Source organism: Uloborus diversus, unplaced genomic scaffold (genome assembly GCF_026930045.1).
Source record: "Uloborus diversus isolate 005 unplaced genomic scaffold, Udiv.v.3.1 scaffold_172, whole genome shotgun sequence".
NCBI lineage: Eukaryota > Metazoa > Arthropoda > Arachnida > Araneae > Uloboridae > Uloborus > Uloborus diversus.
Window position 1 is genome coordinate 183,026 of NW_026558321.1, and position 72,089 is coordinate 255,114.

The window sequence follows — 72,089 nt, forward strand, 5'->3', positions numbered from 1 at the left end:
TCATCCATCATATGTTGACGGGCTATTTTCTAGTTGTTATATAATTTCCAAATGTCAATTTAAATCGTATCTAGATTTTTAATTTACAACTTTTCTTAGAGTTTTTACAAGAGATTTGTCTTTTTTAAAACTTTTAGATTATAACATCTGATGACTGAGAGCAAAATGTTGGCTAATTGAGTCTTCACACTGCCTATAAACTTTTTATATTTGTCACCGAAAGATGATTATCTTTTTACAGTATATTTAATTTTGGTGCTGCCGTATTATCACAAATAGGGCAAAGATTACCTCCTAAAGGATCGAAATCGGATGACTACCGCCAAATGTAGAAATTTAAAATTTTTATATTTCCATATTGTTAGTAAAATAACTAGGTTTAGAATGTCATATTTTTTTGTGATGATTCATTAGTGTTACTATCGGTCATTTCCCCTACAGTTAATGTTTAAATTAAAATTTTAAATTTAGAATGGAACATTTTGCACAGAAGTTGTTTTGAATCAGCTTAATAAACAGAACTACGGATTTGATTTAGTTTATTTGTTTTCATGAAGAGGGGTAAAGACTATATAAAAAATACTATGCATATACAATGTGTTTGTAAGTGTATTCATTCATTTTCCTAAGTTCTGAAAGTAATACTTCCTCTCATCACCCTAAAATGACCCTGCATGCGAAACTCCTTAAATAGAAAATGTCCAAGAAAAATGTTTAATATCTTTGATGGCCTAAAAAATAGTATTTATAAACAAATTGTCATTCAAATTTTCTTCAAAATTTTGACATAGAAATTTTATTGTTTAACTTAATTCATCGTAAATACCATAACTGATCCTTAGATATCCATTTTAGCAATACATCACAAAAAAGTACTTATTAACGAGCAACGATACTTGCTATGTATTTTAGTTGTTTGAACAGCTTTAATAATGTTTTCCTAAGCTTTTATATGAAAATACTATTAAAAAAGATGAAGATTAGAGGTATCATTCCATTTCTTATCGTTGAATGAATTCTAAAAATTTAAATGAATTAAGAAACATTTCAAGCTTCTCTTTAATGAGCCTTGGCGATATTTTCGTCCATAGCAGCATTAAATGCAGTCCAAAATCCAATTCGAAACAGTCAGGAGTGGGGAATTCGGAACTCCAGTGCTCGAATACGCTACCTTGCGGTGATTTACAAAACTGCAAATGAAACTAAAACATTGCCACGTTGCGTTCCACGTTTGTCTGTTGACGTAAACACAGGCAGTTTGTTCTGAGTATTTATTAACGCAATCGATGTGTCTTAGTTTGCTTTCAGCTACAGAAATTAATTCGTCCCTTAGTAGTATTTCCGAGCTTCTCAAAATAATGTTAGTTTTCATTATTTCCTTAATAATTGGTGAAAGCGAAAATTCTGGATTAACAAACTTGGATAACGTTATACAAGGTAAAAAATTTTATTGTTTTGTATGAATTCGTAAGAATATGGGAGTTTTTTTAATCTTAAATTAATTAAACTTACCATTTTACAGCAGCATTTAGTTGGAATGGACAGTATGCAAAATATTTTCTTGCATACTGTTCTATTCTATCGTAGTACAAAATGAATAACCGAGAAAAAATTTACTTTATTCCTTTTATTTTCAGCTGAAAGGTTTCGCCAAATTTGTTTAGGGTTATAATTTTAGTATAGTGCGAGCAAAGTAGCCTTGGCGAGATTTCGCGTTTTCAGTTAAACCATTTTTAATTTTTATCATGAGTGGAATAAAATGGTAGTAAGATTACGGAATTCGATAAGTGAGAAGAAATAATGGTCAATCAACTGAAAAGAAAACTACCACCATATATCCGTGAGAATTTTGTTGATGATTTGCATAGCATGACATAATTAAATCATAACTCAGGAATTAGAAACATCGAAACAGAAAAATTTTAAATTAACCGATTCGGGAATTTGAGAGAAATAACTCAGCTACAAATGCAAAAACTAGCCAAGCAAGACAAAGAAGTATCATCTTCTTTCGATGATAATTTGTAATGTCATAGGCCTATTGAATTTTCTAGCGTTAATTGTTATTCTTGTCAGGCCACAATTATTATTTAGTTTTATCAAGAATTGATAAATATCGAATTCAACATCGTGGAAATAGCTGCTTAGAACTACGAAGTTTGCATTAATCTTTGACGTTTAGTAATGCTTCTTGAATTCTCATTTCTTTCTACGTGGGTCAGAATATCCACAAGACTTTGAAAATTAATTTAAAAAGAATAAAGCGAAAAAATCATACGTACGAACAAAAATCACAACACTTTTAGCATTTTCTTCGTTACCATGTGCGTTTGTTTTAGTTTTCAATTCCGCCATTAGACAGTGACTTCAGTGCCCCCTATAGTTCTTTGGAGTTGCGAATTATGGAGCATTTATTGAGTTAGACAGTTGATAATGTATATTTAGTAAATTACCGCCCATAAGCTAGGGCTAAAGCAGAAATACATTAAATACACCGCCAGCTCAGTCATTTCCAGCCGAGGACTGCAGTTTCGTGCTTATTAGCACTCATCAGCCCGGCATAGGAAAGTGACTGAGCTGGAGATGGAAAACCTCTTATGGAAGCCAAGAGGGCCAAACAAACTGGTAGCTAATGTAGAATTAGCACAGACCAGACGAGTGACCGAAGCAGTTTTCCATCTCCAGCTCAGTCACTTTCCTATGCCGGGCTGATGAGTGCTAATAAGCACGAAACTGCAGTCCTCGGCTGGAAATGACTGAGCTGGCGGTGTATTTAATGTAGTTGATAATGTAGTTAAAATAAATATGAGCGTTTTTTTTTTGAAAGCAAATATATTGCAAAGCTTTAATTATCATACTTATATTACATCATTACTTAATTAAGCTAATTATCGTAATTATTAACTGTAGTTTTGATTGGAATAGTATTAATTTATAGAATTATCAGTTAGTACTTCTGATTTAGCATGCTTCCATTTCTAAAGTTCGTGCAACCTTGGACCCCCCCCCCCCTTAACAAAATCCTAGCTACGTGACTGGTTTCAGATCTATTTATGAAACCACGAAGGTCGTATCAGCAGTACAGCAAAAAAAAAAAAGGAAAACTTTTTTGCTAATTTTGCTGAAAATATTTAGCAGCTGCTGATCTCTTCATGGGCCCAGTCTAAAATATTTAGTTGTATTTATTACAATACATTAAAAGTCATATATTGATTTCAAAATGTGATACCCATGAAAATACGATATAATAAAGAGAGTATTTCGTATTAAATGAATCGTTCATCATTCTTTTACAAAGTTTCTTAGTTAGAAACATAAAAAACCTCTCATTTTTAAATAGAAAGAAGAGTTTATAAGCCGCATAAATGCAAGTGTTATTATACGCTGTAGGTCCGGATTTTTGTCTGCTACAGTTCCCACAATGCACTGCAGTATCGGTTTTGACCCGCAGTGACGTCAGATGAATACTGTCCATTGGAAAAATAGCGATCGCAGCGGTGCATTGCGATCGGCCGTGTTTCACTCATAGACTAATAATAAGAGTAGACCGAGCTTTCTCATTCTTGCTGATGAAGAAAATTGGTTCATAGATGTATCATGTGACTAGTGGAAGGGCTTGGCGAAGACTTTGGCAGCATGGTTGCTAGATGGCAGCATTATCTATAGTTTGGCACTCGACATGCATTTTAAGACAATGTGTTTTCATTAAAAAAACTTCCAGGTGCAGAGATTGAACTGTTTTTCTTCTAGTTATGCATTATTTTGACATTAGTAAGTTTTTGATCAGTTTTCGGTAACTTTTATTTCATTTGGAGCTGTCAGCGTTGGCGTGAACGAAATGGCGTAAACGTTTTGCGTTAACGCAAAAATGTACTAATCGGTATCTTAAATTGAAACTGTAGGTAAAAATCTTACCTTTTGCTGATTCTTCTTGGTCGCTTGCATCTTTTATTGCTTAGAGAGTTATTGAAATTGACTACAGAAAATGCACAATACTATCTAAACGAAAAACTCACTATATTAACAAAATATTTACAACTTAGAATAACAAATTTACAAATCGGACTCCATAAAAGATCATTCTTCCGTGTTCCATCAATTCTATTTATTTTATTTCTCGCGGTAGTTGATCGTCTGCTACGATTAACGCCCCCTGTTGCTAGGATATCCACCAGTCACATGGTTTGGTTTATGAGCAGCAAAAGGGTTGCCATAGCTCGGTCTACTCTTATTATTAGTCTATGGTTTCACTTGAATCCCTGTGTTGGAGTTGCGGACGTTTCACAACCCATTAGGCGTGAAAACTGGTTTTCGAGCAAAAAGACTTTACATGTCCGAAAGCGGGAACCGTGTAAATTGGCACTTAGGTTCATCATAAGAAACAAGCTGAAAATTAAAATTCTCTTTTTACTTTTTCCTTTCTCGGCATTTTTCATGCAGTAATAAGTCTGTAGCCCTAAGCATGAATAGGGTTCATTTCAGAGGTGGAAGATTTCACTCCATGTACTCCACTTATTTTATTGAGCTCAACTAAACTCAGCAGGTCACTGCTCGCAGCCGTAACTGCAAAACTGTTGATTGCGTCTGTTGTTGTTACATTTACGTTAAAAATAGTTTATTTCTTTTAAAATTGTATTTTTTAAACAATGTCATTTAATTTTAACTGGTGACGCGTATCTTCTTCGCTCATTTGTTTTGTGATATAAAAGATTAAGTTTACATATTTTAAAGCATCTAGAGCAATGGCAGCGTTATTCGCTTGTACGAAATGCAATAGCCGTCATCCCTTTGAAGAATTATCACAAGGTCAACAATTATGCAAAGTCAGTGTTTTTTTTTTGCAAAGTTTATTGATAGTATAGTACATTAGTTTTCTGAAACATGTAAATATTCAATTTTTTATTTTCCATTTTTGAAATTTATGCATCAATTTAGAAATCATGCTTTAATGAAATCTTTTATGATTGATTTAATTTATTTGTTAAAATTAAGAAATTTGGTGATTTTAACTGAAGTATTAATTTGTTCATAAATCGTAATAGAAAATTTTTTGAAATGTCTCGCAAAGGTTATATCATCCATGTATGTCAATTAGTTATAAGCCATTAGCCTGGTAAAAAGAGGGCTACAATACAACGTTCTTTATGACAGCCACAATCAAAAATTGAAGCTATAAATATAGATTTCAACTATTCAATCCGTAAGACCCGCAATTCATTAACACATGATTTACAATTGTTTTATACTTACTGTAGCTTATTAATGAATAAATACCTTTAGAATTAAAGTAATCAACTAACCAACGTTCTGAAGCAAAAAAATTACTGCAAACACGTGTTTTAATGTTACAAACAACACTTTTTTTCAATGCAACAAATTGTGAACTTCTGGATGAAAAGTCATCCGAGAATGACTTTTCATGACAGTGAGACAAAGTAAATAAATTTAAGTATCCCCTGGTTTATTGAAGGTTGATTTCACAGTAATTGCATGTGATGCAGAAACGACATTCATGCAGACATGACATTCGCAAAATTTCATCCAGCACAATCCTACAAAACATTAACAATGAATGTTTCTTCTTTTTATGAAATTTGTGTACATTATACTCAGCAGCAGTATTTGTATGCATTATTATTAGTTTAAGCTCATTTTCAAAGAAACTTCTAGTGTTGAGGACATGGCAACTCAGGCAGGGTTTTTTAAAATTTTTAATTTTATTTGGAATGAAAGAAAGGGGAATTCAACGGAACCGCAAGCACTGCGACCAGAGGTCTATTGTACTAGTCCCCAAACAGAAGTCGTAAAACAGACCTTAATTTAAATTACTTTATATTTATATTCTCGTTGTTTGCTAAAGTAATTGTTTTAAACTCAAATAAGCAAAATTCTAAAAGTTATCCTCTGTAATAGTGCACAGCTCCCAATAATGGACAAATCTTCCAGTCCCATGACTGTTGGTTATTCATGGGAACTACTGTACTGGCTTTAATGGTGTCCGTAGAATAATCATGAACTCAAAAGAGGAACTGATACTATATATAGCACTGGTGATGGTAGAATAAAACAGTTTACTTACATTCCAGGCAAACCTCGCATAGTTTGGGACCCAAAATCCGGAACGCTCAAGACTGCTATCTTTTATGATTTCTGAATTGTTTGAGTTTTAAATCCCGACTTTTAAAATAGCAAAAATTATCATATAGGTAAAACATTTAATGCATTTTGCTAACGAATGTTTCTTTTCTTTGTATTATACATTTTCAAAAAGAAAAAAGAGTCTCTGATAATGTTTTTTGTTATGTGTTGTATGATATGCCGATAGTTACATTACAATAAATAAATGATATTTATGCTAAAAAATGACTTCGTCATTATGTTTAGTATACTTCATTTTTTTTGCAATGATAAAATAACAAGACATATTGTGAACTGAAAGCGAATTCTAAAAGAGTGCTGCCCAATTGCAGCAAAATGCTAATATAATGTCCATGACACATGGCATCAAAAAATGTCATAAATATACTGTTTCTAACAAGTAATGAGTAATTGTTAACAATTTTGAACATTTAAAATGAAACAAAATGTATGATTTTGAAAAGAAAAAGTTTGAAGATTTCTTTTTTTTTTAATTGAAGGAAATTTTTTTGGGTCTTTTGGATTCTGAAATTGGGGTCCCATACTATGCTATAGTATGTCGTTCAAAGTTGTTTGTTATAAAAATTATTTTGTCTTCAAAACATTTCTTCAAACATGCATTGAAAAAGTTTTGAAAGTTATCTTTTTTGAAGAAAATATAAGAATATTTCTAAAATATTCTTAATTTTTCTAAAATATTTTTTGCAGGACTGCCGAGGAAATTTTCCCCTTATTAAATGCACTTACTGTCGGACGGAATTTCAAGATAGGTCAGAAAATTGCTTTGCTTTGCTTTTGTTTTGTAGATGGATTTCTTTTGTGCATTTAAAACATGAATGTTGCAATTATTATTATTTGTCTTTTCCTGCCTTATTTATTGAACATGCACATTATCTAACCATAAAACACCCTAATTGTATGATCCAGCTTGTTCCAGCCTCCACAATGCTTCTAAGTTAAGTTTGTCCTAACTACACTGGTGAACAATGTTGAGCAGTGTGTGTGTATATATATATATATATATACTAGCCGCTTTCGCCGACTAGCTGGTCCGCCTTTTTACGCCAGGGTTGCCGTCTTCAGCGGCTGCTTAGACAATTTAGCGACGATATTAATCAATGTTTTTCTCTATATATCATTATTATCATCTGCCTTTTTTACGCCAGTGTTGCCGCCTTCGGCGGCTGCTTAAATAAGTTTCGTGGCGGTATCAATCGATCTATATCTATATCATTATTAATTTAAATAAAATATTTTCTAGATCTATCTCCAGTTCCGTCGTTTGGAATATTTTTAAAGGAGGGGGAGGGGAGACATAAACTGCTTGCACTTCATGCAAATTTTGTCGAAAAATAACAAAAAATACTTCCACTTTTACTTGAAACATTGTTTCTTCAAAGTCATGGTGTGTGTGGGGGAGGGGCATTGACACCCCGTTGAAGTTCCTTAAATAACGGCATGTCGCTTGCTCTCCATCTACTATATCGACCTCTGCATTTGTCTATCTATCTATCTATCTATACGATCTATGCGTATCTACCTCTGACAGTAATTAACAATGTTTTCAAATCGCAGCGGCGCCCTAGACCTCAAGATTCAGAAAATTTTCAAGTGGCCAATGGCCACTAGACTCAAAAAATTTGGTGGCCACCAGTTTTTCGGGTTTTGAAAACAGCGCTCTAGTACAAGAATGGGGGGGGGGGGGGGCGATTTCAATTTGTATTTCTTGAAACAAATATTATGAAAGTGATGCTAAAGGAATGCTAACAAGAAATATAAAAAATCATTAAACCAAAAATAAAGTAGTGTACACAGTGAAAAAAAAAGTATTTCCCATAAAAACAACAACAAATTCCTTTAAAATCTTTTTGTAAATCATTGCAAATGCCATGGTAGTAAAAATCAACATGCACTTTTCAGGTAACTAGCTTAATGAAAAGAATTAACTGTAAGAAAATTAGCACGAAGGAAATCGAAAAAAATATTAGATAAACATATGATTTGATTTTTTTCAATAATTAAGATTTTTTTTTTTTTTGGCATAAAAATAATTAACTACAAACCTCCTCCAGTAATATACAATTTGGCATTTACCAAGAATATATTTCCAAAAAAAAAAAAATTATTTTTGCATTATTTGAACTAAAGGTATGACCAAACATAGCGACTACGTTCCATACGCAGCATCTCCATGTTAGGATGACTATGAAGGGAAAACGATCTAAGACTGGCTATTTGGATTATATTTTAATCTGATGCGATTGAAGATTAAAAAATTACAACTGTTATTCGAATAGAAACTAGCCCCCGTTGTTTAAACGATTTTCAATGGAACGTATTCCTAATCGATTGCGAGTATTAGCATCCATATTACAGCAGAAATATAAGATATAGTTTATAGAAATATAGTAATATAGTTTTTTTTTTTCTTTCTATTTTTAATGATATATAGGATTTTTAATGAAATACATTATTTATGGGACAACATGGAACATTGTTTATGGCAAAGGAATGATAAAACGGGGCTCACAGGGGAGGAGGGACTTTCTGCCGTCAAAAACATGTTGCCTTTTCAAGTTTTAAATTAAATAAAACTTGTCTTCCTATTTTCACGATTGTTTCAGAATAAAGGCTGTTTGAGTTAATTGGGAATCAAATAGGATCGGAACGACCTTCGAGGGTTTATGTAAAAAAAACATACAATATGATTTTTTTTTTCACTTTTAAAGAATCGAAATTTGCAAAATATTTTCATACTTTTAGAACAAGATTTAAAGCAAAACATAAACTGTTTTAGAAAAAGATCAATAATTAATCCTTAAAAAACTACAATTAACACAAAATAGTCAGTTTTTAGCACAAAAAAGTCTAAATCAATTAGAATTAAAAAAAAAATGTTCTGAAGATAAAATTTCGCATTTTTCCAGAAAATAATTACGAATTACCCGGGAAAAAAGAGCACATTTTGAGTTGTTATCAATAGTTTGCACTGCAATGAACATCCAATGCCATTTTCGGAAACTTAGGCTCTTAAAAAGTCTTGTGCACTGCCATGTGGGAATGACCAAATATGGCGGCTACGACAAAAATTAAGAAATAATTTTTTGAATTTGTGGCGTGAAAACAATTTAAAAATAATAAATTTCGTGAAACTACAATTCAGTTGAAAAGTTTCTAGCACATTTGCGTCCAAGGCAATGAGGATAAGATTAAGTTTTAAGAACAAAATTTTTCATTTCTCAAGAAAATTACATATTTAAAATAAATTTTAAGAAAAAAAAAAACAAGTTGCAGCACATTTTGCGTTGTTTTCATTAGTTTGCAGTTAAAGAAAACATCCAATTCTGCTTTGTTTTTGGAAGCTTAGACATTTAAGCATCGTGTCTACTTCCATCTTATAAATGACCAAAAACGGCGACTACGTTTCATTCGTAGCTGAAAAGACTTTTCGATTAAAAAAACGATTTTCCCGATTGACCCTACCATCCGCAGGCTTGTGCTTTAGATGCAGGAAAATGTTTCTCTCCCGTTAAATTTGTGCATAATTCCTGTTCGACCTAGGAATTTTTTTCTTTGGAACTATTGAGGGGCAAAAATGGCGTCCGCAATCCTTTTTTATTTTATTGCCAGCGTCATTTTGCCTCAAAACTTTTATTTATTTTTTTTCAGGAAACATCGATAAAAACGAAGATTAGAACTCAAGGTACAAAATTCCCTGGGAAAAAAATTGCAAAAAAAAATTTGGGGGGGGGACAAAATTTGAAATTTCCTTGACATTTTTAACTATGTCGTTTTCCATGACGATTCCAGGTTCTCCGGAGCGTACGAACCCCGTTTAATAACCGTATTTTCCTGTGCATTATCCGCGGACGGCCTATAATCTGCAGGTTCTAAAATGGGCCTGAAGAAAAAAAAAAGTTTCGCATAATCGGAGGCGGTGCAAAAAAAAAAAAAAAAAAAAAATTAGTATACCATTTGAGCAACTAAACGTGAAAAGGTTATTACTTTGAAGAAATAATCAAAATTAATCTGAAATATAATCTAAAATACAATGATTTCTTCTTGAAATCATGATTATAGTACGCTAATTACTTGAAAAACAAAGAGTCAAGACAAAGGAGCAAACGCTCTAATCTTGAGCAAATGGCTTCCTAATTCACTGTATTCTTGCTTTTTTTACATGGCCTAAATCGCGTAAGAGGAGCATTAAAGCATCGTAAAATAACCAACATACAGGCAGGCAGTGAGAAAGAACATGCAAGCTTTGTAAAATAAACAACATTTAGTCGGAGTACGATCTCTATCGGTGAATCCTTATAGTACTGATGCACTGAAATTCTTTTCTTGGGATCTAAATTAAAAATAACCCCCCCAAAAAAGTTGGCGACTGTAGAAATTTTTTGGGGTCGCCAATTTTGAAAACTGAGTTGCCACGTGGCGACCGTAAATCTTGACCTTTACGGCGCCCCCCCCCCCCCCCCCCCCCCCCCCCCGTTGTTGTTCTTTAAATAACGGGGTCTGTCTATCTCTCACTGTACATCCACCTGTAGATTTATCTTTTTCTAGATCCATGGAAATTTACCTCTGATAGTAATTAACAATCTTTTTTCAAAGAAAAAAAGTATTAATTCGAGAACAAAATTAAAAAAAAAAAATCAAAACATTTTTTGTACACTCAATGTATATCTATCTACCTATTCGATTGAAATTCAAAAAAAAAAACTTTTATTCCCATTTAGAACAAATTAATGTACCAAACCGCTAAAAGAAAAAGAGCTGAATTATATTACACAGCAATGTATCGACTGAAACCAAATAAAAATAATTAATGAAACAAAAAAATGCATTCAGTTTTTAATATTAATAATCAAAGATATTTATGATCAAAATCTTAGCTTTAGCAATGACGAAGTCACAGCATGGCCAACTTCAGAACATCGCTAATAAAAAAAACACAAGAATTTAAACGCACAACTTGACATAATGCAAAGAAAATTCGTTCCTCCAATTTACAATTTAGCGATTAAGATTCGATGCCTCATATCTAATCGAAATCCAAGTAGTGACGTCAGAGACATAAAAGATTGAAGAACGCTTTTCTTCGACCGATGCGTGGAGAGACATAATGTGTTCAGCATTAAAAAAATTGTTAAAAAAAAACAATTGCGTATTTTTAAGAACTTTTTTCTTCTAAAGAGGGCGAAATGTTTTTACTATTACCAACTTAAATTTTAGAAATGGGGCTTTGATACTTCTCGCAGGATGATATTAGAAAAAAGTAAAACCCGGGAAAAAAATGCAAATTAAAGGTTTTTTCAAAAATTCGTAGAAAATACAAAGATTGCTCTATCTTCAAATTTTTTTCATTCATCATATTTAAAATTAAATTTCCTACACTATAGTGCAAAAAATATTTGTGTGGTGCGATTGGTTCGTGGACTGTGAGGTAAAAAATACTAAAAAGTGCAAAAAAAAAAAACACATAAAACATTAAATAACTTTTTTTCTAATTAAAATATCAGAAATCAAAGCCCGAGGGGCACAACTTCAGCAAAAACTACACCTGTATACCAAATTTCATCTTTCTAGGCCTTACCGTTTTCCCGGGATGCGCGCCACACACACACACAAAAATCTTATTTTATTATATGTATATATATATATATATATATATATATATAACTGTGTGAATAACTTTCATCAATGCTTCACTTATCCATTAAAAACTTCTTTACTTCAGAAGTTGTTAAATTCGTGAGAAATCTCTCTTTCATTTTGAAAACAATAAAACTTATTGCAGTTGGTTCTTAACTATCTGCGCTGAGTTCACTTGCTAGTCACCTCTCACATGATTTAAGATGAATGTTTAATGCAAAAGATTGAATTACTGTTCATTTAAAAACTACAAAAATGAGAAATTATGACTGAAAAGAGTCTTAACTGTACAGTTTTTTACTTTGAGACAAAGTGTTTAATGGATATTTTGACCAGGCCTTTCGGGGGGGGGGGGGGGGGATAGAATGACAATTTTTTTTTTTCTCTTGTTGTTTTTTCTTTCTCTTTCATTCATGACCTTACCAGTTTATACATGGAGACTTTTACTTGTTCACCTCCCAGAACAAGTTTTCAGATCGAGTTAGTTTCATTACTCCTCATTTTTTTACTAGACTGGATGGATCAGTAGATGAAAGCTTAATGCATGAGTTATTCATTCGGGGGGCGAGCAAAATGGAAATTAAGGACAATTTTTGAGTGAAATTTTTTCGCCAATATAATATTTCCTTTTTTGTAAAAAGAAGTAAAAAAAGCTCAGAATTGAAAAAAAAAAAGAAGAAAGTTATATAAGAGCTTTGCTGTACTAAAATTTCCTCTTTTTTAAGAGCGCAATGCTGTTATCAGAGAGAACTCAGCTTAACACTAGAACGACAGCATTTTCTGTATACCTAGAAAGACTAGCATGCTTAAAAGATGGGAAATTATTTATTTTTGAGAATTTTAATCATAGAAAAGTTTTGTTTTGATGTGTTAAATTAATTAAACTATTTAACCATAATAAAAACTGTAAATCAGTCTCAGGAAGCTTTATTTTCTTAATTTTGTGTTCGATCAAGTGAAATTCATTATATAATTGATATTGAGAAAGATTAAATTTGGACAAAATAGAGGAATTTTTTTAAACATATAACTAATGAGTATTTTCAACCAGGCATGTGATTGGTTTCATATAGCATAAATATCACAATATGCCTAAATTACATCCTTTTACAATATTTACAAAAGCTAGTTTTTATCACTTTGCCTGTACATCAGCCACAAGCTGTCTTTTTGCAATCAAGAAAATGTTCGTAGTTTTATTTATGCGTTATTTCCGGGGCCAGATTAACCTACATTTACCCCCTAGGCCAAACTTGAAAATATGCCCCACCTCACATAACCAAACTATCGAAATCAGATCCACCCCCCCCCCTCCCCAGCCATTCCCAGAGGCATAGTAGCGTCCAGTAACAAGTAAAGATTTTGTGCTCCCCCTCTGGTTGACAAAAATCATCTTTCGGACATCTTTTATGACGGCCGGGAAATGGAAGGGGTTTAGCCGTTCTTCCCCAGAATGATTTTTATATTGAAGACTAGAGACGTACCGAGTACTCAGTAACTATTCGGTACTCAGCCAAATTCTGATCAGATACTTGGCCAGTACCGAGTAGTTGCAAAAAATTGAATATTGTCCAAGACAGATACTAAAATTTATAAAAAAAAAGAGCAAGCATTATATTCTGCAATCATTTACAATTAAAATTTATAAATCAAATATAAATTTTGAGAATCATAAAGTTTGTAATGCTTCAATGGAATAAATCTTTTAATTTAATGTCTCCAAAGTTAATAAAACTTATTTATTAAAAATTGTGCAAAAAAGGTAAGTATAGAAAATATGGAATTTTTATATTAAAAATGGATTTTGGCTTCAACCAAAAATTAGTTATAAAAAATATAAAAATATCTTTGCTTAAAAAATAAAAGGAAATAAAACAACGTTAAAAGTACAGTGCAGGAATACTGCAGACACATGTTTTGGCGTTACAAGGAATTCTTTTTTCAATGCACAAAATGAGAGCTCGTGGATTTAAAGACAACAATCGGATTTTTTTGTCGAATGTCTTTACATTCTTTAGCTCACATTTTATGCACTGAAAAAGACGTTCCTTGTAATGGGGGGGGGGGGGGCAGAAACACGTGGGGTCTGTCTTGTTCCTGCACATTTGTTTTATCTGCTTTTAAAAATTATTTATATTTGGCGGACTAGAACTATAATTGATTGGTATACAGTGAAAACCCTCCTAACGTACACCTCTCAAAGGCAGACACCCCTCTTATGCTGATAATTTTTAATTCCCCAGTTCCAATGCAAATAACATTCTTAAACCCCTGTCCTGCGGACACCTCTCTATTGCGGACAAAAAAAATTGTCCTGTTAGTGTCTGCATTTGAGGGATTTTACTGTAATTTGTTTTAATTCCAACTTGATTAATCATACCTTTTATTTATTTTTAATTTAAAAAAATATTTTTTTTGTAAAATTTTAGACACAATCAAAATTGTTTATATAATGCGTGATTAAATTTCAGCAGGAATTTAGTTTTAAAAACCATTATATGACAAGGAGGTCTATACTACTATTCCAATAAGTTCAAAATTCATCACATGTGTGTCGATGGTTCTTCTTAAAACATAATTGGTACTTGGTAACTCGGCCGAGTACTCGGTAACTCGATACTCGGCCGAGTAGTGAAAGGCCGAGTACTCGGCTACTCGGCCAAAGTGCTACTCGGTACGTCTCTATTGAAGACTTAAATACGCAATTGGAAAGCATCTCTGATTGCATTACGAAAAGGGATAGGGTTTGGTAACTTTCTTCTGTAGGTGTTTTGAAATTGAAGTCTTACCAAAAAAATTTTTGAATGATTTTAGTAATTTTGAAGAAGGGTTGAAGTCAGGGGCGCTCTCAGGAAAAATTTCAAAGTTGAGGACCTAAAAACGAAATCTTAGACGATTTTCAATGAGCTGGGAGTAGGGATGAAATCAGAGTCACTCCCTAGGAAAATGTTCGAACTTAAGGTCCTGAAAAAGAAATTTTAGACGATCTGTCATGATGTTAAAGTGAGGCGTTCGAGATCTTTCCCCTGAAAAGAATTTGAAATGAAAACTCTAAATATTCTTTTGTACTATCTCTAACGCATCTCATGTTACTCGGATTTAGTTTGGGAATTCTCCTCCGGAAATCTTTTGACATTTTTGGTCATCTTCAAAATGTTGGGAAGAAGGGAGGGGCGATGATGCTCCTGCACAAATGTTTAGAAGTTGAGGTTCTATAAACGAAATTGTTTGCCAGCTTCGATGATGTTAGAGAGAGAAATAGTGTTAGGAACTTTCCTCAGAAAATTTCGGATATTTAAGTCCTCAATATGCAATTGAATCAAAATATGCAATTGTGAGATGGAACGTGATTCATTGAGTTTCACTTGGAAACTTTTTGAAATTGATGCATCATTCAATTTGTTAGGCCATCTTTGGTAGCCTAAAAAAAATGCCTCTCTTTTCCTATTTTGCTTTGTCCGTAATATATTTTTTTATTTTAAAAAATATGTTGTAAAGTATCCTGCCCCACTTTTCTTTTCCAAAAATCCTAACTATTTTAGTTTTCCCATAAAAGAATTTTCAAATTTCCATCTCAAATTTTTGTTCCCGCGGGGAAAAAAAGCTATTGATGCTTTAGGCTGAGGTGATATTTAGCAGTGGTATCTTATGTATTTTTTCTTTTTATTTAAATTTAAATATCGTGTCTCTTGAATTTCTTGATACACTTTTGTGCAATGTTCACCATTCATTTTTTACCTTAGGAAGATTTAGAACCTGCTTTTATCTCTTCCTTCCATGTTCCAAATCACTCTTTCTCTCTCTAAGTTCTTTTTCTATTTAAAACATATTTCGTTGCATCCCATATATTTTTATCCTCTTTGTTAGGATCTTCGTCATGAAATTATGAATAAAAATATTTATAAAAATAATATGTTGGAAGCAAACTCCGATAACTGATATATAATTATGAATAAAATATATAAAGTTGTGTGTGATTTATTATCAATTTGGAACTTGCATGCAATTCATGTGTGTGTAGAGAATTTAAGCAGTCTTTGGCAAATATTTTGTGCAAAATAGGTGATATGGCAGAGGTGCCCTGATGGAGAGGTCATGGGAGATAACTGTGACATCCCCAAACTTTCCTTATTTGAAAAAAAAATTTCTGACAGTTCGGAAAATTCGGAAACAACACTCTATTATTATTATTATTATTTGTATAAAAGGATGTCTAATTTCTCTTTTCGTTAGATGTTGGTACATGATGTGCATGCTTGTATTTTGTCATTCAGTAAGATTTGAAGTTTTATTCGGTAAATTAATAATTTCTCCCCTCCTTCAAAAAAAATTCAACTTTGGGTACCCCTGATGATTGGCAGTTATAAATATGTATGAATTCATAAATTATTAATTGCAAAACTCATACTTACTCACGTAATTTAAAGAATCAAGAAAAAAAAATTGGTTCAGTAACAAGTTTTATAACTAAACATTTTATAGATCATGATGGTTTTCACTAAATTTTCCTGCGCCAGGGTGGCGCACTCCGGGAAAACCGCGAAAACCTGGAATTGTCAGGGAAAATGACAAAAAAAAAAAAAAAATCCAATTTTTTTCCCTAAGACCTCATTTGGAGTGTGCTGTCCAGTTTTGGTCTCCTTATCTTGAAAAAGATATTAATGTATTGGAAAGGGTTCAAAGGCGAGCTACAAGGCTAATAAATGGACTTTCTCTTTTAGACTATGATTCCAGGCGTAGAATGCTAAAAATTTACAGTCTTGAGCAAAGAAGAGACCGACAGGACATGATTCAGTTGCTTAAATTTATTAAAATGAAAGATGTTACGGGGCTAAAGTTTAGCACTGAAAACAGGACAAGGGGTCATTGTTTTAAGCTATTTAAATCTCAGGCTAACATGGGACAAATGTACTACCTAAAGAATGTTACTCACCCTGAAAACTAACAAAAATCCATTGTGCATATGTATGACATGAGAAAAGTAAACAAAACCGGACGCAAAAATAAAAGTTTGTTTGGCGGTCAAACTGACCTTAGTCGGTCTTTCTAAGTATAAACATTTATGGAGACTATAATAATGAGCCTAAAGAAGTAAAATTTACTTTTAAAAGATCTTAATATATAGTTACGAAAAGTCCAATTAAGAAAAGGAGTTTGAATGATAAACGCAGCAAATATGTGCATTCGAAAACCTTTTGCAGTCAAAATGACCGCTTCCGTCTTTCTAGTGTTGAGTAACCTCATTAAATTGAAACTATTTTTTTATGCATTATTTATGAAATGAGCTGCAGTACATATTTTTTCTTTTATGCCTTCAAATAGTTGTATTGAAGCTTTCTTACAAAAATGCTTTGTGCTTGTTGCAATTATGTGATTCTGCTCATTCTTGATTATAATTTCATTTTGAAACATTGCAGTTCTAAAGGAAGTTCCACTTCAGTTTGCAAGAAATGTGAAGCTAATGTCAAATTATATGGAAAGGTATGCAGCATATTGATACAAAATATATCTTATATGTACAAACATATTGTATGTAAGCTTAAAAACATTTGAGTTTTGGTGTGGTAGAAACTGAAAAAGAAACTACCTACTTTCAAAAGAAACTGCCCTTTCAAAAGTGAAGAGGCCTTGCCTCCTCACTTTTCAGAATTAAAAATTTATAATCGATTGAAAAATGATTTTTTATAGAATGAGTTGATTTATTTTCCAAAAGAAAAAACAAAAAATTCCACAAATAAATGAACTTTTCACATTTTATTTCACAAAAATGGAACTTTGAACTGGCCATCTGTCCCAATTTTTGAGACCTTATTCCACATTTTTAGGAGGTCATACTAAAGCTGAAAAACTGGGAAATTTGGTTAGTAGCCTATGGCCGGTAGACTCAGTTTTAGTAGTGGCCACTCTTTAAAGTTAGTAGCCACGTTTTAAAACTGCAATTATGTTTCAAATTTTTATTAATAATGAAAAAAAGTATCATCAGAATATCGCTCACACGCAAGAAAGATGACAACCAAAAAGCATAAAATTTTAGAAGAGACAAAAAAAAAAAAAAAAAAAAACCTTTTTAGTACAGTGCAAAATGAAGGAAAAAGTCAGTTTTAGAGCATTAGTAAATCATTTTGCAAACAGTAGGGACCTTATGATGTTTTTTCTGCTGTAAGCAACATCTCAAACTGTTATATATTTTTAAATGAGCCACAAAATATGTGTTTTGGTGCTTTTAGTTTTTAAATATGACTAGTAAAAGAGATTAAAAAACTAGCATGACATGTTTCTGTTTATTTCAAATCTTAAGAAAAATGAATTTGCGTTAAACATTCACACTTCATAAACTTGATAACAATGAATCTATGATATCGAGAATAAAATATATAAAATGAAATTGTTCATACTTGTAGCATCGCACTAGACCACTAGAGTATCATTAACTGGTATTTGTTGAATGGCAACCTGGGGGTGGCGATCGATGACATTTTTAATTTCCACTTTTGCAACTTTAATCGCCACGTGGCGAGTGTGGTGACCGCTAATTTTCAGCTTTAGGTCATACGTCATAAAATCAGCAATGTGAAAACCTTTATCATAACCTAATTTTACAAAAAACAAAAACAAATTCAGGGGCCACATCCTCTAATCCCACTCACTTCATTTGACCCCCCACTTTTTGGTGCATCAGCTGCCTATGCCATACTCTAACAAAAATCCAAACTGAAACATATTCTTTTGATTTTACTGATTGTCGTCAACAAAACAGAATAATTATTTAGCATTAATTAATAAAATTAATTTATTAATAACAAATACGTAATTATAGAACAATTTAAGTTCACATACAGTTAGAAAGAACAAAAATAAATTTTATTTTTTCATTTATTAAATCTGAAATTTTTGTTTCCTTTGCATGGAATTATTTTTCATACTACATTCATGGGATTATAGTCAATCAAAAAAACTCAAGGGCGATGGGAAGGGCTCAGGCCCTCCCCTTATGTGCACCACTGGAAAAAATACATTTTGAAGAAAATGTACCAATTAATTGCAACACAAAGTTGAAAATTTTTATTTAAAAAATGATAACCTTTTCTTCTACAACCGCCCCCCCCCCATAAAACAGAAAAGCTAAATAATGCAGTTTTTAGTCATAAATTATAGTTACAATATTTGTTTCAATATATTTTGTTTAATTAGAAATATTAAATGTTATTTTGACAAAAAAAAGAAAGAAAAATCTTTTTCATGTGAGTAACATTGCAGGGGCAAATGGTGGTCGTGTTTTGATTTAGGGGGTCATTGTACATAAAAATCAGTAAGAATAGTGCCTGAAGCATTTTGAAAGGTTTCTTTTGCTACGTAGTGTTATCGGACAAAGTTCATTTTATGAAAAGGATCAGACCTTTCAATTTGTATGAAAATTTAAAGCATTCAATGGTTTTTTACTCCAAATTAAGAAGTTAGAAAATTTTGCTTTAATTTGAAATATAAAAAAAGCAAATGTTTAGTTAAAAAAAAATATTTTCTTTCTTGCACATGTAAAGCACAATATACAGTCGAACCTCCATATATCGAACTTCCACATATCGAAATTTTCTATGTATCGAAATCCCAGCAAACTTCTATGTTCATTACATAGAAAAATTGTTTCTATGTATCGAAAAAGTCTTTATATGTCGAAAAAAAATTCGAGACATTCGTAGATTTTTTTTTCCATTTTAGACTGTTTATCTCATGAAAAATTAAAGGGAGAAAATTATGTTCACTGAAGATTGCTACGAAACTCATAAGAAATCTGGGGTTGAGGGGGTGTGTAGATAGGTCGTTGTTCCATTCTGGAGTTCTTTAATTTCCTCAAGTTTATTTCAAGTCTTAGTTGTAACCAGTAGCACTGTAGTTTCAAACTAACCCTTTTGTCTGTTGATTATCATTCCTAGTCTTTTTTAGCTTCAGTAAATATCATTCAAGTTAAGTAGATTAATTTTTTACTTTTCTCCCGATTACATTGTCAAAACAAAAATCCCCTAATGTTGCGGATCAAGTTGAATTGCCGAAGAATGAAGATGTATGATGGAGCAAAAATGTGTAATTTCTGTTAATTTTTTTTTAATTATTAATTTTCATGTAATCCGAAACTCGTATAAATTATAAATAGGGTTTCATACACGAAAATTAGCTTTAATTTTAATCTTTTGTTAGATTTTTATGATGAAATAAGATCGTTTCCATATATCGAAATTTCTATATATCGAATTTGTTTCCGGCAATTTGCGACTTCGATATATGGAGGTCCGACTGTAATTTGAATGAGTTCCAGTCCTCTTCTCCATACTAAAAAAATATGGCAAAGTTTTTGATTATTCATCCCCTATAAATGAAATGACTGTTGTAAAACTTGCAAACAATGTTTGTATCCCACAAATTTGTAAATCTATGCAGTAAGTCTTACATGATTAGTAATTACAAATGAAGGGAACCTAAGACAAAAGGACTGTCTGGCATGATTTTCTGATTTATTTCCAGCCATCTGCCTGTGAGTACTGTAATATTATTGCAGCCTTCATTGGTGCAAAGTGTCAGAGGTGCACAAACTCTGAAAAGAGGTATGGTCCTCCTGTCACCTGTGAGCAGTGCAAGCAGCGTTGTGCATTTGACAGGAAAGATGATAGCCGCAAAAAGGTAAGTCTAAAGCTTTTGTTGCATTCATTTGATAAAGGAGTTTAAGAAGTATGCCTCACATTCTAAAGCAAAATATTTTGTACATGACAAAACTAAAAACATTAAAGACCTGTTTTACCCTTAGTCATATGAGACATAATGAAATGTGGCTTTTCATAACAAAAACTTTGTTTTTTTTGTTAGGATGAGCAAAATCAAGAGCAATAGGTGTATATCAGTGTCTCTTTTAAATCAAAACAGTCTCTTTTTGCTATCTTGTGATTCATTTTTGGTAGATTACACTCTCACTTAGCATGTAGCATATGCAGCGACAAAAATGGAATTAAAAAGGAATAGCCTGAAGTTGACAAAATATCTGTGAAACGTCTAATGTTATTTGTTTCAACTATGGAAGCAAAGGAATTTTCTCTTTGTGTGTGCAGAGACCAAAAAAAAAAAAAAACCGAATTGAATGCTGGATTAACAGTCTGTTAGGTTTTAGATTTCAACATTAGGCTATAGATTTCAGCTCATATTCCTGAAGTTAAAAGTATTTTAAAATGAAGCACAATTGCAGGCAATAAATTAAAAAAAAAACTTTTAATTATTTGTCGTAATTTGAAATGTTTTTGTTTATTCTTCATGGAATATATGTAAAAAAAAAAGCTACCTTACCATTCATTATTTCATTAAGATGTTTGCACAGTGATTAAAAAAAAGGATGCGATTTGCTTAATTTGAGTAGGTTAAACTTTAAATATCCAATTTTTTCTTCTTTTTGATCTGGAGGTTTCTTCAAGAATACTATAAACTCAGAGTTCCTCATAGTGTAAAAGATTGAATACCCTGTGTGACAGAAATGGCGCAACACGCCGACGATGTCGCAGACAACGAAACCCTATAGCGCGGACAGTTCTTTCTGCGCTAAAAAAAAAAAAAAAAAATCCGCAAAAAATAAGGGGTTGTCCGCAGAGAAAAAAAAAGTTGTCCGCAACTGCCGGATATTTGCATGCTCTGATTGTTCTTGTTCAACTGCCAGCCTGCCTGCTGCACTTATAAACCAAAACAAAACGATCCTTTTCAAATTGTCTACTGAAAAAGCAAATCTTAAATCAAAATAACGCATATTTCTGTGTATAATCGGCCCTTTTCTGTGATACAAGTGATAAATAACAAAGTGAATAATTTTGCTTGTTTTTTTGTTTTACATCGTTAGCAGTGGTGTTTTAATCAAGTTCTCCAAAAATGCAGTGTAAATGGTGTTGTAATAAAGTTCTCTAAAAATGCAGTGTAAGAACTTTTTCTTCCCGCTAATGACTTAAAAAAAAAAAAAAAGCATTTATCAGTGCATTGAAATGCGATCGCTTTGAATAGGGTTACCAGCTTTTAAAATTATCACCATTTAGTGTCTGATGTTAAACCTTTAACTCATCCTTTTTTTTCATCACTCCGAATTTTCGGTGAATATGTTAGTGATATTGATAAAATTCATCATGCAGACCTGTCACACAGTAATTCTAAAATTATTTTACTTTAATACACTTTTTTATTTACTGTTTTGTTATACTTTTAATGCTTTCATTTTGAAAAATGCAATCTGATTGAATTAGAATCAAACTTTTGCTCTTTTTTTGCAAGCTAAGTTCGCTTTATATGGAGGCAAATAAATGAAAAGTATTAAAACCATCATTTCAAGATTTTAAAACAAAATTCCGTTTTTGTTTATGAGTTCAAAAACCTGAATGTTGTTGGATAGGCAGTTTAATTTTAGTTTTGCTGCAACTGTGTCGATAGGTATTAATGATCAGTTTATCATAGGCTTCTAAAATGCAATTCTAAAATAATTTTTAAAAAATTCTTTTATGAGCCATTTTTATATTTTTGGAGCCTTCACTTTGAGAATTGCGATCTCTTTGCATCCCCTTTGAAAACCGAATTTCTCGAAATTTGGATGTTTAGTACGCTTTGTTAAGAGGTAAACAAATAAATTGTCCTTTTATTTTTATTGAAATCACTAAAATTAGAAGTTTTAAACGAAATTCTGAGATTTTTAAGTGTTTCAAAGAGTTAAATGCTCAACCACTGCTTGAATTTTATTTTTTTGTCTCAATTATTTAACAAGAAATTAATATTATTAACGGAAAAAAGAAAAAAATATCACAAAAACACCCACTTTGAAATTTCGTTTTACAATCCCTCCTCCCCCCATGCAAAATTATTTAATTTTTCATAAAATGAATTGATTTTTCGGAAACAAAATGGACCCTGTGAAAAATTCTGGACAGACCCCTGTTCAATAACCAACGCATGTTTGCCAATGTCAGGTGCCCACCAAGGACAGGGGTGTGGGGGGGGGGTATCAGATTGCATCATTGAACTTTTAGTAGGAGGTTATTTAAGAAAGATTTTGGTCTCAGTTTGGGGGGGGGGGGTTCGTTCTTGAGAGGGGAGTGCCTCAAAGAATTTAGGGAGGTGCACCATTCTCTTGGGGGGGAGGCACCTCCTGCCTTATTTTAAAAATAGTTATTTAAAAAAAAGACTTTTATGCTTTTTTTTAAATTGAAACCACGCTTGAAATTTTGCCGACAGATTATGAAGTTCTAAAAGCTTGTCGCAGACAGCTACAAAACTTTGTGCCATTGGGGTTGAATACCTCTGTCTAACAGATGAAATAGTGTTCGTGTTGGCCTAGTCAAACCCAATTGAAGTTTTAGTACAAACTTTAAACTTTTTTTTCACAGGAAATTGACAGAAATCTGTGAATTCCTGAAATGTTACTCAAAACAAATCTATGATGTTTCAGAATTTTCTTACAGGGTACGTTTTGAAAGCCCACTCTCCCAGCCAAAACCATTAAAGGGTGTCTCAAATCTCATTTCCAGAGCTTCAGTTTTGCAAAATTGTCAGGAGAGAACTACCAAACACCTCGCCTTCTAACAACATCAAAAATCGTTTAAGATTTTCTTTTTGGAACTACAATTTTGGAAATTTCTTAGCCCCTGACGTTACCAAATATGGTCTACAGTTGTGTTTTAAGACTTCAATTTCAGAAAACATCTGGACAAGGGCCTCAAACCCCCCTCTATAATATCTTCCAAATCCTCAAAAAATTGGATTTTTTAAACGGCAATTGGTTGAGGCCCTTAGCATGCAGTCTTCTTTAAATAGAGTGAGCTGAAGCTCCGGGATGAATTATGTAAATGAAAAAACAAAAATTCCGGAAAAAATGAAGGGGAGAACTTTGAACCCGTCCCACTAGTATCATTGAATATCGCTTAAAAACTTTGTTTTTTAGGACTTCTATTTAAAAAGGTTCTTTGGGGAGAAACCCTAGGGCCCCCTTCTAGTAATATCATCAAAGTTTGTCGGTACAGTCGAGTCTCGACTTACGCGAGGGATGCGTTCCAAGACACCTCGCATAAGTCGGAATTTCGCGTTGTGGAACAAGGTATGTTTAGTAATTTTTTATAAGCATACCCAATTGTTTCAGACGTTTGTAAACGCCCTTCATATTGTTTCAAACCATTTATTAACTATATATTGCAGTATCTTTTACAAAGAACTGACTTTTTCTGTATTTTAGAAAAAGCGTTATTATTTGACATAAAATTCTGTAATTTAGCACAAAATCTATGATTAATGGGGGAGAGAAACTTAAAATAAAGCATTATGGGGTACTTACAGTATGTACACTACAGCATTATTATAGCACTTAACAGTATAGATATAGTAAATATATTTATAATTTAAAAAATGAAGAAGGTTTATGCAGCGCGATCAGAATATATTTTATCAACGTTCATATGTAAAATGAAAAGAAAAAAAGTTAAGAATTAGCGGTTATTTGTATAAACTAAAGCAAAGCGTTGTTTATAGACTAATACAGTGGGTGAACTTCCGCTTTCAGAGATGCTAAAAGGATGAAAGACCATTCACAAAACCAATATTTAGTGTCAAAGAAGCCCATTCTAATTCTCCGCCGCTCTTTTCCGAAAAATTAGATGTTGCATGCGAGTAATTTGTGTCCGCATTAAAAAAATCATTACTCATGAAAAATTCGCGTTATAGCCATTTTGCGTAAGTCGGATCGCGTTGTAGCGGGATCCGACTGTAACTGCATTTCGGTAATTCAATTTTGAAAAATTGTGAAAAGGTTTAGTCGATTTCACTCTATTTTGAATTTGTTTCCTGAAGAACACTTAAAAATCAGCACATTTTCCTGATTATACTTCAACCTTTTTGCCCTAAAGAAATAAAATACTGATGCATTCTGATATAATTTTGTATTCTCTGACTGTTAATTAGAGTAAAAGCCCAACCATGTCAAAAGTAGGAAATGTTGAATTTTGGATTCACCAATTTTTACTTTCTTCTATATCTAATATATAGAAGAAAGTATTGGATTCGTGCAAATTTTCGAATTTCGAATTTTGACGGATTTGAACGTTTTAAGGTGTGCCGAGTTCATTTCGACCATTTTTGGAAAATGTGTCTGTGTGTCTGTGTGTGTGTGTTTAACGTATGTGTGTGACCAGTTTTTTGTGGCCGCTCTACAGCAAAAATTACTGCATGAAATTGAACAAGATTTGGTACACATATGTGCCCATTGGTTTTTGGCGTGAATTCTTCCAAGGGGGGTGGAGCAATAGGACATTTCTTGAGTTATGCATGCCTGCTATTACCCAGGAGTTAACTGGCAGAATCAAACAAAATTTGGTCCATATGTTGCTCCAAGATTGCCGGACATTTAAAGTAAGAGAGCTTCCCAAGGTACAACATCCTATTGTACCTTGGGACACTTCCTGTAGTAATGGCCAAGTCTTTGTGATTCAGGAAACAGTCATCAGGGGTCTGTCCAGGATTTTTCACAGGGTCCGTTTTTTGTGAAAAATCAAATAATTTTGTGAAAAATGAATTAATTTTGAGAAAAATCAAATAAATTTGCAAAAAAAAAAAAAAAAAAAAAAAAAAAAAAAAAAAAAATTGTTAAAACAAAATTTTAGAATTTAGAGATGGCACAAACTGCATCAATTAAACTTAAAGTTGAGTGTTTTCCTCTTCTATGTTGAGAAAATCATTCTGAGGTGTTTTTCTGATATTTGGCGGGGGGGGGGGGGGAGCATCGCTCTCTCAAGTATCAATATTTATCTACCATTCTACATTATGTTAAATTATACTAGAAATATTTCTTTGCAGTATTTAAAATAATTGTAACAAAAAAAAAATAAATAAAATAAAATTCAGAATAGGGATCAACATTTAACTTTTTGACTCAAGACACTCTTAAAAATAACAGAATTTCATTTAAAACTTATAAATTTCGTGATTTTAACAAAAATAAAAAGATATTTTAATTGTTTACCTCTTAACAAAGCGTAATAATCATCAAAAATTCGAAAAATCGGATTCCCATAGCAGATGCAAAGAGATCGCAATTCTCAAAGTGAAGGCACCAAAAGTATAAAAACCGCTTGTAAAGGAAATATTTTTGATAAAATTATTTTAAAATTGCACTTTAGAGTCCTATGATAAACATTTCATTAATATTTGTGGACACAGTTGACACAAAAAAAAAATAAATAAATAAATAAATAAATTAAATAAAATAAAATAAACCATCTATTCAGCAATTTAATTTTTGACTCATAACAGAAAATGGAATTTTGCTTTAAAAACTTGAAAAGAGAGTTCTAACAGAAATAAAGAGACTTTTCATTTATTTGCATCCTAATAAAGCGAAGCTAGCTTGAAAAAAGAACAAAATATGATTCTCATCTCGGATGTTAAAAGATTGCATTTTTCAAAATGTAGACATCTAAAGAAAAAAAAACGGTAGTTAAAAGAGTTTATTTAAAGTTAATCATACTTGTTAGCATCGAAAAATCAAAACCCATATAATTTTCTCACAAAATAACAATTAAACATCGCACCGCGCCATAAAAACGCAAATATTGACAAACTGGTAAAATGATGAGAATATTTTCTAATCAAGTCATTATAAAGTTCAATGCCAGATGCTAAGTGGTGATAATTTTGAAGTTGGTAACCCTATCTGAAGCGATCATATTTTTTCCCCACCCATATCTCCCCATATCCTCCCTTTCCCCTATCCCATTCCAGTTCTAAGTTCATTTCGCAGATATATATTATTATTGTTTATTAAATCATGAGCGGGGGAGAATGCCTTTTCAGAAAAGTTTACAACAACACTGCTGCTAATTAGATGTGATAAAACAAACAACCATTGTATTTATTAGGCAGTAGCAATTATTTATCCCTTGCAGGAGCATCCCAAAAGTGCCGATTTTTTTTCTTTTTCAAAATTAGCCGATTTTGTATAAGCTGATCCCTCTAATTTGACTTAAAAAAAGGTTCCAAAAATTCTCGGTTTATACACAGAAATATGCGTTATTTTTCTGCTCTTTCAATAAACAATTTGTGAAAGATCCGATCTTGTTTATCAGAATTTTGTAAAGGGTCCGTTTTGTTTGATCAGGATTTTGTGAAAGGTCCGTTTTGGTTGATCGGATTTTTTGTGAAGGGTCCGTTAACGGACCCAAATATCCTCTGGCCAGACCCCTGGCCATATACTTATTTTGCACCAAAAAAAAAGTGTTTATTTTTCATGATGAATTAAACCATGAATAATGAATAATGAATTATGAATAAATAATTATCAATTATTATCTAACATTGAATGTGTTTAAAAGACTACATAAGATTAGAATATTGTTCCATGTTTCTAAACATATCTTAATTATTAAGAACCATGCATATGTTGTACCTTGGAACATATTCTAAGGTACAATATACAATATGTTTGGCTGTCCCAAGGTACAATCAATGTGTGGTTTAAGGAAAACCAAAATGGTGGTCAATCTAGATGCACTATCATCATTTTCTCATAACCAAAATATTTAAAGTACTTCTCTTAGATAACAAAATAAAATTCAGTTAATTAGTTTTACAAAGACAAACAATAAAATAAAAATTAAGAAAATATTTACTTTGGAGTCATGACATTTTCTTTCTCTTACAAAATTGTCAATTTTACTCATTTGATGCTGATTTTTATTATGGCACCATTTAGTGGTGAAGGTTACTATTAGAGATTACAAGAACGTGGCCGCTAAAAATAGATTCTTAGAAATTAGCAGTGTCCCTGCTACAGCTCTCCCTTATATACATGTGTGTATGGGTGCAATTAATTTATTTTAACTTTTATGTGCCGCAGCATTCTCACGTAAAATAAAAATTAATTAAATTTTTGTATATGAGAATAAGTTTTAATTTTAGCAATTTTCTAAAACTCTTAAAAGCAGTTGTGCTTTTTTGCTATTTAGAAATTATTCACTTAGTTGAAACTAAGATCTGAAAGCAAAAGGTCCTTGTACCCTCTAAGAAGATGCAATTTTTTGCAAAATGTGTTTTAATGAGCCTGATTTTATTTGAATGCATTTTTACTTTTGTCAGGTTGATGGAAAGTTGCTTTGCTGGCTGTGCACTTTGTCTTACAAAAGAGCCCTGGCAAAAACAAAGCAGAGCAGTTCTTCACACTCTCGTCATCAGTCGCTAAATAAATCATCTAGAGATCATAGATCATCAACATCCTCTTCAGTGCAGAGTCACAAACGTCCATCTAGCCATAGCAGTAAAATAAAGTAACGTAGTTAGACTTTTTGTTTGATTTATTGTTGCTATTATTTTTTAGCTGGCACACATGCTGATTGGTTTTGAAACTGTCCAAAAAGGTCAAAAATAGAATTGCGTTAATTCCTCGATACATAATGTATTTTGATTTTATCTCATTTAAAAAAAAATCTGCTAATGTAAAACTGCATTAAATATACCTTGCTGGTTTACCTGTCTTGAATTTTGCTGCTTTTCAATTTGTTTAGTTTTTATAATCCATATAATTTTTTTTTGTGAAATAAATCAATTTCTCACTTTTTATTGGATAAATTAATGCCTATCTTTTTTGCCAGATTCAAGTAGCTTACACCAAAAGCAACATTTACATCCCACATCAGAAGTTTGAGTTACATTTCTATGATTTTCCAATCTGACCAACAAAGACTACCTCAGCTAATTTTTTGACCCTTGTTGGCTCTTCTTGTGCCTAAGATGGCTAATATGTTAATGCTGCTAAAATTTTTAGAATATCTAATTCAGTGTCACAATATGTTCAGAAGCATTGATATGTTTTGATAGACTTTTTTTTTTATGTTGAAGGAAGGAGCATTCTCCAAGTAAGAAACCACGTACAGAATTATCCAAGTCAACAAATGGAAATTTGCCATCAAGGTATAATTCTTCCTTGTTTCAAATATTTAAAAATGTTTCTCATTGATCAGATTCAGTTAAGTTATCATATTCTTTTGGTGCTGAATGGAAATACGAAATACAGTAATATCTCACTGATTTAAGTCCTGTTAATCTGAGGTAGCTTAAATAATTTATTTTCAATTCAAAATATAATGTATTGGTTTGCTGAAACATGGGGGAAAACTAAACCAGAGACAATAAAGAAGAGCTGGCATGCTGACTTAACAACTTATAACATTCCACTATAAAATGGCAAAGTAAAACTAAACATTAAAAATATTCTCAAATCTAAAACATAATAATTTACTGGCCAGCTCAAAGCCCTTGGCAGGTAACACATACTCATCTGCAAAAAAATACAAACACGAATCCTTTTCTCCCTGCGTTCAAAAACTTGGTTTTACCCATTTCTTATCTTTAACTAACTGTCAGTAGAAGTTCCCTGGACTTTGCGTCTTCTCGCAGCACCTGGCGCGGTAGTCCAATTCAACTAAAGACCTCAAAGACTAATAAAAAGCAAAAATAAGTGAGTAATACTTTAAAATTTAAAATTGTGTTAAAAATATATGGCTATTTAGAAGTAATATGATTTTTGTCAAAGAATGGTTTCATGGTAGCAATTCCATTTGACCACCTGTCAAAGGAGATTGTTTTTTCCGTGTATAGAATTAGTCCCATATTATATAAATTATTCTCTAACAGTGGTTACCAACCTTTTTCACGTTGCGACCCCCTGTGTTCCTCATATATAGTTTGTGTTTGTGAGTGTAATTTGCGTATGCTCACATATCATATTTTGCATAATGACTCAAGGTGCTTGAAGTATTTTATTTATGCTTAATGTTTTTTTTTTCTACAATAATTGCAGAAATAAAAAAATTATGTTCTGGATAATGTTAAACGTACATTTCGGCACTTTGAAAATTTTGCTTACAATTTCGAATGCAGGATTTTGTTTTCGGAGGAGCTGAGGTCATAAAATCTTAAATAGTCTCAGTGTCTCGAACTTTAATTGAAGCAAATGATTATAATTTACTTTAACATGGCCGTCGTGAGGTCAAAACATTGGGAGGAGGGTATTTAGACGACTGTCGATTTTTATCAAACGTATATATAGCAAGAGAGAGAAAGAGTCCAGATTTATGCTTGAAAAAGGGGGGGGGGGAGAGCTGTTATTGCTGTCGTATGATCATCTAAATTAAGAAAATCGCATTATAATATAAGTGGACGAAAATAATTAACAATATGAATCTACAGTCGTGAGTGTGATGCAATCACGACTATATATGCAATATGATTTGCGATGATCCTCACCCAGAAATTGTTCAAAATTGTAGTTGTAAAATTGCAGTTTACGTGATCTCTGGTGATGGTCGGATTAAAAGAGGTTCAGGGACTTTTATGAACGGTTCTATCTCAGAGACTGTGCCTTTGAAATTTTGCGAGGTTGATATCCTAAAAATGAAGTTATTTTTAACGATGGAGAGGGGAGATAGATTGGGGATGCACTCTAATTTTTTGAAAATTAAAATGATATCCTAAATAAACTCAGTTGTAGATCATCTTTTTTTAAAATTAAGGGAAGAGGAGGGGTTCGGGCGACCTTTCCCCGGAAAAATTTTGAATTTGAGGTTCAAAAACACAATTATTGGTCATCTTTGTAAACTTTAGGAGAAAGGTTTGGGTTCGGAGACTCTTCCCCTCCCTCCGGAATTTTTTTGAATTGAAGCTCACAAGAAAAAAAGAGAGTTTTAATGATGTGAGGGGAGAGAGGATTTCGGGTCCTCCCAAGTACATTTTTCGAAATTTAAGTCCGAAACACAGAATTGTAGGTTTTCTTTGATGACAAGGGTAAATATTTGGAGATCCTCACCTGAAATATTTTTTAAATTTAAACCCTTAAAATTTTTTTTTTTATTATCTTTAATAATGTAAAGTGGGACAGCAGGCATTCCCATAGAATATTTTTCAAAAGTAAAAACCTAAAAACCCATTTCTTGGCTATTTTTGATGAAGTTAGAGGACAGGATGAGGTACAAGGTTTTTCTCAGGAATATTCCAAAATTAAGTCTTAAAAATCCAACTGGAGGAGATTTTTTTGGTTAAGGGTTGAAGTGTAGATAATCTATCACAGAAATTATTCAAAATTGAAGTTCCGAAAACAAAGTTTTAGACGATTTTGGACAATGTTAGAGTGCGTGAAAATCAGAACTCTTTTGCGAAAATGTTTTGAGATTGAAGTCCCTGAACCAAAGCTTAGGAGAATCTTAGAGGATGTTAGGAGATCAGGTACTCTGGCATGAGAGGGGGGCGGGGGTTCGGGAACCTTATAGCCCTTTTCCTGGATTCAACATTGCATTCAAGAATTGATGCTACTCTAAAATTTTATTTTCCACCTAATGTATTTGAATTTTTCAACTATGTAATGATACATTTTTAACTATAGGGGTAACATTGCGACCCCCTTGGGGATCATGACCCACAGGTTGGGAACCTCTGCTCTATAAGTTGACCACTAAACTTAGTAGTGTGACACTAGTAGTCAACTTACACAGGTTTTACTGTGTTACCTGTTGCAAGTTGACCACTAAAGTAGTGTACCGCAAGTGGTCAACCTTACACAGATTTTACTGTACCAGTATATGCTAAGGTAAAAAAGCAGTATTTTCGCTATTAACTGCAAAAATAATAATAATGTTTAATTTAAAATTAATCTATTATTATTTATTTTTAGAATTTCATTTACTTCTCTTTGTTTCAGTGAAAGCACATTGTTAGATACCAGTACCAGTGATCATGTTGTTGCAATGCATCAGCTAAAAGATCAAATTGCTAACCTTCAAAGACAGCTTCAACTGAAAGATCAGCAGATTTTAGCCCGGGAGAAACAGGTGCTGTGAAATATTTATTCATTTATGGTTCATTGAATTATTAGACCTTATTTCAGTTTTGAGGTAGAATTTTGTTTCTTCCCTTATGTATTGCTTTCATTATACAAATTAAATATATTTCATAATGTTACTTGGATCTGTAAAGGAAATTATGTAACTAAGCATCTAAACAAATGATTGAGAAATATATTTTGTTTGAAAATAAAAAGCTATAAAAGACTCTAATTAAAACATAGCTCTCACTAAGTTGAATGAGATGATTTTAGAGCAATATAGTCAGCTTCAGATTCGTTGTTAGAAAATCAGTCATTCAAATGCAACAAAACAAAGGAGCATGAATTGAGATAAGGTTACAGTTAATGTGAATGCAGCTAAATATAATAGTGACTCTGCTAATGTAAACAAACAGTTGATAGCGAAAGAGTATTTTTGCAAATTATATTTATTTTTTTGAGATCAAAGAAACAAACTCAACTTAGAAAATACTGAGTTTATTAATGATTTATAATTAACTGACTGAAACATAGTGTACAGTTTTTTGGTAATGTATGTATAAATACAAATACAAAAGTGACAACCAGCAACAGGCTCTGGGCCCAGCTAGACTGGTCCTAGTCGATTTACAATCCCCAGTGAAGATCAATGGCCCTCTTAAAGTTGGTTTATAAATGGTCAGTTTTATTACGTAGTGCTAAAACATTTTAGAATGTAATGTTTACATTTAAAACTTTCCTAACAAATAGGATAAAATATTATTTTTGTGATAAATATTTATCATTCTGCTGATTATGCTAAAAGAAAGAAGTCAAACCTTGTTTGGTATAGATTTACATTAAAAATCTTAAAATGTATTTTGGAATTACACAAAACTGCTTTTTAGTGTTAGAAAATGAAGCTTTGAGACAAAACTAGATTTATGGTGTTGGTGTACTTTATTTCTTTGTATGGAAGAAGTTATGCATTGTAAACTCAAAAATCCTGTGTGCAATTTTATGCACTTTGTGGCTAGCACTTCATTGAATTTATTTGTATTCTTTAGTCATTAAAAAACATTAACACTTGAAATTACATTATTTTCCTATTAGATGTAATCTCTTCACAACCTAATTGTTGGTTATTTTTCTATTTAGTATGTTATGTACACTGTTGTAACAAATGGACTGGGCGACAGTTAAGTAAGGAAAGGTGCCTTTTTCTCACAAGAAAAAATGCCCTTTTTTCATCAGGAAGTGTCTCTTTTTGTAAAATCCACTCTGCGCCTTAAAAATATACATATACAATCGAACCCACTATAGCAAGCCTAGGATGTAGCGATGCTGCGGTTGTAGTGAACCTTTTAAATGGTTCAAACTGAAACTCTATGTCATTAATGCAATTTCAAAGGCTTGTAATGATCCCTGAAAACTAGAAAATCGGCTATAGCAACCCAAAAATTTCTAAAATTTCAAGTTTTTCTGGTGAAAATGTGCGAAAAACATCCTATCATTTGCAAACAAACCTGATACAAAAAGTGGGTTTAATTCAAACACTTTTTTGTACAGAATTTTTGACTTTGGCATGTTAAAGTGTCTTATGAGTTTTGGTATTTTCTAAATTCAAATGCCTTTAACAAGAACAACTTGACTGTAGACTTTTCTTCTGGTATTGATGAAGAAACAAAAGATATTAGTCCTTGACCTTCGTTATTTTCTCAAAAGCAGCTCAGCTGTCAATGTTTTCAACATTTTTTTTTCTTGCAACTCAAACTATAGACCAACATGTTTTGGATTTTTTTTTTTTTTTTGCTATAGTTAACAAAAAATTTGCAAAATCTAAAAGCTTACAAAAGGAAATTACACTTTTCTTCCATGAGTAGAATTTTTTTTTTAAAAAAAGGGTAATTCTTTATAGTTTGCTTGTTATTGAGTACAATATGATCAATACATCACTGAGTACAATATGATCAATACATTATTGATTACAATATGATCATCTTGCAATTAAGATGTTCATTACAGAACGTATCTTAGTGAATTCAGACTTTTTTTTTTGGAAAATTGGATGTATCTAACCCTATAATGATTTCTCAAGTCTGTCAGTTGAGGGTTTGTTATAGCGAGGTTTGACTAAAAATATATTTTTAATAAATAAAGTTAACGCTACAAATCAACCATTTATTTCTAAGTAAATGAATTTGTTCAGGTTTTTTTTTTTTTTTTTTTTGGTTATTTGACAATTGAATAAATACTATTCTCCTCTGTAGGCTGGTGAGGCAAAAGCGCAACATGGTGTAATTGAAAGAGAACTTCGTTTGAAAATACAAGCTATGGAAAAGACACATGGTGATACGGTTGAAGATCTGCAGGTATTTATTGCTTATTTAAGTTTAAAGTACTATTGATGAGTGTAGATGATACAAGCTTGAATAACAATATTTGATGATTATTAATCATTTGTCATCATCAGGGAGTCATAGTCTTGAGCCATTCCACGGCTCTGGTTTTAATTTTGAGCACTGATAGCAACTTTGAATGGCTGTGTAGTCCTAGTGGATTGAGACATTATACCACTATTTGAGTTTAAATGAAGTTATATAGGCAGAAAATATATACTGCAGTGTTAAGTGCAAAAGTCGTACTCTGCAGCCGAGTTTAAAATGATTATCTGCCGCTTGAAGTTTTGCGCCTCCATGCATTTGATCCAGATGCAAATTTTTTGTCAGAATTTTTTTTAAATATTTCCCATTTTCAAATGACCATAAAACATTGTAATTAGGTGAAATGTGTGACAAAGAACCACCCGGTGACCGTAACTCAATTTTGATACAAAGTGCAGATATGACTTATATGGTTAGCATACATATATCACACATTGTGATTTCAGTGTTTCTCTGATATTTAAAACACCACTCTGATAAACCACCTAAATAGTAACAGTATCTATTGTTTTTCATGAATATCTAAAAAAAAAAAATTTTTTCTTTAAAAAAAGGATTAAGAAAATGAGAATTCTGTGACCAGAAGACTTTTTGACATTAGTGATTCCTTTTTTAAAAATATATTAAATATTCAAAACTTATTCACAACTTCTGCAAAGTACTTTCAGTGCAAAAATGTAGTCGTGAAAAGTTTTGTCCTCTCTTTCTGTTCTTTCCGAGATTTGACCCTCTTATATTTGAGTTAGAGAAATTAGCAGGTTCAAAGAATATGGATGAATTTTTACTTTTTGTTTTGATGAAATAACCAATGATGAAGATAAAAAGAATCTTTGGATCAAGAGCTTGTTGTATATCAGAAAATAAAATTAAAGAAGTCAAAGCATATGCAGGGGCCAATCCAGGATTTTTTTTTCCTCACTACCTATAAGGGTTGCCCAAATGAAAAGTAGACAAGTGCAATAACATCAGAATGAATGATTCAATTAGAGCGTCACTGCACAAGTATATAAAGGGTGGTATGAGGTACACATCTCAAATGCCGTTCAGCAGTTAAACCTGTTTGAATATACAGGAAATTGTACAAAAGGAAAGTCATGCTATCCATGGATGCGTCCAGATCGGAAAGCGCGGTAGTACGGTTAAAGGCGGCAAACGACATCAGATCTGCAGAGACTAGGCCAAGCAAACATCGCAACCACCAATGATTCCATTGCCTTTGTTAATGAAATGATCCAAGCCAATCGAAAGATTAAGAGACCCGTGAAATCTGTGACGAACTCTACCTGAGTAAAGGAATGGTTCACACTGTCACCCACAAAGATCATCCCAGAAAATCCATAAGACCCTAAACAGATTTTCTGTTGGAAAGTTTTGGAGCACCCCCGTATATAGTAAGAACTTGTCAATATGTGACTTCCATATCTTTGTGCCACTTAAGAGAGCATTACAGGGGAAACCTTTCCATTCAGACGATGAAGTGAAGGAAGCCGTGCAGGACTTCCTCAGGAATCAGCCCCGATCTTTTTACAGCAATGACTTCGACCTGCTGCTGCAACGCTGGGACCTGTGCTTAAATGCCCATGTCAATTTCTTTTGATTTACATTAAAAGTAATATTTTTATTCAACTTGTCTACTTTTCATTTGGGCAACCCTTATATTTTTGTGTTTTTTTTTTTTTTTTTTTGCTTAAATTAGATTTTTTTAAAAAGATATTTTAAAGACACATCCTAATTTTTGAACCAAAAAAAAAAGAGCAACTTATTGAAAAGTGCAAATGTAGGGGAGACGAGATACTTGATCCCCACTTTAAATTTCAATTTTTTTCTCTGCTGCAAATTATCAGTTTTTATTATATTAAAAGTACGTGGATAAAGGTAATTTTTCACTCTATCTGATTTTTTTTTTTTGTTTTAAGTTGAAATTAAACAGATAATTTTGGTAAAATAATTTTTTTCAATAATTTTATAAAAGAATCATGTATCCCTACATCAAGGGACACATGATTCCTTCATGGGGGATACTTGGTCCCACTGAGAAAATGCATAGAATTTTCATTAGAGCAGCAATTTATGTATGGATTTTAGTTTTCTACATAATGTTTCTGAAAAATAACACTATTTCTAATTTTCTTCATTAGATTATAATAATGTGAACACAAAATAACATTGTTTTAAATTCCACTTGTACATTTGTAAAAAAACTGAGTATCACAGGACATTTTCAAACTGATGAACTTCAAGAACTGATAGGATAAATGGCAATCAAACAGCGTTATGACGCACAAAATTGGCAGATTGCCGCTAATTTTGTGCATCACAATTTGTTTGATAACCATTTACTTCTCCGCACAAAGGTATTTATTTCTTAACTGATAGGATTTTCTGTATTCATGCAGGAAATGAAAATCTAAATGGCCAAAGGAATTGTTTAAGGGGTAAAAATTAACTTTGTTTCTCTTTTTTTTTTTTTGTATTAAATATTTAAAAAAAGTCTGTTATTGTTATAATGTAGAGATTTGTTTAGAAATCCATACATTTAATTTAAATATATGCTGCCCTCCCCTTGTATTTTGTGCAAAACAATTCCTATATTTTTCCCTGCAAATGTTTGTCCCAACAGTTATATTTCTTAAAAGGATCCAACTTGTTGCGATGATTAGATTTTTACTGCATGTCATGTACAGTAGGGTGGAATGAAAAAAAAAGTTTTTGATTTTCAATTTGCCATAGTGCGGAAAAGTTCCCTTTTCACACAAATAAGATGTAAAAATATTGAAGCACTTCTTGAGGTGCCGCAAAAAGCACAAAGTTTTGCAAATTAAATTTTTTTTTTTTTTAAATTCAAATTTATCTTAATGCTTCAAATGCTGTCAAAAAGCAATTTTTATGCTCAACAGGTCGCACAATAACTTTTTTTCGTTGTTCGGATTATGTCTTGAGGTGCCGAAAGAGCTAAGTAAGTTTTGCAAAAACGCCCTTTTTGCCGAATGCACTGGCATCTGGGAGCTTGAGTCATTGCAGCAGCGAATGTTTAAATGGAGCGGGGCTGGTCAGCAGTGATTTGTGTGGGTGGGGCCAAGCTCAGATCAGGTGTCAATTTCTTTGTCGAGTCGAGTTAGTGAGTAACGTAAAATTTTGTTAGTTCGTAAGATACTTCATTGTTGTGAGTGGCAATGGCTCAGTCTAAACAAGTGCAGATGAGACAAGCATCAGAATGTCCTATTTTTGGAATCTTTAGCGATTTCAATGAAGTTTTACTACCTACTTACGAAGATGTAATAAAATGCTACTGTTTTATTAGACATGGCCTAAAAAGTGCGGCTGGAAAAGATCATTCTGTAAGTGAAATATATATGACTTTTTAGTTTCCAGAATAGATTACATTTGGCCAAGAGCTTTTTTGAGACAACAGGAATAGAAGCCTAATGGATTCTTAGATGGTAAAACAAAAGAATCAAAGGAATTCAAAGATAAAATAAGTCAACAGCTGGAAACCTGTTCTAATCTTCCTGTGGTTACTTCCTTACCTATTGAAAATAACCTTCTTTTTGAGAACATACAGGACATAAGTACCGATCACAAATATGTATTGTATATGTGTGTCACTATATCAAGTGGGACTTGCTCACTAGATTTATCTTCAAGGAACCTGGGAAAACTTCCCAACTCGAGATGACTTACATTTGCAAATTGTATATTTCGATTGTACGCGGCAACTAAAAATCCGACTGAAAATATCAAGACTCTGACTCAGTACATTGTTAAAATGTAGTAAAGTATAGTTTCCTTTATATAGGCGTGGCATTTCGCTAAAATTGTTTGAAACAAATAATAATACATGGGTGATTGTGTTCCGGTATTTTACCGAATTTCCGGTATTTTCGGACATATTTCCGGTATTCTTATGTCCAAAAATACCAGAATTATGTTTTTTTTTGTTATGCTTTTATCTCCCTACCTCCACATTTTTTAAAAATTATATAATACTCATCAAATATACCTGCAAGTGCCTTAAGATGGACACCTGTCCCTTAAGATTGACAAATGTCAAGATAATTTGTATCACCAACTCGTAACTTTGTAATCCATTAAAAATTTAACCAAATGTACACACAATATTTTGATTCAGAACTATTTAATACTATGGCAAAGGTGTAATAAGGACCAAAGATTCCCCCCCCCCCACCCCCGCACTCCCCGTTCTCGCTTTGAAACTTTCAGGTATTTTTTGATGAACTCACAATCACCTCTGATAATACTGTAATATATCAATAGTAATCATTATTCATTCATACATTTTCAAGAAAGGATCCATTTCTTGTACGGATCAAGTGGGCAACGCGTATGCTCCTGTGTGGTTTGACATCAAGTTAAAACTTTCTCGTACTTATGGCTCTAAACATTTATTTGAACGTATCTTACATTCACGATATCTCTTTGATGATTTTAAGAACATTATAGACCCGGTTATATAAAGAAATGGATATTTTGATGCAACAGAAAATCTCCATTTGGCTATGTTATGCAAAGAGCATAGAAATGTAAGAGAACTTGGATTACGACGTGTGTTGAATGCAAGAACACAAAGTAGAGGTGGGGTTAAGAAGTTTAAAGTTTAACAAATAACTTTTGCTGCCAAAGATTACATCGATTTGATCTCATGGGGTGAAAATGAAATAACCGAACCCCACTTGGTAAAACATTTGTCTAGTGAATCCCTCAAAGTGAAACTTATAACCCATAAGCGGCTCTTAAAAAGTATGGTTCAGTCCCAGGAGACAGAAAATTGACTCAAGAGTTAAAAGAAGAAAGAGTTATTTGATACAAAAAAAAAAAAACACTTTAATGTGTCAAAGAAGTAGACTCAAACACCATACATGTTTAACCGTTTATTTACAATCATTAAGAATACTTTGAATGGTAAAAATGGAATTGTTAATGTCTTTTATAGTGTACTAGTGATACCCGCACGGCTTTGCCAGTTGTAGAAAAATTAAAAGGTCATTTGGTTTGCTCGTACATTTACAAATAATGTAAGAAGAATTTCTTGCCAGTTGTCTTGCCCATGTTATGGTTCCACGTTATGACAACCTGGTAATTTACTTGCCCATCTTATAATTTTGCTCGGGTTAATGTGATTAAAATTGGAATAGAAAAAGAACAAAATCGAATTTTCAGAAAATCGCTTCAAGGTGCACACCTCCATGCTACAAACTAACTTTGTGCCAAATTTCATGAAAATCGGTCAAACGATCTAAGCGCTATGCGCGTCACAGAGATTCAGATTGAGATCTACAGTACTGGCCTGAATGGATGACTCACCACAAAAAACTGTGATGTTATGAATGCACAAGAATAATAGCATTTTACTAAATGTTTATTTTATGGGAATGATTAATTTTAGTTATATAAGCACATTATACATAAATAATTGAGAAAAGGTTTAATATTTGGTGTGGAAACCTTTTTTTCCAGTACAGCTTGTATATGATCAGGCATGGAAATGCATAATTTTTCGCAATAGTGTGGTGTAATTTCTAATCCTTACTTGTTTTATAGTTTCTCTTAAGTCCAAAAGTGAGGTGGGGTTACGCTCAGTAACTTTGCGCTTTAAAATTACCCAGCAGTTCTCGATTGGGTTTAGATCTGGGAAATTTCTTGGCCACAGCCCAAGGATCTGAAACCCCTTTTTTTGCAATACATGTCGTAACAGATTTAGTCTGCTGGCAAGATGCTCCATCATGTTGGAAGTTGTGCACTGGTTGATATTCATAAACGTTGGTAACTTCTCTTTTAGCAGATCGAGATAAACATTTCTATTAATTAATTGATGTGTCTTCAGGCATTAACCACAATTCACATCTTTCCTAGGCACAAATGGCTCCTCTGATCATGAGTTTTGCAGCATTTTTACTTTCTTCTATATCTAATATATAGAAGAAAGTATTGGATTCGTGCAAATTTTCGAATTTCGAATTTTGACGGATTCGAACGTTTTGAGGTGTGCTGAGTCCATTTCGACCATTTTTGGAAAATGTCTGTCTGTCTGTGTGTGTGTATGTATGTGTGTGTGTATGTATGTGTGTCACGTCTGTGTGTGACCAGTTTTTTGTGGCCGCTCTACAACAAAAACTACCGCATGAAATCGAACGAAATTTAGTACACATATGTGCCCCTATGTGAACTTGTGCCCATTAGTTTTTGGCGCGAATTCCTCCAAGGGGGGTGGAGCAATGGGACGTTTTTCGAGTTACGCGTGCTTGCTATTCCTCAGGAAGTTACTGGCGGAATCAAACAAAATTTGGTCCATATGTTGGTATTAACAGGAACAGGTGCTGATTCAATTTTGGTGTCAATAACTCAAACGGGGGTTGAGCTATAGAACGTTTTTTGTCGTCAATTGTGACTGCTGTATCTCAAGAAATAATGAACGGAATGAAAGAAAAATTTATCGGCAAGTAGCCCTTAGTGGGTATAAGAACTGATTTTATTTTTGTGTCAACAGCTAAAAAGGAGGTAGCGCAATCACCCGTTCTTTTTTTCCATTTTGAGTGCCCTATCTCAAGAAGTAATGCTACGTTCTGGTTGAAATTTGGAATATATGTGAATCCATATGTAAACAGGCTTTGGTTCTATTTTGACGCCGATCGCTCCAAGAGGTGTTGATTTTTTTTTTTTTTTTTTTTTTTTTTGCGAATAAAAATATTTTTATTAATGCAACAATAAGAAAGATAAATCGTAATAGATTGTCGTCTGCGTATTTCTCGTGATTTTAATTGTATGGAAATGATAGGAAATATTATCTCAATGATTTAAAATTTTTAACTGTTGCCATCTTATGTTTGTTAACAAATAAAATATTTGTAATTCATTCAAGCAAGGCTTTTAAAATAACTTTCAATTTTCGCTCTTTGCTTTGCTTTTGCAATAATTCAGACATTGGGATAGTCGTCAAGTTTTTGCATGTGTCATTTTGTTTTTGTTGGGAATATTGCTTCCTCGTCAAGCATGGGGAGGGATCAGAAAAAAAAAAAAAGAAAGAAAAATATAGAAGAAAGTTTCGTGATGGCCACAACATACTAGTTAACGGTGGGAATACTTAGAGTTGACACTCTTTTATTGGGAGGTCGTCGTATGTTTCTACGAAATGCATAAAACTGCGATACTTGAGTCTCGTCAGAAAACATCGCATGTTTCCATTGCTCCGCAGTCCTCCCCTGATAATTTTTACAAAATTTCAAAATTTCAGTCGGTCAGCAATGTTTTTGAGACAATTTAGGCTTTTTAGTAGGCTTGTAGGACTTTAAATTGGCATTGAATAGCCTCCTGCAAATTGTCCTTTGGCTAGGGACATTATTATCTTTTGGTAAACCGGCTTGGATTGCTTTCGTTGATTTTCTATGTGACTTCTTTGGGGCCAAAATTATGGAATCATCCTGTGCTCTTGTAAAAAAGTTTTGGCTTTGAATATCCATAATTTCCGTTTTGTAATTACTTATAGACTCGGAAACTGTCTTTTGTGTCAATTGTAATCGGGCAGCACTTCCCCGAGCACTTTTACCTCCTTCGCTCAGAATCTTTACTTGTGCATGCATTTCGCGTAAAATTCTTCTACTGGGCATTTTGATATTATTTTACACTTCTGCAAAAATTTATGCGTCAATACACAGCGAACACATCTAATAAACTAACCAAATGCCAAGCAAGAACACCATCACTTTCACAGTCGGCCAAAATAAACATGTGGCGCCAATACGTTATTATGAATGGGGAAAAACAAGCGAGTCATCCATTCTGGCCAGTACTGTAGATCTCCAGACAGACTTTCAACTTCATTGTTAGTAAAGATTATGATTTTTTTTTAAAAACTGTATTTTGTAATTAGTATTTTTTTCCTAATGCTTAGAAAATGTATTTATTGTCATATTTTGTGCCGTTTAAGAAAGCATAGAAAGGAATTTCATTGTTGAATGGAAATTTCGGTTATTATCAAACTTTAAGCTCATTGCGGCACCTAAAGATGTTGTAGTAAAGCAATGAAATTTCTTCTGCTTCTTTTTAAACTTAAATGACAACTCCCCCCCCCCCCACACGGCAAACCAAAAAAATTGAAAAAAATATTTAAGGTCATTTTTATTCCACCCTAATGTACAGTATAACCTTGATTTAACAATTGTCAAGGGACTGGAAAAAGTTATCGTTAAATCAAGGGTATCATTAACCAAGGAGCATAGACATTTAATGCAGTCAAACCCAGACCAGTGAAATGTGTCCATTAAATTGAGGAAATTGTTAAATCAAAGTTATACTGTGCATTAGAAACAGTAAATGTCAACTTTAAATGACTGAATGCACTTTTTCTTTTCAGTCTAAAGTACGTGTATTGCAGAAACAAGTGATTACACTGAACAAGGCAAACAAAAAGGGGAAAGATACAGAGAGCCCATCAAGGTTATGAAACCTTACCCAGCTTAGGCACAATTGCATTTTAATATTGTATGACTACAGAGGTGAAAATCTCTTCAAATGTCATCAATGTAACTTTTTATAATACCTCATATCTTTCTCCTGTAATTAGAGAATCATTTTTATATTTTAGTCTATCGTATTTTTGGGAATAAGCGCCGCACGCGTTGTATAAGCGCCGTTTCGTAATATATTCTCCAAGAAAAATTTTTGATGTATGCGCCGCACCCGGGGTAAGCGCCGCACCTTCCATATGCACGCACCCTACGTTAAACAACTTAAAAGCACAAACAGTATTAAAGAAAGCTGGATTAAGTGAAAATAAAAATATATTTTTGTTTCTCGTTATTATTTTTAATTAACAATAATGAAATATTTTTTAAAATCCCCATTTTGCACTTTGTGCCTTCGGCATCCCTCGATTGGCCATCACTTTCGATGGTTAATTTATCCGATTTCCAACGGCGAATGCATCTCTCATCAATGCCAAACTATCTGGCAGCAAGGCGATTTCCAATTGCTTCTGCGGTTTTTTTTAAACTTAAAGGCTGCAGTATAACTTTTCAATCGCTTAGGAACCATTTCAAAAGCAACTCTGTAAAAAAATTCCGTAAAAAAAAGATAAACCAAGAATGCACCAACGACAGTAAAAGATGCAACGCGACGATGTGAGTGACTAATAAAATTAGAGCTAGGAGACAAGTTTTCAATTAGGTTGCTTGAGCGAGCCACCCACTTTCTTGAGGGCGATGGTAAATTCCCTTTACAAAACTGGACATCCATCCCTCTCCCTTACTAGTACTTTTGCTGCCTCCTCTCCCTGACCCCTGAGCTCTGATGCGATAAGCCTTGCTCACCCACGTGAATCAGCGTTTCTCTCCTGAGTGAAACACGTGCAATCGCTGACTCACCTTCTCTCCCACCTCTTTGATTTACTTGTCGCCCAAGGTCAAAGGATTTCTAGAGTCCTTCGATCCCACGCGATAAGGCTTGCTCGCCCACGTGAATCAGCGTTTCTCTCCTTAGTGAAACACATGCAATCACTGACTCACCTTCCCTCCCCCCCTCTTTGCTTTACTTGTCGCCCAAGGTTAAAGGATTTCCCGAATCCTTTGCTCTCACTCGATAAGGCTTGCTCGCCCACGTGGATCAGCGTTTCTTTCCTCAATGAAACACGTGCAATCGCTGACTCACCTTCCCTCCCCCTTCTTTGCTTTATTTGTCGTCCAAGGTCTAAGGATTTCTAAAAATGAAAGGAAACGATGTGGTACCATCTATTAGCAGCATTTTCAACTTTTTTTTTATTAGAACTTTTTTTAACTTGATTAAAAAAAACACTGTATCCGCTGCACCCGTTATATGCGCTGCAATGGCATTTTTTTCTTGTATGCGCGGCGGCGCTTACTCCCGAAAATACGGTAATGCATATTTTGAAAAAAATCTTTTATTTATGAAAAAAATAATAATCACATCTTTTTAATAGAATATTTGAGTTTTTAAATCAGTACTTTCATGCAGTTTATTTCTTATTTTTTAAATTTACATCACAAAGAAATTTACTTTTTTTTAAAAAGAGGTACCGTGTGATGAATTTCCTCGTCTATTGGAAATGTCTGTACATTATCAAGCATAATTTTGTTAAATATAATTTCATAGGATGTACTTTCAATTTATTAATATTGGTGGATTTTAAAATCATTTTTTTAAAAAGGAATAAGAAGAGAAATGGTGTAAAACATTTTAGAACTTGCATGTCAGTCGAAAGTGAATTAAAATTACTTCAATAAGAAAAGCATACACTGGTGTGCAAAAATTAAGGACGAGACGGTTTTCTCAATATAACTTTGTACAAAAGCTTTCCAAATCAACACATTTAATACTGTAAGATCCCCAATACGTAAGGACATGTGTAATGTAAGCAACACTTACTAAAAGAGAAATCAGAGAGATAAAAAGAAGCTTTATTGAAAAAATAGCATGGAGCGCAATGCGACTGAAGGCCGAAAAATCCCTGTGATGGGTGTCTAGCAAGAAACATCCGGTCTTTAGTAGGGGATATAATCTCCTCCGACTGCTAGGCAGGTTTCACAGCGTCTGCCCATGCTGCGAATGAGGGTGTCAATGAGCTGTTGAGGCATTGCTGCCCATTCGTCTTGCAGCGCCAGTCGAAGCTCCTGAATCGTTACTGGTGGTAAGGTGCGAGCTGCCAAGCGTCAGCAATGAAAATCCCATACATGCTTGATGGGATTGAGATCCAGAGATCGTGCCAGCCAATCCATACGTTCAATATCCTCACTCTCTAAGAGCTGTTCGGCAGCTACTGTGCGATGACATGGTGCATTGTCGTCCATGAAAAGGAACTGCGGACCCATAGCGCCTCTAAAAAGACGCACATATGGAAGAAGAATCTCGTTACAATAACGTGTCCCGTTGACTGAACCTGCGTCGAGGATGTGAAGGTCTGTACGACTACCAAGCATGATGCCTCCCCAAACGAGAACACCGCGACCTCCATACCTGTTCCTTTCAATGATGTTCGAGGGATGATTGCGGCTTCCCCGCTCTCTCCAGATGAGTATGCGATGAGAATCGCAGGGCTCATAGTCCTCCTATATCTCCTATATTATCAGAATTTGTCAGATATTCTCCTATATTTCCTATATTTTCTCACTAACTCCTATATTTTTTTGTCGGATGTTAAATGCTACCCAAAAATGCAAAAACCTTTGATCCATTTTTTTTCTTTTTTCTCCTCTGCACTTTGCACTCTTATATCTTTAATGTTGGCATGTGTTTTACACTGTTTGATTATTTTTATGAAACATACAAAATATAGATGGCTTTACTTGCAACTTTTTACTTGTTTTCAATTAATTCTTTTTCTTTTAATGAGTTTACTTTGTAATTTTGATAGTGCATAATGTTAACTTTAAGTGTACTGCTGTAAAGATTTTTAAAGCTTTTAATTTTGTCACATATAATCTGACATGTAGTTCAAATGACCGATGGTAGCTCAAACGATTGTTTTTGAAAATGCCCTGTGCAGATTTTGGTACCAATTCAACTTTGAGTACTTCAAATGTTTCGAAGCTTGTAGCCCGCTGAAAAAATGTAACTATCTCGATGAAATAAGTGTCATTTTATAGGATTTTGTTTGCTTTTTTCAAATATGTATCCATGGAAAAACATTCCTATAATTTTCCATTTTGTGTGTAGATTTCTATCTATTCGGTTACGGTTAAAAATTGCAGAGGGTAATGGATAGTTCTATGATCCGCTTGAGCTCTTCTACCACCCCTTTTGTTTGGCGGATTAGGTCGAATTCAAACTTGATACATGTGTATACACACACATTAACTGTAAGTAGTGGGTAATGTCATTACAGTGAGCGACGGGTAAATGAATCAGTCACTTTAATGAATCAATTCCTAAGAAAAGAAACTAAATCCAGTTATAACATTAAAAAATTGCAGAATATTTGAATCAAACATGCCGCTTAAATGAATCAAGAGTATGAGACTGAGCATTTCTCTCTCTCCGACAAACGTGATGCATTAGAGCAGTCTTTTTTTCTTTGATTTCGTTTAGTAAAACAGGTTTTGTTTTCTGTAAATAGTGAAACAAAGGGGAGGCAGAGTATTGCACACTTTTTGTAACGATTGTCTCGAGACATAGAGTTGACGGGACTTTTCATCGTTAGTGTTAGCATTGAAACGATGAGGTACCAATACCAAGGACTACGGGTAGATTGATGACATTGGAAAAAGAATATATAAATTAATTATTACTTAGTTTTAGCAATCAAAAAGAGATGCATTTTTCGAAGCACGTAAGTTAAAATCTAAATTTTGTAATTGCTTTTTCATGCTGTTTTGTGATTAAATTCTTAAAATAATCAAAGAATGGATATTTTGGGTGCGAGGTATACTTCTAATAATATCTGGTAAGTTCTGAAATTGTATGTAGAATTCCATGTTAAAAAAAAAAGAAAAAAAAAACATGCATACACAGTTTTGCTTAATTGAATTAAAATTATTTTAAACAAAATGATTAATTTTTGCAACGGTGGGTACAAAAATTCATTTGCTCTCACATCTGTGATTCATGCAAAATAGAATTGTATTGATACTGGTGTATAGTTTTTTTATACAGTGCTCCAAACATATTAGATGCTATACTTTTTCGAAATTCCTATATATTTTTCTACAAAGCTCCTATATTTTACCTATTAAACTCCTATATTTTTCCTTTAAAACTCCTATATTTTTTTTCCCACTTGCTATGAGCCCTGGAATCGCTACTCAGACTGAATCTGCTCTCATCTGTAAAGAGTACTCATCCCCATTCATTGTCTCTCCAATTTCGGTGTTCCCGGCACCACAGAGAACATTTTCTCCGATGGGCAGGCGTTAGAGGTACACACTGTATAGGGCGTCGTGAAAACAGACCACCACCGTGCACTCTTCTGGCCAGGGTAAAACGCGATATCGGTCGTTAAGTCGCCTGTGTCGTGTGTCTAGCGATTTCTCCCGCTGTCTGCTGCCTGTTTCTTCTGGCCTGTAAGACAATATACCAGTCATCTGCGGGTGTGGTTCCTTGTGGAGGACCACTACTGAACAACCGGATAGCTGTTCCTGTAGTTTGAAATTGTCTCCAAAGTCATGAAGCGATGCTGTGAGCAATTCCGAACTCTGCAGCCACACTTGTCACACTGCAGCCTTCCTCCAACTTCCCAATGATTCGACCTCAGGTAAAAGCATCCAGATGTCGCCTAACAGATTGATTATTCGCCATTTCTCGCTGAGGCAGCAACTCGGTGTGATTTTAACTGCTATACGGCATGCAATCTCTTTGCCAGAAATACTGATCTGACACCGACAACATGCTTTATACCACTCAGACACTCCCCCATTACGTCTGCCTGCATATCTGCGCATGTGCTACCGTACATCACCTTACTTAATCTCCTGATTGGTCTTTCTGTCCGCTCTGCCTCTTCGTTCAGCTGATATGCTAATTTTTCGATTTCGTCCTTAATTTTTGCACACCTGTCTTGCATGTCAATACAGGATTCACATGCAAATGCCAAAAAATGTTCCCACCGTTTTCTGTCTTTTTATTTCAAAAAGTTGAAGATATAACTCATCACTATTTCCATCTTTGTTTGCTAATAACATCTTACAATTCTCTAAGTAAAAAAGAGATTATTTGTTATTATGTGGGGAGCAACAATTACGAAAGAGGTGGGGGGGGGGTATCTTTTTAAATGCATGTTACTTACTGACACATGTTTGTACATTTTCTACAAAAAGAAATGTGTTTGAATTTAAAAAAAAAAATAATCTGTTATTGTCTAAAGTTAAATTATTTCTTTAGCTCAGAAACATTAAGTTTTAGAATAAAAATGCGTCAAAATAATTTAACAAACATACATTTTCAAAAGAGGAAAATCAAGTCTATTTGATTTACTCTTGCCAATAGTAAAAAAGATTTTTGTGGTATATGATATTCAGTAAAGTTATTATAGCTTAGCCATACTAAAAAAGAAGTGTTTCAATTGAAATTAAATTGAAACAATTTTTCATTTATTAAATTAAAAGTTACATTTAAATTAGTTCCTAACAAAATTAAATTAACTATCAGAATGATTTTAGTGTTCAGTTAACTACATAATGAGTGTATAAATTTTTATTTCTTAATTTTTTTCACAAATTAAATTTATGAAAAAAATTAAGCAATGAGTTTTGATAGAATACCAATTTTTAATCACTTGTTTCATTTCATTATCATTAATTTTTTTAATCTAAGCTTTTATGATAGATTTCACTATTTCTTTTAGAATAAATTACATTTGTGACACATAACTGCAAACATGGTTGAAAAGCTATCATTTTTCAGCATAATTGGGCCTTTCCATGAAAAAGTCAACCCTTTGTCCCGCACTTGACAGCTCATATGTTTCATTAAAAAGTAATCATTTTCAAGGGTAATGACAAAATTCTTTGCGAAAAAAGTCACACATAAGTTTATAATTAGTTTTTTTTTTTTAATTTGTTCATTGTTATTTTAAAGTATTGTTTTTAATGAAATAAATGAGGCTTCAAAATGAGTTTTCCATGGAATGGCCCAATTTCTTGTATGTTCAATGTAGATGGTTTTTAATTGGGTATTTCATTTATTGCATAATTTCTAATGTATTTATTAATTTTCACTATTATGCATTTATGTTAAATTACTTGTTACCATTGAATCGTTAGAAGGTGTTTTATTGTGAAAATTGATCAGTTTCTGTGATTGTAAAATAAACATTTTAAAATCATGGTGACTTTTACTTAATTTATTATTTTGTAATGTGTATATATTAAGTTTTGTAACTTTTTGAGTTGCTGGATAATTTGCCACAATATTGATCTTATTAATTGTATTATGATTTAGTTTAGGTTATAAGTTAATGAGGTGTCTGTAATAAGAACTTTAATTTTTGCTATTGAATTGGTATACAGTCGAACCTCCATATATCGATCTTCCACATATCAAAATTTTCTATATATCGAAATCCTAGCAAATTTCTATGTTCATTACATAGAAAAATTGTTTCTATATATCGAAAAAATCTCTATATATCAATTTTTTAGAGACATTCGTAGATTTTTTTTTTCACTTTAGACTGTTTGTCTCATGAAAAATGAAGGTTAGGGAAGAAAATTATGTTCACTAAAGTTACTACGAAACTCATAAGAAGTCTGGGGTTGAGAGGTGTGTAGATATGTCGTTGTTTTATTCTGGAGTTCTTAAATTCCCTCAAGTTTATTTCAAATCTTAGTTGTAACCAGTAACATTGTAAAACCAGTTTCAAGTTATACTTGTTGTCTGTTGATTATCATTCCTAGTTTTTTTTAGCTGCAGTAAATATCATTTAAGTTAAGTTGATTGATTTTTTACTTTTCTCTTGATTACATTGTCAAAATGAAAATGCCCTAATAATGTTGCGGATCAAGTTGAATTGCCGAAGAATGAAGATGTTTGAAGACCCAAAAATGTAATTTCTGTTATTTTTTTAAATTATTAACTTTCATTTAATCTGATGCCGTATAAATAAAAATTGGATTTCAAACACGAAAATTAGCTTTAATTTTAATGTTTTAGAAGATTTTTAGGTTAAAATAAGATTGTTTCTATATATCGAAATTTCCATATATCGAATTTTTTCCCGGAAATTTGCTTCTTCGATATGTGGAGGTCCGATTGTATTTTTATTATTTTTTAAGATTTATTGTATTGATGAATTGTAACCTTAAATAACTTATTTCTTCCCTCCAAGTCCAAAAATTGAATCTTGTTATATTTTCCAATATAAATCTGGCTTTCAGAGTATTATACTTTTGTTGAAACAGATAAATATGATTTTTTTTTCATAACAAGGCAGGATTATTTTAAACCTCTTGTTTTGCCAATGGTGGAATCTTCTTTCTCACTCTCACTGGCAATTTCCTGATCTATTTGAATGAGACGAAGTAAGATGTTATTTTCAATAGTTTTTTTCTGAAATCAATCAAATTGTCACCATAACTGTACTTCAGAGCCAGACTGTGGTAAGTCACATAATCACAAGTTTACAAGAGAGAGGTAAAGCTTTTTCATAGCACTTGTAAGAGATGGGAAGCACTCCCTTTTAACTCAGGTAAAAAATTTAAAAGGATTTTTTTTTTTTTTTTTAAGAATTACTTTCACATGGCTCAATGTGGAATAGGTTTCGACATACAATGCACTAATAAACGGAAAATCGCAATTTTTGAACTTGCGTTAGTTTGACTCTGAAGTACAGATATGTGCATAGCTTTTTAGTCTAATCATATATTGCATTCAGGGGTTGCTACTTCCTTTAATATGCTTCAGTAATTTCCCCTTTTCTTTGCTGACTGAAATCACAGTTTAACAATATTTATATTTCTCTTTTGACTATAAAATTTTCCATATGCTTGTTTTATGATTTTTGAAGCAATTATCTTTTAACTTGTATACTTTTGTCATTTATGGATCATATTTATTTATTGTAGGAATGTACTTTTTATCTGTACATATATTTATGTATTTTTAAATTAATGATGTTTAGTATGTTATGCTTGTATGCTGTACAGAACATAATATACTGTATAAGAATGGATTTTAAATAGGTTTTTTATTAAAGCATCATGGGATTGTTTTTTTTAAACATTTTGGAGCTATATATTTGTTTGTATATTTGTAAATCGTTATTCATCTTTTCTGCTCAAAATAATTTTTAAAACTTTTCTTTTTCTTTATTAAAAAGTGGAACTTGAATGGTTCTGAAAAGGAAAAAAATACTAATAAAATATCCATTGTGATGACCAAAATATTTATAAGAGTAATGAAACTACATGAAATACACCGCCAGCTCAGTCAATTCCAGTGGAGGACTGCAGTTTCGTGCTTATTAGCACTCATCAGCCCGGCATAGGAGTGACTGAACTGGAGGTGGAAAACCTCTTAAGGAAGCCAAGAGTGCCAAACAAACTGGTACCTAATACAGAATTAGCACTGACCAGAGGAGTGACCGAAGCAATGGTTCGGTACCACTTGAATATTGAAGGCAAGGCAAGTATGTTCAGTAAAGCCCTATAGCCAGGGCTAAGGCAGAAATACATGTCTTCAATATTCGTGTTGTACCGAACCATTGCTTTGGTCACTCGTCTGGTCAGTGTTAATTCTGTATTAGCTATCAGTTTGTTTGGCAATCTTGGCTTCCTTAAGAAATTTTCCACCTCCAGCTCAGTCACTCCTATGCTGGGCTCATGAGTGCTAATAAGCACGAAACTGCAGTCCTCAGCTGGACTGAGCTGGCAGTGTAAATCATGTATTTCTGACTCAACCCTGGCTACAGGGCGGTAACTTACTGAACATAATGAAACTACATTTCAATCATTTTTAATTTTATTAAGATGTTTACTTATATGTATCGTAATTTTGCTGGTAATTAAAAATTGTATGAAAGCACAAATAAAAAGATATGAATACATTCATTATTTAAATTTATGTAATTAACTAGTGGTACCTGCACGTCTTTGCCCGTAATAGAAAAATTAAAAGGTCTTTTGGTTCCCCTGTATATTTACAAATAATGTATGGTGAATTTTTTCGCCAATTGGCTTGTACCCAGGTTACGGCTCCACGTTATGATAATTTCATATCTCGCCAATTGGTTTGTGCCCATGTTACGGTTCTACGTTATGATAATTTCATAATTTACTCGTCCATCTTATGATATATTTGTTCTTAAAATTGGAATAGAAAAAGAACCGCATCGAATATTCGAAAAATCGCTTCGAGGTGCACACTCCCATGCTGCAAACTAACTTTGTGCCAAATTTCATGAAAATCAGCCAATCGGTCTAGGCACTATGCGCCTCATAGAGATCCAGACATCCTCCGGACAGAGAGACTTTCAGCTTTACCTTTTATTGGTAAAGATAAAGATTGGCTTGTGCCCATGTTACGGTTCAACGTTATGATAATTTCGTAATTTACTCGTCCCTCTTATGATATTTTTGTTCTTAAAATTGGAATAGAAAAAGAACTGCATCGAATTTTCGAAAAATCGCCTCGAGGTGCACACTCCCATGCTACAAACTAACTTTGTGCCAAATGTCATGAAAATCGGCCGAGCGGTCTAGGCGCTATGCATGTCACAGAGATCCAGACATCCTCCGGACAGAGAGACTTTCAGCTTTATTAGTAAAGATAAAGAAGAAAGATGAAGATAACGAAGAAGATGGTATGGTGAATTTTCTCGCCAATTGGCTTGTACCCATGTTACGGTTCCACCCTATGATAATTTCGTATCTGGCCGATTGGCTTGTGCCCATGTTACGGTTCCACGTTATGATAATTTCGTAATTTACTCGTCCATCTTATGATATTTTTGTTCTTAAAATTGGAATAAAAAAAGAACCACATGGAATGTTCGAAAAATCGCTTTGGGTCGCACACCTCCATGCTACAAACTAACCTTGTGCCAAATTTCATGAAAATCGGCCAACGATCTAGGGCGCTATGCGCGTCACAGAGACGCGCGTCATCCAGACATCCTACGAACAGAGAGACTTTCAGCTTTATTATTAGTAAAGATTATAATTTGATTGGAATGAATTTTGTATGCATGGGTTTTAACCTATTCATATCAAAGGTACTAAAAATTAAAAATTTTAAACAAAATGTGAATGTTTTGTGTTTTTATCATCTTCAAGGATTAGGCATATAGCTTGTTCCGGCTTCTTGGTCGCCCCACCGCTTCCTGGGCCTACCGTGGTCTCGTTTGACCCTCGGTCTGTAATAAAAGGCAGCTCTTGGAAGTCTCCTTCGTGCCATACGTGGAACATGGTTTTTCCAATCGTTACGATGTTCCGTAATTTTTTCATTGAGACTGTAATTCCCTTTGAATAGATTCATTCCTTATTTTGTCTGGGATAGTGCACTTCTTCAGTGATTGTGTTTTGTGTTTTATTGATTGAAAATAGAAAAAGAAACTATATAATTTTGAACAAAAAACTTTGTGTACCGAGTCAATACCATAGTAAAATAAAAATGTTAAGTATGTGCACACATAGCTCAAAATTATCTGCTGGAATGAAAATCAACATGCAGTGGGAAGGCACGTAGCTAGAACTTTGTTAAGGGGGGGGTCCAAGGTTGCACGAACTTCAAAAGAGGAGGCATGCTAAAGCAGAATTAGTAGCTGATAATTACACAAGACTAAGATAAATCCAATTAAAACTGATCATTTAAATATGATAATTAACTAAAATTAATTAAATAATTGAAATTAATAGAGTCATTAGTTAAAATTAGTTAACAAAAAGTTTATGTTAAGTGATAATCACATACAAAGTTTCCAAATATGGGTGAACCTCTGTCCTCCTGAAAATAAGTGATATATTTTCTATTAATAAAAAGGGCACAAGAAAAGAAAAACGGAAAACGAAAACTGTTCTAGAAATTACTTGGAAAATGCATGCGATAATTTAATAGAATATTAAAGCTTTGTAATATATTTCAACAAAATATGTACGTATGCATACCTGCCAACCCTTCCGGATTTCCCGGAAGTTTTACGGATTTTTATGTCCTTTTCCGTTTTTCCGGTTATGAGCAAAATCTTCCGGATTTTTCACGTTTTGTAGGAAAAATAATTATTTCACCAATTTTGGCGCTAACGATACTTTTGTGGAACGCGGCACCGCGTTTTAGGCCAAGTAGCCAAGGAAAGGTTGCCGTAAGAGAATGGCACGAGAAGAAGCGGGGCAAGATTATGACGTCACTGAGTGATACAGCGCATGACTTCATCGGGATCCAATCAAAGCAAGCGTCGCGGCGGGCAACTAGGGGCACAATTTCGGCGCCAATTATCTTCTCATTCTCTCAATTCGAGCTGTTTTTGCTTCGTTCTTTTTTTAAGATGAGTAATAAATGTTATTTCCAAACTTTTAAAGAAAGCAATAAAAGTAATATTAACTAAACGAAAGTAATTTCAATTGATATGAAATTCATAACTAATATATTGTTAAATGTAAAGAGGGTAGGTGTCCTGTTTGATTTTATTTTGCGTTAAAATCTTGTGGATAAAAATAAAAAAATCTTCCGGATTTTTTTTCTTGGAGGTTGGCAGGTATGCGTATGTACTTTATGCCATTTTATTTGAAAACTAGAAAGTCGCCCGTCAAGGCATGACGGATGAAAATTGCTTCAACTCTTCTTCATTTGAACGAAGCAATTGCCTGTTTGGTGATATTTTGATAGTTGAAATTTTAACTCTAACACCAGTGGATTAATTCTAAACTCCAGTAGATAGCGTTCATTGTTTTCGTTTCTTCATTCCTCTGATATGACACAGTCTTACCAGTAAAACTGTTCAAGTAACCGGATCGAGTTCAGCCTTGTCACAATAAAGCCTTTCCTTGCATGTTAAACATTACCAAAACATATTATCGAATTACATATCATGCCGTGGTGCGAATTCATTGTTGAAACACGCGGGTTACTCGATCATCGGCACTATTTATATGAGGATAAATAAATCTATATCTATGGAGTCGAATGTATAACTATATGAATGTTACATAACGTAACCCTGTCTGATTTGAACAACATTTCAGGAAAAATCCCACAACTCTCTCAACGAAATAGAATAGAATAGAATTCTTTTGATACCACGAAATAGAATGATATTTCCAATCTTATCCGTTTTCTAATTATCATTCCTAATCATCAATTAAAAGCTTGAACAAACTATTAACTCTTTGAGGGACGGAGGCTTCCTTTGTTGCAACCATTTTTTATACATATATATATTTTTCTTTCTTCACCCAACTGACACAGTGATTTCATTCAGCTGAAAAAAAAAAAAAAAAAAAAAAAATAGAAGCAAGAAATAAATGGTCTTCTCAAGTGAAGTCGCTATTCCTCAAAGGGTGAAAGCTGTTCGAAAAAATTTTAAATATCAGAAAAGGCGTATTGCCGTTTTTTATCATTTTTTTTTTCTAACGGGGCTATGTTAGAGGATTTAGCCTTTTGCGGAACAAGTGCGAATTAACGATATGGCATCCAGTCATTCATGTGCCACCATTAAGGCGTGGATGTGAAAGTCACAGGAAAATTTGATGCCCAGTTTCCACCAGAAGGAGACACCTGAGCTCTCTTCGATGCGAAACTGCAAAAGGAATTTGATTTTGTCAAGAGTATTCACAGTCAAACGACCTAAGGGATCTTTTACATGCCGATTAATGGAATGTATACCTAATGAATTAAATTAAGCATCTGTGTAATTTTATTTTAACAACATGTTGTTAATTTTAACAACAACACATATCATATTTTACGGCGCAGGTAATGATTTTTTTTCTTCAATACGATGTTAGCAAAACACTCTATTGCAAGAAATAGTAAATATCTTTAGCTTGAAGAAAATAAGTGTTTAAAAAAAAAGGCAATATATAAGAGAAAAGCTCAAAAACATTTACCTCGTATTCACCTTTTTTTGTTTCTTTGCTTGTAACGCAGTAAATAGCGGTAATTTTCACCTAGTAATTTATAGTTAAATGCACATGCCTGTTTTTTGTTAATTTAATGCTACCTTCACAATTTACTAAAGATGGATGCATAGATGCTAATTAAATAACTCCTTAGTACAAAGCCAGTGAATAACAATCAGAAAATGTATTCCAATGATGCAAATACAAATATGTTTTATGGAACAACATCGAATAAGATTTTTTTTCGTCAATTAAAAACTGTTTTTCTTTTGGGATCATAGAATCACAATTCAGTAAGATTTAAAAGTAATAATTTCTAATAAATTACTTATTACATGCGTTAATATGGCCGAACTTGTAATTTCATAAACTGATCACAGTAAAATATTCAAGTACTTTTCAATTTAATTTTTCTATAAAATTTTGATACCGTAAAAAGTTTGTTACATCAACTTTAAGTTTTATTTATTCATTTATTTTATTTATTTTACCTTCAAACACGAATTTTTTTTTGGGCATTTAATATGTTCCATGATCATGCTTAAATATTGGGGGGAAAACATCAGTAAAAAAATCTACGTAATTTGTTACTCAGAAAGGAGAGAGATGCTAAAAGTAATCTAAAAGTTCAAATAAAATTTTTATCAAAATATAAAATGAATCTGAAATGAACCATGCCAAAAATATAGAGTTAAAATGCAAAAAAAAAAAAAATCAATAATTATTTTTCTCATCCTCAAACACACGAAAAGTGTAGAATTTCTTTTTTTCGCTGCTGGCTTAGAATCTAAAATTAGTTTTTAAATGAAAAACACATTAACACGTAAAATTGCTTGTATTATCAAAAAAACTTTAAAAGGGAGCACTGAGACTTACCTAGTTTGGGTAAACTTAATTTTCTTTTGCATACAATTTTGTTCAAGATATGTTTTCTATAAGTATAACGTAGATAAAAACTGCGTGTTAAAACAGAAAAGAATCGGAATTCAATTACTGATTCACCAGGAACGCACCTCACTCTGGCTGTCTTTCGTACAACATGCGTCTACGAAATCCACGAAAATCCAAAAAGAAAAGAGAAAGAAATAAAGAAAACCACGCCAATGCACCTGGGATACAGCGGAAGTGGCAATAAATGCTTGTTTTTACTTTGCCAATGGCAATTTGATGGACCAAGGAGAGGGGCTGAATTTCAAGGTCACAGGACCCAGCTGGTTTGAAAGTCGAAAGGGACATTTCCCCGTTTCGGACGGAGTAGGTGACACAGCAAAAAGCAGACGAAAATTGGGAACCTGCAGTTGTTGCACGAGGTTCTCGTGTTCTGAATTGACTCAAGCGCTGAGAAAAATTGCCGATTACTGGGAATATTTAAAGGGAGAGAATGCTGCGTTTTATAATATCATTATCTTTCGGGAAAAATTTTGTTCATGCGAGATGCAACAACTGAGAAAAAAGGAGAAGGGTCTTTCGGGAAGGGGGGGTCCGGACCCCATGGACTCCCCCCTTGGCTACGTCCTTGCAGTGGGTTGGTAAAGTTTTTAGTAAGAAAATGTCTTTTGCATTCAATCACGTGTTCGTGAAAACGATAATGAACATTTTTCATAAATATATCTTCAAATTTTGAAGTTAATCAGTGTTTAATATGGATATTATTAACAATTTTCAGCCAATGCACATATCGACAGAAAAATGATCTGCACAGCATCAAATGTATCCAAGAACAGCATACAAGCGTGCGTCTACCTAGCAACAGTTACTACAATAGAGCGTTGTTATAAAACCAGTTTGAGTGGCCTTAGTTTGGACAAATAGGCCATTCGAATTTTTGGAGTTTGGATAATCCACGCTCCACTGTACTGATACAGCATAGAACACTCATTGACATTATTTAAATTTTCACCTCTCTTCTCTATAAAAAAGTTCTTTACTTAAAACCTCTTCTCAAGTTTAACAATGTCCTGACAACCCAGGTATACAGGGTGCTCCGTTTTAACCTCTATTTTCGCAATAGTTAGTCCTAGATGCATACTTCCAATAGCAAAAATGTTAAAAATCAGATGCAGAGTTCAGATATTGAAAGTTTGAAGCAAAAATTAACATGAGTAAAAAAATTAAAAATTTAACTTTTAATATGGGCCCTAGGTCCCCTAACTTATATTTAGAGAAATAATCTCCATTACACAAGAAATTTGACATTTGTGCGACTAAAACTCAAGGAGATATTCCAGTTCAAAGTTTTAAAGGGACCATACAGAAGATGAGATTGGAACTTATTGCTCTTTCAGAAGACTGACTGGTTGTCAAAAAAAAAAAAAAAAGTATATTTTTCATTGCTATTCAAAAATAAACGAAACGTTATGCCGTGATACACAAAAAAAACACTGAAAAACCTTGATCAATTTTAAAAAAACATACTCTATGCACACATGTAATTTTAAACCCTTATTAACTGCTATATTTTCCCCCAAAAGGTGTTGGGGGCTAGTGTAAAGTGGTGCAAGTCACAAAACGCTGCGTTTCATGTCTTGGTGAGTATTGGTCGCACTAATTTCAAACTTTTTATGTTGGAATTATTTTTCAATAGAGAATATTTCTCTAAATATGACTTAGGAAACCTGGGGCCACGTATAAAAAGTTAATTTTTTTATTTTTTGAATCATTTTTATTTTTGCTTCAAACTTTCAATATCTGAACTCCGCATCTGATTTTGAACGTTTTTGCAATTGGAAGTATGCATCTAGGACCAACAATTGCAAAAATAAAGGTCTTGCAGGTTAAAACGGAACACTCTGTATAGCATACAAAGGTCCCCAACCCTTTTGTGCCAAAGAGTACATCCTAGTATACCGGTTGAACGATGGATCCCATTTATTTTTTCTAAGGTGAATTAATAGTTAGACCAAAGGTTTCTAAACTGGGTTCTGCAGAAGATACGAGGGTTGCCACAAAGTGTCCATGGTATTAATATATACATGTATGACAAAGATAGTCAAAGGTGCTATGAAAATAACTCAAATTCTCTCTCAATCATTTTTGCTCCAAGTCTGTAACTGTGCCCATGCTTGAGAAGTCTGAGCAGGAGACTAAAATTCCTGGAGTTGGTCATTTTCTCTCAGACTCCACCCCTTAATACCATGATACATTAAGCAGATGTGCATGTGCTCATCTGTAAGTAGCAATCTGTGGTTGAAGAAAACGATAATTCACACAAGTATATGTGTTAACCATGAGATATTTTTATTTAATGTGCTGCACTTTCTCCCATTGAAAATTTATTTCTATAAATTATGTTCCGAAATTTCTTATCTGATACAATTAGTGTTAGTACAATGTCGTTTTGAACATCCAAACTTTTATTTTTGGCTCTTACGAACAAGCTCTGATATACATGTAGATAGTTCTGTTACATTTACCAGTAAGAAGTGTTGGAAAAGTAAACAGCAAGAGGGTTAATAACAATGACTAAATTTAAAATTTAAAAAAAAATCCTGAACCATTTAAACTTTGAGTCATAAAGCTCTTTTCTTTACGTTGAAAGAAAAATTTACTTTTTTTCACCTTTTATTTAAGCCTGATTGATAAACATACTTCACTTGACACAACTTTTATTTCCAAGGTAGACCGTGCAATGCAGCTAGTTGTTGGTAAAGCTAACAAATTTATTTAAAAATTGAATTTAATCCAGTTATAGAATTGTGCATTACAGACTTTCAAGTTTTTTATGGCTTTCTTTGATTAAAGTCATCAGTTTAATTGGATTTAAAAAAAATTATCTTGAATTACACTTGCTCTTTCTTGGCTGGGACAAAACATTTTAATTGTTGCAAATATGGATAATAACTATTAAGTTGTTAATTGTTACTACAGTTAGCAAAAGCATTCATAGGTGGATTTTAGGCTAATGAAACTTTTTAGGAACAATATTACTGCAACAGTTTTAATATTTGCATACTACGCAGCAATAATCTCCATGCGTAAAAACTTGCTCAGAGAATGTAACTTGCTGTGAGCAAGTTTTTATTATGAAGACTAGGCAGAGACTCAGATCCCATGTAAGTTTGCATGCAATAGCTTTTTCAATATTATCCCATTGAGGTCGATTGAGCTTAGTGGGCGGGCAGTTGAGCCAATCCATGGTCGGTTGATCTTATTGGGCAGGCAGTTGAGCCAATCAATGGTCGGTTGGGCTTAGTGGGCGGGCAGTTGAGCCAATCAATGGTCGGTTGAGCTTAGTGGGCGGGCAGTTGAGCCAATCAATGGTCGGTTGAGCTTAGTGGGCGGGCTGTTGAGCCAATCAATGGTCGGTTGAGCTTAGTGGTTTGGTAGTTAAAATAATGAATGGTCGGTTGAGCTTATTGGGCGGTCAGTTGAGCCAATCAATAGTCGGTTGAGCTTAGTGGTCGGGGAGTTGAGCCAATCAAAGGTCGGGTGAGCTTAGTGGGCGGGCAGTTGAGCCAATCAAAGGTCGGTTGAGCTTAGTGGGCAGGCAGTTGAGCCAAACAAAGGGCGGTTGAGCTTAGTGGGCGGGAAGTTGAGCCAATCAAAGATCGGTTGAGCTTAGTGGGCGGGCAGTTGAGCCAATCAAAGGTCGGTTGAGCTTAGTGGGCGGTCAATTGAGCCAATCAATGGTCGGTTGAGCTTAGTGGGCGGGCAGTTTAGCATAAAAATGGTCGGTTGAGCTTAGTGGGCGGTCAGTTGAGCAAATCAATAGTCGATTGAGCTTGGTGGGCGGTCAGTTGTGCCAATCAATGGTCGGTTGAGCTTAGTGGGCGGTCAGTTCAGCCAATCAAAGGTCGGTTGAGCTTAGTGGGCGGGCAGTTAAGCCAATCAAAATTGGTTGGCTTAGTGGGCGGTCAGTTGAGCCAATCAATGGTCGGTTGAGCTTCGAGGACGGGCAGTTGAGCCAATCAATGGTCGGTTGAAATTAGTGGGCGGGCAGTTAAGCCAATCAATGGTCGGTTGAGCTTAGTGGGCGGTCAGTTGAGTCAATCAATTGTCGGTTGAGCTTAGTGGGCTGGCTGTTGAGACAATCAATGGTCTGTTGAGCTTAGTGGGCGGGCTGTTGAGCCAATCAATGGTCGGTTGAGCTCAGTGGACGGTCAGTGGAGCCAATCAATGGTCGTTTGAGCTTAGTGGGCGGGCTGTTGAGCCAATCAATGGTCTGTTGAGCTTAGTGGGCGGGCTGTTGAGCCAATCAATGGTCGGTTGAGCTTAGTGGGCGGGTAGTTGAGCCAATCAATAGTCGGTTGAGCTTAATGGGCGGTCAGTTGAGCCAATCAACGGTCGGTTGAGCTTAGTGGGCGGGCAGTTGAGCCAATCAATGGTCGGTTGAGCTCAGTGGGCGGTCAGTGGAGCCAATCAATGGTCGTTTGAGCTTAGTGGGCGGGCTGTTGAGCCAATCAATGGTCGGTTGAGGTTAGTGGTCGGGTAGTTGAAATAATGAATGGTCGGTTAAACTTGATGGTCGGTCAGTTAAGCCAATCAATAGTCGGTTGAGCTTAGTGGGCGGGCAGTTGAGCCAATCAAAGGTCGGTTGAGGTTAGTGGTCGGGTAGTTGAAATAATGAATGGTCGGTTAAACTTGATGGTCGGTCAGTTAAGCCAATCAATAGTCGGTTGAGCTTAGTGGGCGGGCAGTTGAGGAAATCAAAGGTAGGTTGATCTTAGTGGGCGGGCAGTTGAGGCAATCAAAGGTCGGTTGAGCTTAGTGGGCGGTCAATAGAGCCAATCAATTGTCAGTTGAGCTTAGTGAGCGGGCAGTTGAACCAATCAGTGGTCGGTTGAGCTTAGTGGTCGGTCAGTGGAGCCAATCAATGGTCGGTTGAGCTTAGTGGACGGGCAGTTGAGCATAACAATGGTCGTTTGAGCTTAGTGGGCGGTCAGTTGAGCAAATCAATGGTCGGTTGAGCTTAGTGGGCGGTCAGTTGTGCCAATCAGTGGTCGGTTGAGCTTAGTGGGCGGTCAGTTCAGCCAATCAAAGGTCGGTTGAGCTTAGTGGGCGGTCAGTTGAGCAAATCAATGGTCGGTTGAGCTTCGTGGACGGGCAGTTGAGTCAATCAATGGTCGGTTGAAATTAGTGGGCGGGCAGTTAAGCCAATTACTGGTCGGTTGAGCTTAGTGGGCGGTCAGTTGAGTCAATCAATGTTCGGTTAAGCTTAGATGGGCGGGCATTTGAGCCCATCATTGGTCGGTTGAGCTTAGTGGGTGGGCAGTTAAGTCAATCAATGGTAGGTTGAGCTTAATGGGCGGGCAGTTGAGCCAATTAATGGTCGGTTGAGCTTAGTGGCGGGCAGTTGAGCCAATCCAAGGTCGGTTGAGCTAAGTGGTCGTGCAGTTGATCCAATCAAAGGTCGGTTGAGCTAAGTGGGCGGGCAGTTGAGTCAATCAATGGTCCTTTCAGATTAGTGGGCGGGCAGTTGAGATAATCAATGGTCGGTTGAGCTTAGTGGGCGGGCAGTTGAGCCACTCAATGGTCTGTTGAGCTTAATGGGCGGGCTGTTGAGCCAATCAATGATCGGTGGAGCTTAATGGGCGGTGAGTTGAGCGAATCAATGGTCGGTTGAGCTTAGTGTGCGGGCAGTTGAGCTAATCCAAGATCGGTTGAGCTTAGTGGGCGTGCAGTTGAGCCAATCCAAGGTCGGGTGAGCTTAGTGGGCGGGCAGTTGAGCCAATCAAAGGTCGGTTGAGCTTAGTGGGCAGGCAGTTGAGCCAAACAAAGGCCGGTTGAGCTTAGTGGGCGGGCAGTTGAGCCAATCAAAGGTCGGTTGAGCTTAGTGGGCGGGCAGTTGAGACAATCAAAGTTCGGTTGAGCTTAGTGGGCGGTCAATGGAGCCAATCAATGGTCGGTTGAGCTTAGTGGGCGGGCGGTTTAGCATAACAATGGTCGGTTGAGCTTGGTTGGCGGTCAGTTGAGCAAATCAATAGTCGGTTGAGCTTGGTGGACGGTCAGTTGTGCCAATCAATGGTCGGTTTAGCTTAGTGGGCTGTCAGTTCAGCCAATCAAAGGTCGGTTGTGCTTAGTGGGCGGGCAGTTGAGCCAATCAAAAGTCGGTTGGCTTAGTGGGCGGTCAGTTGAGCCAATCAATGGTCGGTTGAGCTTCGTGCACGGGCAGTTGAGCCAATCAATGGTCGGTTGAAATTAGTGGGCGGGCAGTTAAGCCAATCAATGGCCGGTTGAGCTTAGTGGGCGGTCAGTTGACTCAATCAATGGTCGGTTGAGCTTAGTGGGCGGGCAGTTGAGCTAATCCAAGGTCGGTTGAGCTTAGTGGGCGTGCAGTTGAGCCAATCCAAGGTCGGTTGAGCTTAGTGGGCGGGCAGTTGAGCCAATCAATGGTCGGTTGAGCTTAGTGGGCGGGCAGTTGAGCCAATCAATGGTCGGTTGAGCTTAGTGGGCGGGCAGTTGAGCCAATCAATTGTCGGTTGAGCTTAGCGGCGGGCAGTTGCGCCAATCCAAGATCGGTTGAGCTAAGTGGTCGTGCAGTTGATCCAATCAAAGGTCGGTTGAGCTAAGTGGGCGGACAGTTGAGTCAATCAATGGTCCTTTCAGATTAGTGGGCGAGCAGTTGAGATAATCAATGGTCGGTTGAGCTTAGTGGGCGGGCAGTTGAGCCACTCAATGGTCTGTTGAGCTTAATGGGCGGGCTGTTGAGCCAATCAATGATCGGTGGAGCTTAATGGGCGGTGAGTTGAGCGAACCAATGGTCGGTTGAGCTTAGTGGGCGGGCAGTTGAGCTAATCCAAGATCGGTTGAGCTTAGTGGGCGTGCAGTTGAGCCAATCCAAGGTCGGGTGAGCTTAGTGGGCGGGCAGTTGAGCCAATCAAAGGTCGGTTGAGCTTAGTGGGCAGGCAGTTGAGCCAAACAAAGGCCGGTTGAGCTTAGTGGGCGGGCAGTTGAGCCAATCAAAGGTCGGTTGAGCTTAGTGGGCGGGCAGTTGAGACAATCATAGGTCGGTTGAGCTTAGTGGGCGGTCAATGGAGCCAATCAATGGTCGGTTGAGCTTAGTGGGCGGGCAGTTTAGCATAACAATGGTCGGTTGAGCTTGGTGGGCGGTCAGTTGAGCAAATCAGTAGTCGGTTGAGCTTGGTGGACGGTCAGTTGTGCCAATCAATGGTCGGTTGAGCTTAGTGGGCGGTCAGTTCAGCCAATCAAAGGTCGGTTGTGCTTAGTGGGCGGGCAGTTAAGCCAATCAAAAGTCGGTTGCCTTAGTGGACGGTCAGTTAAGCCAATCAATGGTCGGTTGAGCTTCGTGGACGGGCAGTTGAGCCAATCAATGGTCGGTTGAAATTAGTGGGCGGGCAGTTAAGCCAATCAATGGTCGGTTGAGCTTAGTGGGCGGTCAGTTGAGTCAATCAATGGTCGGTTGAGCTTAGTGGGCTGGCTGTTGAGCCAATCAATGGTCCGTTGAGCTTAGTGGGCGGGTAGTTGAGCCAATCAATAGTCGGTTGAGCTTAATGGGCGGTCAGTTGAGCCAATCAATGGTCGGTTGAGCTTAGTGGGCGGGCAGTTGAGCCAATCAATGGTCGGTTGAGCTCAGTGGGCGGTCATGGAGCCAATCAATGGTCGTTTGAGCTTAGTGGGCGGGCAGTTGAGCCAATCAATAGTCGGTTGAGCTTAGTGGGCGGTCAGTTGTGCCTGTCAATGGTCGGTTGAGCTTAGTGGTCGGTCATTTCAGCCAATCAAAGGTCGGTTGAGCTTAGTTGGCGGGCAGTTGAGCCAATCAAAAGTCGGTTATCTTAGTGGGCGGTCAGTTGAGCCAATCAATGGTCGGTTGAGCTTCGTGGACGGGCAGTTGAGCCAATCAATGGTCGGTTGAAATTAGTGGGCGGGCAGTTAAGCCAATTAATGGTCGGTTGAGCTTAATGGGCGGTCAGTTGAGCCAATTAATGGTCGGTTGAGCTTAGTGGGCGGGCAGTTGAGCCAATCCAAGGTCGGTTGAGCTAAATGGTCGTGTAGTTGATCCAATCAAAGGTCGGTTGAGCTAAGTGGGCGGGCAGTTGAGTCAATCAATGGTCCTTTCAGATAAGTGGGCGGGCAGTTGAGTCAATCAATGGTCGGTTGAGCTTAGTGGGCGGGCAGTTGAGCCAATCAATGGTCTGTTGAGCTTAATGGGCGGGCTGTTGAGCATATCAATGGTCGGTTGAGCTTAGTGGGCGGTCAGTTCAGCCAATCAAAGGTCGGTTGAGCTTAGTGGGCGGGCAGTTAAGCCAATCAAAAGTCGGTTGGCTTAGTGGGCGGTCAGTTGAGCCAATCAATGGTCGGTTGAGCTTCGAGGACGGGCAGTTGAGCCAATCAATGGTCGGTTGAAATTAGTGGGCGGGCAGTTAAGCCAATAAATGGTCGGTTGAGCTTAGTGGGCGGTCAGTTGAGTCAATCAATTGTCGGTTGAGCTTAGTGGGCTGGCTGTTGAGACAATCATTGGTCTGTTGAGCTTAGTGGGCGGGCTGTTGAGCCAATCAATGGTCGGTTGAGCTCAGTGGGCGGTCAGTGGAGCCAATCAATGGTCGTTTGAGCTTAGTGGGCGGGCTGTTGAGCCAATCAATGGTCTGTTGAGCTTAGTGGGCGGGCTGTTGAGCCAATCAATGGTCGGTTGAGCTTAGTGGGCGGGTAGTTGAGCCAATCAATAGTCGGTTGAGCTTAATGGGCGGTCAGTTGAGCCAATCAACGGTCGGTTGAGCTTAGTGGGCGGGCAGTTGAGCCAATCAATGGTCGGTTGAGCTCAGTGGGCGGTCAGTGGAGCCAATCAATGGTCGTTTGAGCTTAGTGGGCGGGCTGTTGAGCCAATCAATGGTCGGTTGAGGTTAGTGGTCGGGTAGTTGAAATAATGAATGGTCGGTTAAACTTGATGGTCGGTCAGTTAAGCCAATCAATAGTCAGTTGAGCTTAGTGGGCGGGCAGTTGAGCCAATCAGTGGTCGGTTGAGCTTAGTGGTCGGTCAGTGGAGCCAATCAATGGTCGGTTGAGCTTAGTGGGCGGGCAGTTGAGCATAACAATGGTCGTTTGAGCTTAGTGGGCGGTCAGTTGAGCAAATCAATGGTCGGTTGAGCTTAGTGGGCGGTCAGTTGTGCCAATCAGTGGTCGGTTGAGCTTAGTGGGCGGTCAGTTCAGCCAATCAAAGGTCGGTTGAGCTTAGTGGGCGGTCAGTTGAGCAAATCAATGGTCGGTTGAGCTTCGAGGACGGGCAGTTGAGCCAATCAATGGTCGGTTGAAATTAGTGGGCGGGCAGTTAAGCCAATAAATGGTCGGTTGAGCTTAGTGGGCGGTCAGTTGAGTCAATCAATTGTCGGTTGAGCTTAGTGGGCTGGCTGTTGAGACAATCATTGGTCTGTTGAGCTTAGTGGGCGGGCTGTTGAGCCAATCAATGGTCGGTTGAGCTCAGTGGGCGGTCAGTGGAGCCAATCAATGGTCGTTTGAGCTTAGTGGGCGGGCTGTTGAGCCAATCAATGGTCTGTTGAGCTTAGTGGGCGGGCTGTTGAGCCAATCAATGGTCGGTTGAGCTTAGTGGGCGGGTAGTTGAGCCAATCAATAGTCGGTTGAGCTTAATGGGCGGTCAGTTGAGCCAATCAACGGTCGGTTGAGCTTAGTGGGCGGGCAGTTGAGCCAATCAATGGTCGGTTGAGCTCAGTGGGCGGTCAGTGGAGCCAATCAATGGTCGTTTGAGCTTAGTGGGCGGGCTGTTGAGCCAATCAATGGTCGGTTGAGGTTAGTGGTCGGGTAGTTGAAATAATGAATGGTCGGTTAAACTTGATGGTCGGTCAGTTAAGCCAATCAATAGTCGGTTGAGCTTAGTGGGCGGGCAGTTGAGCCAATCAAAGGTCGGGTGAGCTTAGTGGGCGGGCAGTTGGGCCAATCAAAGGTCGGTTGAGCTTAATGGGCAGGCAGTTGAGCCAAACAAAGGCCGGTTGAGCTTAGTTTGCGGGCAGTTGAGGAAATCAAAGGTAGGTTGAGCTTAGTGGGCGGGCAGTTGAGGCAATCAAAGGTCGGTTGAGCTTAGTGGGCGGTCAATAGAGCCAATCAATTGTCAGTTGAGCTTAGTGAGCGGGCAGTTGAACCAATCAGTGGTCGGTTGAGCTTAGTGGTCGGTCAGTGGAGCCAATCAATGGTCGGTTGAGCTTAGTGGGCGGGCAGTTGAGCATAACAATGGTCGTTTGAGCTTAGTGGGCGGTCAGTTGAGCAAATCAATGGTCGGTTGAGCTTAGTGGGCGGTCAGTTGTGCCAATCAGTGGTCGGTTGAGCTTAGTGGGCGGTCAGTTCAGCCAATCAAAGGTCGGTTGAGCTTAGTGGGCGGTCAGTTGAGCAAATCAATGGTCGGTTGAGCTTCGTGGACGGGCAGTTGAGTCAATCAATGGTCGGTTGAAATTAGTGGGCGGGCAGTTAAGCCAATTACTGGTCGGTTGAGCTTAGTGGGCGGTCAGTTGAGTCAATCAATGTTCGGTTAAGCTTAGATGGGCGGGCATTTGAGCCAATCAAAGGTCGGTTGAGCTTAGTGGGCGGTCAATAGAGCCAATCAATTGTCAGTTGAGCTTAGTGAGCGGGCAGTTGAACCAATCAGTGGTCGGTTGAGCTTAGTGGTCGGTCAGTGGAGCCAATCAATGGTCGGTTGAGCTTAGTGGGCGGGCAGTTGAGCATAACAATGGTCGTTTGAGCTTAGTGGGCGGTCAGTTGAGCAAATCAATGGTCGGTTGAGCTTAGTGGGCGGTCAGTTGTGCCAATCAGTGGTCGGTTGAGCTTAGTGGGCGGTCAGTTCAGCCAATCAAAGGTCGGTTGAGCTTAGTGGGCGGTCAGTTGAGCAAATCAATGGTCGGTTGAGCTTCGTGGACGGGCAGTTGAGTCAATCAATGGTCGGTTGAAATTAGTGGGCGGGCAGTTAAGCCAATTACTGGTCGGTTGAGCTTAGTGGGCGGTCAGTTGAGTCAATCAATGTTCGGTTAAGCTTAGATGGGCGGGCATTTGAGCCAATCATTGGTCGGTTGAGCTTAGTGGGTGGGCAGTTAAGTCAATCAATGGTAGGTTGAGCTTAATGGGCGGGCAGTTGAGCCAATTAATGGTCGGTTGAGCTTAGTGGCGGGCAGTTGAGCCAATCCAAGGTCGGTTGAGCTAAGTGGTCGTGCAGTTGATCCAATCAAAGGTCGGTTGAGCTAAGTGGGCGGGCAGTTGAGTCAATCAATGGTCCTTTCAGATTAGTGGGCGGGCAGTTGAGATAATCAATGGTCGGTTGAGCTTAGTGGGCGGGCAGTTGAGCCACTCAATGGTCTGTTGAGCTTAATGGGCGGGCTGTTGAGCCAATCAATGATCGGTGGAGCTTAATGGGCGGTGAGTTGAGCGAATCAATGGTCGGTTGAGCTTAGTGTGCGGGCAGTTGAGCTAATCCAAGATCGGTTGAGCTTAGTGGGCGTGCAGTTGAGCCAATCCAAGGTCGGGTGAGCTTAGTGGGCGGGCAGTTGAGCCAATCAAAGGTCGGTTGAGCTTAGTGGGCAGGCAGTTGAGCCAAACAAAGGCCGGTTGAGCTTAGTGGGCGGGCAGTTGAGCCAATCAAAGGTCGGTTGAGCTTAGTGGGCGGGCAGTTGAGACAATCAAAGTTCGGTTGAGCTTAGTGGGCGGTCAATGGAGCCAATCAATGGTCGGTTGAGCTTAGTGGGCGGGCGGTTTAGCATAACAATGGTCGGTTGAGCTTGGTTGGCGGTCAGTTGAGCAAATCAATAGTCGGTTGAGCTTGGTGGACGGTCAGTTGTGCCAATCAATGGTCGGTTTAGCTTAGTGGGCTGTCAGTTCAGCCAATCAAAGGTCGGTTGTGCTTAGTGGGCGGGCAGTTGAGCCAATCAAAAGTCGGTTGGCTTAGTGGGCGGTCAGTTGAGCCAATCAATGGTCGGTTGAGCTTCGTGCGCGGGCAGTTGAGCCAATCAATGGTCGGTTGAAATTAGTGGGCGGGCAGTTAAGCCAATCAATGGCCGGTTGAGCTTAGTGGGCGGTCAGTTGACTCAATCAATGGTCGGTTGAGCTTAGTGGGCGGGCAGTTGAGCTAATCCAAGGTCGGTTGAGCTTAGTGGGCGTGCAGTTGAGCCAATCCAAGGTCGGTTGAGCTTAGTGGGCGGGCAGTTGAGCCAATCAATGGTCGGTTGAGCTTAGTGGGCGGGCAGTTGTGCCAATCAATGGTCGGTTGAGCTTCGTGGACGGGCAGTTGAGTCAATCAATGGTCGGTTGAAATTAGTGGGCGGGCAGTTAAGCCAATTACTGGTCGGTTGAGCTTAGTGGGCGGTCAGTTGAGTCAATCAATGTTCGGTTAAGCTTAGATGGGCGGGCATTTGAGCCAATCATTGGTCGGTTGAGCTTAGTGGGTGGGCAGTTAAGTCAATCAATGGTAGGTTGAGCTTAATGGGCGGGCAGTTGAGCCAATTAATGGTCGGTTGAGCTTAGTGGCGGGCAGTTGAGCCAATCCAAGGTCGGTTGAGCTAAGTGGTCGTGCAGTTGATCCAATCAAAGGTCGGTTGAGCTAAGTGGGCGGGCAGTTGAGTCAATCAATGGTCCTTTCAGATTAGTGGGCGGGCAGTTGAGATAATCAATGGTCGGTTGAGCTTAGTGGGCGGGCAGTTGAGCCACTCAATGGTCTGTTGAGCTTAATGGGCGGGCTGTTGAGCCAATCAATGATCGGTGGAGCTTAATGGGCGGTGAGTTGAGCGAATCAATGGTCGGTTGAGCTTAGTGTGCGGGCAGTTGAGCTAATCCAAGATCGGTTGAGCTTAGTGGGCGTGCAGTTGAGCCAATCCAAGGTCGGGTGAGCTTAGTGGGCGGGCAGTTGAGCCAATCAAAGGTCGGTTGAGCTTAGTGGGCAGGCAGTTGAGCCAAACAAAGGCCGGTTGAGCTTAGTGGGCGGGCAGTTGAGCCAATCAAAGGTCGGTTGAGCTTAGTGGGCGGGCAGTTGAGACAATCAAAGTTCGGTTGAGCTTAGTGGGCGGTCAATGGAGCCAATCAATGGTCGGTTGAGCTTAGTGGGCGGGCGGTTTAGCATAACAATGGTCGGTTGAGCTTGGTTGGCGGTCAGTTGAGCAAATCAATAGTCGGTTGAGCTTGGTGGACGGTCAGTTGTGCCAATCAATGGTCGGTTTACCTTAGTGGGCTGTCAGTTCAGCCAATCAAAGGTCGGTTGTGCTTAGTGGGCGGGCAGTTGAGCCAATCAAAAGTCGGTTGGCTTAGTGGGCGGTCAGTTGAGCCAATCAATGGTCGGTTGAGCTTCGTGCGCGGGCAGTTGAGCCAATCAATGGTCGGTTGAAATTAGTGGGCGGGCAGTTAAGCCAATCAATGGCCGGTTGAGCTTAGTGGGCGGTCAGTTGACTCAATCAATGGTCGGTTGAGCTTAGTGGGCGGGCAGTTGAGCTAATCCAAGGTCGGTTGAGCTTAGTGGGCGGGCAGTTGAGCCAATCAATGGTCGGTTGAGCTCAGTGGGCGGTCATGGAGCCAATCAATGGTCGTTTGAGCTTAGTGGGCGGGCAGTTGAGCCAATCAATAGTCGGTTGAGCTTAGTGGGCGGTCAGTTGTGCCTGTCAATGGTCGGTTGAGCTTAGTGGTCGGTCAGTTCAGCCAATCAAAGGTCGGTTGAGCTTAGTTGGCGGGCAGTTGAGCCAATCAAAAGTCGGTTATCTTAGTGGGCGGTCAGTTGAGCCAATCAATGGTCGGTTGAGCTAAATGGTCGTGTAGTTGATCCAATCAAAGGTCGGTTGAGCTAAGTGGGCGGGCAGTTGAGTCAATCAATGGTCCTTTCAGATAAGTGGGCGGGCAGTTGAGTCAATCAATGGTCGGTTGAGCTTAGTGGGCGGGCAGTTGAGCCAATCAATGGTCTGTTGAGCTTAATGGGCGGGCTGTTGAGCATATCAATAGTCGGTTGAGCTTAGTGGGCGGTCAGTTCAGCCAATCAAAGGTCGGTTGAGCTTAGTGGGCGGGCAGTTAAGCCAATCAAAAGTCGGTTGGCTTAGTGGGCGGTCAGTTGAGCCAATCAATGGTCGGTTGAGCTTCGAGGACGGGCAGTTGAGCAAATCAATGGTCGGTTGAAATTAGTGGGCGGGCAGTTAAGCCAATCAATGGTCGGTTGAGCTTAGTGGGCGGTCAGTTGTGTCAATCAATTGTCGGTTGAGCTTAGTGGGCTGGCTGTTGAGACAATCATTGGTCTGTTGAGCTTAGTGGGCGGGCTGTTGAGCCAATCAATGGTCGGTTGAGCTCAGTGGGCGGTCAGTGGAGCCAATCAATGGTCGTTTGAGCTTAGTGGGCGGGCTGTTGAGCCAATCAATGGTCTGTTGAGCTTAGTGGGCGTGTAGTTGAGCCAATCAATAGTCGGTTGAGCTTAATGGGTGGTCAGTTGAGCCAATCAACGGTCGGTTGAGCTTAGTGGGCGGGCAGTTGAGCCAATCAATGGTCGGTTGAGCTCAGTGGGCGGTCAGTGGAGCCAATCAATGGTCGTTTGAGCTTAGTGGGCGGGCTGTTGAGCCAATCAATGGTCGGTTGAGGTTAGTGGTCGGGTAGTTGAAATAATGAATGGTCGGTTAAACTTGATGGTCGGTCAGTTAAGCCAATCAATAGTCGGTTGAGCTTAGTGGGCGGGCAGTTGAGCCAATCAAAGGTCGGGTGAGCTTAGTGGGCGGGCAGTTGGGCCAATCAAAGGTCGGTTGAGCTTAATGGGCAGGCAGTTGAGCCAAACAAAGGCCGGTTGAGCTTAGTTTGCGGGCAGTTGAGGAAATCAAAGGTAGGTTGAGCTTAGTGGGCGGGCAGTTGAGGCAATCAAAGGTCGGTTGAGCTTAGTGGGCGGTCAATAGAGCCAATCAATTGTCAGTTGAGCTTAGTGAGCGGGCAGTTGAACCAATCAGTGGTCGGTTGAGCTTAGTGGTCGGTCAGTGGAGCCAATCAATGGTCGGTTGAGCTTAGTGGGCGGGCAGTTGAGCATAACAATGGTCGTTTGAGCTTAGTGGGCGATCAGTTGAGCAAATCAATGGTCGGTTGAGCTTAGTGGGCGATCAGTTGTGCCAATCAGTGGTCGGTTGAGCTTCGTGGACGGGCAGTTGAGTCAATCAATGGTCGGTTGAAATTAGTGGGCGGGCAGTTAAGCCAATTACTGGTCGGTTGAGCTTAGTGGGCGGTCAAATGAGTCAATCAATGTTCGGTTAAGCTTAGATGGGCGGGCATTTGAGCCAATCATTGGTCGGTTGAGCTTAGTGGGTGGGCAGTTAAGTCAATCAATGGTAGGTTGAGCTTAATGGGCGGGCAGTTGAGCCAATTAATGGTCGGTTGAGCTTAGTGGCGGGCAGTTGAGCCAATCCAAGGTCGGTTGAGCTAAGTGGTCGTGCAGTTGATCCAATCAAAGGTCGGTTGAGCTAAGTGGGCGGGCAGTTGAGTCAATCAATGGTCCTTTCAGATTAGTGGGCGGGCAGTTGAGATAATCAATGGTCGGTTGAGCTTAGTGGGCGGGCAGTTGAGCCACTCAATGGTCTGTTGAGCTTAATGGGCGGGCTGTTGAGCCAA

General features: G+C 36.4%; 1 protein-coding gene across 2 annotated transcripts; it reads left to right on the forward strand.

Annotated features, from left to right (window-relative positions):
* Positions 1–4,561: 4,561 nt before the first annotated feature.
* LOC129233114 (protein FAM76A-like) lies at positions 4,562–51,032 on the forward strand. Of its 2 annotated transcripts, none has more exons than XM_054867173.1 (9): positions 4,562–4,823; positions 6,847–6,908; positions 17,211–17,274; positions 20,311–20,466; positions 27,919–28,106; positions 28,678–28,749; positions 31,532–31,661; positions 33,904–34,005; positions 42,446–51,032. In XM_054867173.1, exons 1-9 carry the CDS (start codon positions 4,743–4,745, stop codon positions 42,533–42,535), a joined length of 945 nt encoding a protein of 314 aa, XP_054723148.1. In that variant the 5' UTR covers positions 4,562–4,742; the 3' UTR covers positions 42,536–51,032. The 2 variants fall into 2 exon arrangements, with proteins under 2 accessions (XP_054723148.1, XP_054723149.1); XM_054867174.1 differs by having other exon boundaries at positions 4,743–4,823; positions 6,847–6,904; positions 17,204–17,274; positions 42,446–42,566.
* Positions 51,033–72,089: the final 21,057 nt, after the last annotated feature.

Bases quoted from the DNA above. Each gene is read 5' to 3' on its own strand.
- LOC129233114 (XM_054867174.1), top strand. From the start codon at position 4,743: ATGGCAGCGTTATTCGCTTGTACGAAATGCAATAGCCGTCATCCCTTT. The intron at 20,467-27,918 runs GTAAGTCTAAAG...TACTTTTGTCAG, and splicing joins AAGATGATAGCCGCAAAAAG to GTTGATGGAAAGTTGCTTTG. The intron at 34,006-42,445 runs GTATTTATTGCT...TTTTCTTTTCAG, and splicing joins ATACGGTTGAAGATCTGCAG to TCTAAAGTACGTGTATTGCA.